At 31.5% G+C, this 72089-nt stretch overlaps 4 protein-coding genes across 7 annotated transcripts in view; 3 read left to right on the forward strand and 1 right to left on the reverse strand.

Moving 5' to 3' along the window:
- Positions 1–1845: 1845 nt before the first annotated feature.
- On the reverse strand, positions 1846–3223 carry LOC114725788 (probable galacturonosyltransferase-like 3). The gene is given in 3 exon segments (XM_028912351.1): positions 1846–2387; positions 2390–2744; positions 2746–3223. Coding segments are annotated over 3 exon segments (840 nt in total). The 5' UTR covers positions 3028–3223; the 3' UTR covers positions 1846–2184.
- A 21504-nt stretch (positions 3224–24727) lies between these two features.
- LOC114725785 (receptor-like protein 4) lies at positions 24728–32538 on the forward strand. Its single transcript, XM_028912346.1, has 9 exons — positions 24728–24812; positions 24929–26002; positions 26310–26460; positions 27028–27099; positions 28094–28162; positions 28900–28968; positions 30886–30963; positions 31620–31825; positions 31962–32538. Exons 1-9 carry the CDS (start codon positions 24728–24730, stop codon positions 32066–32068), a joined length of 1911 nt encoding a protein of 636 aa, XP_028768179.1. The 3' UTR covers positions 32069–32538.
- Positions 32539–57253: 24715 nt separating this feature from the next.
- Positions 57254–58818, forward strand: LOC114725789 (AP2/ERF and B3 domain-containing transcription factor RAV1). Its single transcript, XM_028912352.1, has 2 exons — positions 57254–58541; positions 58570–58818. Exon 1 carries the CDS (start codon positions 57354–57356, stop codon positions 58530–58532), a length of 1179 nt encoding a protein of 392 aa, XP_028768185.1. The 5' UTR covers positions 57254–57353; the 3' UTR covers positions 58533–58541; positions 58570–58818.
- An 8680-nt stretch (positions 58819–67498) lies between these two features.
- Positions 67499–72089, forward strand: part of LOC114725787 (methionine aminopeptidase 1B, chloroplastic) — a 6177-nt gene continuing 1586 nt past the window's right edge. For 3 of the 4 annotated variants that reach the window (XR_003738444.1, XR_003738445.1, XM_028912348.1), the window contains exons 1-9: positions 67499–67653; positions 68151–68232; positions 68306–68543; positions 69539–69700; positions 69785–69826; positions 70254–70325; positions 70423–70502; positions 71112–71209; positions 71695–71742. Coding sequence is in view for 2 of the 4 variants with exons in the window: in XM_028912348.1 (XP_028768181.1) it covers positions 67518–67653; positions 68151–68232; positions 68306–68543; positions 69539–69700; positions 69785–69826; positions 70254–70325; positions 70423–70502; positions 71112–71209; positions 71695–71742 (958 nt within the window). In the remaining 2 variants the exon portion in view is untranslated. Of the gene's footprint in view, positions 67654–68150; positions 68233–68305; positions 68544–69538; positions 69701–69784; positions 69827–70253; positions 70326–70422; positions 70503–71111; positions 71210–71694; positions 71808–72089 lie in introns of all 4 variants that reach the window. The other variant, XM_028912349.1, reaches the window with a different exon arrangement.

A 72089-nucleotide genomic window follows, 5' to 3' on the forward strand; every position in this document is an offset into this window, starting at 1 on the left:
TTTTTACAAATAACTACTTAACTTCTTTTCTTAATCTCCTCCAATTAGTCAACTAACTCTGATAAATAGGACTGGGGTAGTATTATTTAAAAAATGATTAGCATATAAATTTATGTATACCACTTATAGTAAGACAAGGAAATAAGGTATATATAATCATGCTTAATAGAATGACTAACACTATATGGTCTATTTTTGTGAAATTATAAAGTCAACAATTTTTTTTCTAATGAAAAAACACTAAATCACTAGTGATGTCATAGATGAAGCCAGATCTGTGTTTTGTAGGGATTCGCAGTTGTGCTTAGCTACACCTTAGAGATGATAACAAAAATAGTTGACCAACTTGCCAAGCACTGTTATATCACGTGCTAGATGGAAATTACCGAGCCTTTAATCACTATTCATCTTTTCTCAGTTGGGATGGTTGGTGACGAAAGAAGGTTGTCTTTTGTTGTTCTTGTTACTTTCTTAGTTTAGGTTAATAGCTCAGTTTTCTCTAAAAAAACACTGAATGAATCACAGTCCTAAACAAACAAATATCTTCCCGAATTATTAATCAAATATGTGTAGACAAACCAATTACCGGAAGGCAGTAAACCAAGGAAATAAGAAATTAAAAAAAACTATTAAACTACTCTCCAGTCCTTAATATAAGACTTATTTAACTAATTTGATTAGATTAAGAAAGTTAGGTAAGTTAGTTAATTATAAAAAATATGACATGTTTTTTTTAAAAAACCTAATTATCTTTTTGATATTCTCCCTCTCTCACTTATTTGATTATTTGGTTGAAAAAGTATCCATATGGGTAATTTAGGAAAAACTGATAACTATGAGAAATAAGTCTTATATTGAGATCAAAATTAACTTAACAATTAGGTGCTATATTAAGAACCGGATGAGTACTTCATTAGTGAGAAAAAAATCATTTCTTTTTATAAATTACTAGCTCTTGTCTTTAATATAAGAGCTTGTTCAATTTTTATTTTGATCTTAATATAAGATCTTAATCCACCTACCTTTCATATTTATCCATTTTTTTCCAAAGGAATCTTTATAAAAGTGATAATTTTAGCCAATACATTTAATCAGTAAGAATATTTTAAGAAAGAGAACACATATTTATCACAAATAACTAACTTAACTAACTTTTTTTTAATCTATTTAATTAATTAATTGGTTTTTCTATTAGGAACTGAAGGTAGTAATACGGAAAAAAAAAAGGAGTTTATAAAACATACAATACTAGAACACACAAAAAAAAACGGCTACGACAAGAGAGTTTATCAAGACCTGGCTTATAGTCCTTGGCGAACAATATTCTCTATGGCAAGTATTCCAATTACGGACTAACTAAATTCTTTTTGGTATGTTGACTTTGACATTCAAACTTATCTGCTGAGATCCTTCTTCTCCGAGCCACCTTCCTACAATTTAATACTCCTACGGTCCTAATATAAGACCCAATGACTTATTTGAAGAGATAAGGAAATAAGTTAAGTTAGTTTTATTTAATAATAAGTTTGTTATTCCTAAAATATCCTGCTAATTAAGTATATGGCTAAAACTATTATATTAGAAGTTATCTTGGAAAAAAATGCATAAATATAAGAGAGAAAAGGATTGGGTCTTATAATTAGGACCAAATAAAAAGTCAAATTGAGTCTTATATAAGGACCGGAGGAGTATTTTTTCAAACTTTCTAGCAATATTGACCTGCTATTTTTATACATTTTGCTTGAATGTTTGTTGTTTCCTTATAAAATTCGCAAACCAAAACGCTTTCCTACAGCAATGCATAAGACCCAAATAATTACAATATAATTACAAAATCACCAAGAATAAGTTAAATAATTATATTGTATAATTATTTTTTGGTTATTCCCAGACAAGAATATAGCACGTATTCTGTCCATTATTATGCTGTACATACCATGCATGCATCAAACAGCCTCCTTACGTCGCCGTTTCGGGTTAAGTAACCCTTTTTTGGTTTCTTCGCACCTCTGTGCCCCCTTTCGTCTTTTTACGCTCTGTATGCTTCACAGCTTCACTCCACTACACAGTCCACAGTGTCCACTGACCGCTGATCATACTCACAAAGAACAACAAACGGTTGGAGTGATTCGTCGGCGGGCAGCGGTGGCGCGTGTGGTGAACGTCGTCGTCATCCGCTAGCTGTCAGAGAACAACCGAGAGTGACGGAAACAGATCGTATGGGGCCCACAAGCTATCCAAAGGGCATGGCCTCTTCGAGTCAAGCCTCAGCCATGGCTTCCCCTTCCCGCTCCAGTGAAGCAGGCTCACCGGACCGGGATGAAGATCCCGGCACAAACCTTCCAGATTGTCGCCGCCTAGCCCGTGCTGGTTCCACCGGTGCTCACCCTCTTGACTTCGCCGGCGAACACCAGTACGAACGGCGGCAGTGAGCCTAGCTCGTAGATCCGGTACCGCTTCTGAATCCTCATCCAGTTCTCAAGCTTCTCCGTGTACTTTCCTTCCCTCCATTTCCACAGATCGATCACCATGACGCCGGGTGTGAAGTAGCATGGCTTCCGCCCTCGAAACGACGCCGCATAGGTCGGATTGGACCAGAACTTCGGAGTGAAGTAATTGGTCAGATTGGCGTGACAATACTCGGGCGCGCCAAGCACACGCGTCCCCAAATCGATGTTCCAGAGATTGGCAACGTCATCCACGACGATCAGATCCGAATCGAAGTAGATTATCCGGCGAACTCGGCCGGTAGGAGGTCGGCGCGAGATACATCCTCGCGTAATTGAGAGGCTGATCGAGAGCTCGGCGAATGGAGTAGGAGATCTTCCCCTTCACGAGGTTCGAGTCGAAGTGATACAGGTGGAAATTGAGATACGGGAACGTAGAAGTGATTATCCGCCGAAGCGCTGAGCGCCGGTGCGTGGTGGCGATGAAGTGGAACACCACATTCTCCGGACAAGACGAGTGCTGCAGAACCGAGAAGACGCCGGCGACGGAACCACGGAGATAAGTGGCATCGAGAGTCATCGCGATGTGAATGACAGACGACGGGCTGTGAGCTCGTTCGTCGAGGGCTGACCACGCCGTTTTAGGACACTCCCTTCCATTGCGAAATGCCGGTGCCTCCCTGAACACCGGGAGCTCGCCTGTGCCATCACAAGCCGGGAAACCCACGACGGCAACGAGAAATACAATAAAAATAAAGACAGTGTGGCAACGGAGTGTCGGTCGGTAGCATGGGGGGGTGCGCGCTCTAAACAGATAAGAAAGGGAGAGAGAAGGAGAAGGCATATTGTTACCTTGAAAAAAGGTTAAGGGTTTTTTGGAATTTGGCATGAATGATTCAAATCGGTGTGGCATGGTGGGGCCCGCGAAAGCGAAATGGGAGGGTTTTGCCAGGCTGGAAAGACGCGTGAATGAGCGGGGTGGGGTGGGAAGAAGAATAGAGGTGTTTCATGTAGGAATCGTGGGAGCGGCGGATTCATCGTAGACATCGGAGGTAAATAATTATCGTCGTTATGTGCCAAAGAAAAATTCCCGTACGCTAAGCGGATAAACAGAACAACCGTACCTTGTCGTTTGACGATGATTGGCGTGTCTAGGGTGATCACGGTGGATGGATGAACGGCTGTGATCTGATGTGCTTTTATTTATTTATTAGTAATATTATGGAGAAAATTCCTTTCGTTTTTGGACTGATATGGAGAAATTATTCAATGACCTGATCTTGGGAGGTCTGCTCAATAATTAAATTAAAAAAAAATTTTTTTGTTGCTCTCGAAATTTAGATTTCTAATGTGTTATACTTCCAATTCTTAATATAAAAAATAATTTTAATTTTAATTTAGTTATAAGTATAAGACTTTAATGTATTTTGTCTATCATATTTATTTATTTTCTAAAAAAAGGTTTTATAATAATTACAGTTTTAGCTAATACACTTAATTAGCAAGAGTATTTAAAAAAAATAACATCTATTATCACAAATAACTAATTTAATAATTTTTTTAATCTATTAAATTAGTTTTAATAATTATATTAAAAGGGAGCCGGAGGTAGTATATTTTGATAAAAATGTTTTAGGACATGTTTTTCTACACGTTATACAAGATTTTCCAGCGGCAACTTGTGTCTTGCTTTACTGGATCATTTCCAAATATCTTTTTTTGCCGAAGGATCATTTCCAAATATCAGATTAAGGGTGGGAGAATAAACAATTTGAATATGACATACTACTCACTCAAAATATATATATATATTATATATGACATACTACTTCTGATTTTAATATAAGACTCAGCTAACTAATTTTAAAAATTTTAAAAAAATAAAAAGTTATATAATTAAAACATATATTATATTATCCTCTGAAATATTTATGTGTATCATAAAAATATAAATTAGTTTATGAGCCAAACAAATTAATTTAGAAAAAAATGATAAATATAATATTTTAAAGTAATTTAATTAACTTTTTTTAATCTCTAAATTAATCATTAGGGTATATTAAAGGCTGGACAGGTAGTATATATGTGTTAGTTTGTTATAGATTTATCCTCATTGCTTATATACGTTTATTTTTAAATAAAAACATTGATGATTGTTGGCGAAAAAAATTGATGATTGTCTTGAAGGGTTGGTAAGGTATCTTCGTTTCAAAATAATTATTAATGTACTATCTCTTCTCTTTAAATTTTTATTTTAATCCTAAATATAAAACCCTAATTCACTTTATTTTTTATATTTATTTTTTTTTTTAAGATAGACCTCGTAATAATAGTAGTTCTAGTCAATACACTTGATTTGAAAGATATTTAGAAAAGGCAATACCTATTTACTCTTCCGATCCTTAATATAAGACATATTTAACTAATTTAATTATATTAAAGAAATTAGGTAAGTTAGTTATTTATAAAAACCATGATTTGAGTCTAAAATTATCCAAACACTCTATTTTTTAGAAAAACCATGGTTTAGGTTTAAAAGTATACTAAGGGGGTGTTTGGATGAAACCAAATCGTGATTTGGAAAAATAACTTCTGGAGAATAGATTTGGTAAAGAATATATTTGTGAAAAAGTGATTCTGAGAAGTGAGAGATTTTGATAGTTATTACCAAAAACACTTTTTACATGTAGAAATTACCAAAAGAGTATAAGTTAAATGATAATTATATAAGGGATAGATTTTATGATATATTTTGATTTGAAGAAATAAAAAAGTTAATGAAATAATTTTTACTAACATAATTAATAATATATAAGATAATATAATTAATACATAATTAATATGTGTATATATATTTATAAAACATGATATTAAATATGTTTATAGAAAAATGAATTTTTTTTGCTAACAGAAAAATATTAATTTCTTTAAAGATTTAAACATAAAATCCCATAACATTTTTCACAACTAGCTTTTGTATATAACATACTACCTCCGATGTTAATTAAAATTAATTAATTAATTGTCACCACATGTATATATATTCATAAAACATAAGAGTAAAAATATTTTTGGAGAAGATGAATTATTTTGTTGTGTAATTATTTGAGCAAATGAGGAAAGGAGAAGCAATTATTTGAGTGGGGCTATTTGGTTATCTGTGATGGGCCCACCGTAAGCTTCCAATAATTGGAGCTAAGAAGCAACTCTAATCTGCTTCTAATAAAACCATGGTTTGGGGGTTTAAAACCATGGTTTGCTCCCAAACCATGGTTTCTTATTTCAGGGACTGTTTGTTGACATTTTTCCCAAACCATGGTTTGGGGTACTTGCCAAACATGCCGGTAGTCAAATAATGAGGGAGTATGGAAGAATGTTTCCAACTTGCAGAACTAGATAATTAATATAAGCATTTCATGTTTATAATTTTAAGATAAAATAATATTTTTGTTGAAAAAAATATTTATTTTTCTAAAAACGTGTTATTTTTATGCTTTATAAGTATATATACAAATACTAACAATTAATTAATTATACTTTTTATATATTACTTATTTTCTTGGCAAAAATAATTACTAGCAACTTTATTATTTCAAATGAAAATATAAACTAAAATATAACTTTTATATATTATCCTATTGATTTATACCTTTTTAGTAATTTGTATATATAAAAAGTGTTCCTGATAATAACTATCCAAACACTCTCACTTTATCATAATTGTTTTTTCACAAAATCTATTCTTTAAAAAATCTATTTTCTCAAAATCTATTTCTCAGAAACTATTCTCGAAATTATGATTTGGTTTTATCTAATCACCCTCTTAATTTCATCTTTTGTTTAACTGATACATTTCTTGGAGCTGAGAATTTCTCCGCCTCTTCTTTTTTTTGGTTGAAAAGGACAAAGAACCTTCAAAATAATTTTAGAAATTTGAGGCCCTTACTAGTGATTAACTAACTCATCAAATAGGTCCGAAGTACTTTCCATAACTCTCCTTATATTTTATTAGTTCTTTCTCGATGATTTTTCTTGGCCAGATCAAAGTAATCTTCCAAGGACTGGATCAATGAATTTATCTCCTATCTTGAATTTTTTTGTTAGGCATGTTCATAGGTGATGCATATGGACAAATCATTGAACTCAACATTGTGGAGTCAATTCCTAGGTCTACTAGAGTGTATTGTGACCATATACAGCACTCTTTTGATCCAAATTATAAGAACTTTTTAAGGAAAAATTTTTTTGATTCATTTTATATGACATTTTGATAATTTTAGTGAGTACTAAATATTTTTTTATATATATGTCCATATTTAATTAGATTAGTGAGAGAGAATAAAAATTAATTTGACATTGAAATTCATTGTACTTAATAAAGGTAAAATTAAGAATCATTTAAATTTCATGACAAATTTAATTCTTTGAACCATTTTTATTAATACGTGTGAATTAGATAGAAACATGTTATATTAATCAAAGGGAGTATATAGAATTCTCTCTCTGTTCCTTTTTATAAGATACAATTCTCTGAAAGTGAATGTTTCATTTTATAAAAATCGCTTTGGAGATGTCTGGATATTGAATGCATTTTCATATTTATCTTCAATTAATTAGATGTCTCTTTCATCTCTTTTTTCAATAATTTTTTCTCGTATCTTTTTTTAATTCATTCTCTCTCACACTTACATTTTTTAAAATCAAGGATTTTTAGAGAATTGATTATATGTTTTTGCATATTTATTACTGCTAATTAATTTTAACTAATTTATTAATCCAAATTATTCGATTAATCGTCTCTTATGAAAAAAAAAGAAAAGAAAGTAACGGAGGGAGTATTTTATTAACCATGGATGACAAATTACAAGTCCAAAAATCAAAGTAAACACATTAATTAGGCATTTAATTTTAATTTTAATAGCATGATCGATCCTTTTGGCTTTTCCTAGACTATTCCCTTCTATCTTATTTATAAACTTTAAATTTGAGGAGGAGTGCAATTTATTTTATAAGTTTCAATTTAGGATTATCTTAATATTTAATGTAATTTTTTTCAATTTTATCTTTAATTATATCTTCTTTCATTTGCCATATACTTTCTCATTACATTTCCCAAAATATTATCTTTCATCATTTTTTTATTGATTATAACGATATATTTAAAAATAAAAATGTAGTTTTAACAACTACTTGTTACTGAAATGGGTTTCACAACTCGTTGCAGTCTCCTAGGCAACTATAAGAAACCTTGTGTTCCCTTTCTTTGAATAAAGCCACCAACTTTAGTTTACACTTGGAAAAATCATTTTGGAGGTATCTATATTTTTTTTTTAAATTTTCAATTTCTTATTTATGTGTTTTTTCTCTTAATTAAATATTTAATATTAGTTAATTAACATTATTAATCCTTGCATGGAGACTATAAATGCTAACAAAACAAAGTTACAAGAACTAATGTTACTAAAAAAAAATTAAATGATTTAAGTAAGAAAAAATGTATAAATATCAAATTAAAAATTAAGAAAAAAGTATAGGTACTCCCAATATCGTTTTTCTTACATTTATTACAAAGTAAACCATGGCTAACCGGTCGCAGTTTTTATTTGGATTCTTAGACTTTTTTTTTTCTTTTTCTTATTGAATCATTTAATTTTCAACTGTCAGATTTATTAGTCCTTGCCATTAAATAAAAATAAATACTGTTAAGATTTTTTGTTAAAAAGCACTAAAACATTTTCACGGTCTGTCTCTTTCCACCATATCCAACCTCTCAGACTAAGCTTTCGTCTATCATTGGCTCAGTCCTCAACATCTCCTTTCCCACCTTTCGAGCTTTTGATATAATAAGGTATAGAATTCCATTGCATTTCCCCCTCCTTAATTCGCAAGATGTTGGGGACTGAGTGAGGAAGGGAGAAAAGCTTGGTCTGAGTGCTTGTTAATGGTGGAAGAGGCAGACCCTGAACATGTTTAAGTGCTTTCTAATGAAAAATCTTAGTAGTGTTTGCTTTTATTTAAGAACAAGGCTAAAGAACTTAACAGTTGAAAAGTAAAAGATTCAATAAAAAGAGGAAAAAAATCTAGTAAAAGCATTAAAAAAAAAGAATAAAAGCATAAGCACCTCCAAGTTATTTTTTCCCAAAATAAATGCGTGCCATCTCAAGGTCACTTTTCAAAATCCTAGTCCTCTTTATTTATGACTTTTGAAAAATAGACGTTAGGGTATTTAATGAGGGCGTTAAAGTTTTTGAGTTCCCACCAACTACTGCTCTTTTCCAGGGTCATTTAACCCAATTGATATTTGATGACCAAACATCTCCTTTTTTTTGTTTGGGCCAAAACCAAACATCTCCTTTTTTTTGTTTGGGCCAAAACCAAACATCTCCTTGAATGTTATCAGAGTTTGTGGGTTCGACTATTAATTTCTCAATATGATGCCTGCGAGCATGAGTTCCTTTTTCAATCATAATGAGGGGGCAAAAAAAAAAAAAAAAGGAGTCCTAGGGGCTGGTTTTTCAAAAATACCCTCATCAAATTTAAAAAATATCCTGCACGATCGTGAGCTATTTTTCTGAACATGCCAAACCCCAGTTTAACAGCCCCTAATCGGATCTCTCTCTATGCTTCGATTTCCGATTTCTGGTTTGTAATTTCAGATTTTCCTCGATCTACAGTCATGAGGCCCCAGTTTATAAATTTAAAATAATTTTTTAATGCCTAGGAATTCATTTTTCTATTATTTCCTTTCTTAGTTTTTTTTTTCCAGATATAAATTAATGTTATAAATATTTTTCATTGCGTTTTAAACAGGGGCGGTTAAAATTTAACAATTTGAGTCATCTATAAATATTTATTTTAATAATTTAGAAGTGTATTAATATATTTATAAAATATTTAAACTAACCTCATCAAATTTTGATTCAAAAATGAGAAGTAGAGAGAGGATTTGGGAAAAAATGGATAAAAATAAGAGACAAAGTATTTGATTATACTTAATGTAATACAAGTAAAGGTAATTTGGAAAAAATAAATAAAGATAAGAGACGAAGTAGATTGGGGTCTTATATTTAGGACCAAATTAAAAGTCAAATAAAGTCTTATAATTAAGACCCGAGATAGTATTACAAATAACTAATTTAACTAATTTTCTTGCTCTACTTAAATTAGTCAATTAGTTTTTATATTAAGAATGTGAGATAGTATTTGGTGTGCCAGAACTTTGAATGTGACATTGGAAAGAGAGAATTACAATCTGGTCTGAAGAAAGGGTAAGCAACGACAAGGTTAAGAATAGGGAATGACAGTAGCTTTTTACGTGTTATTAAAACTTCTTGATAATTAAATTTTTTTGGTCAAATATTTAGGTAATTCTCCTAATTGGAAACAATAAAAAAAAATCATGAAATTATAGGCAGAGCGGCAGAGGCCGGTTCCACAATCTCTGTCCCAGGCCCCAAGAAACTGGCAACTAGCAGGCTCCAAGGAATTGTTCGCTTTATCGTCAGACCAAATTTTAAGGGCACTGTTGTTTTTGTTTTAAAATATTCAGTTGACCAGACCGCGGTTCACATATCAAAACATAATTATATATAAACTTGTGACTAAACTAAAATTCAGGGATAGCTGTTTATGATTCTTTTAATATCACCGCTTTAAAAAAATTTATATGCAACATATTTTCAGTTATATATAATTATATTTTTTCATATAGTTAAGATATATAAATAGAATTTTACAATAATTTTTTAACATTTATTGGCTTTATCTTACTTCCCCCATCTATGAACCCTGATTTTTTTTTTTTTACAGATGGTTTGAACTCCATGCCCTTATTATTATTATTTTTAATATGGGTATGACTCATATTCCGATCCTTTATAAATTTGAGTTGTTTTGGATTAGCTCAAAATAAGTGATTTTGTGTGTTAAGAGATACCACTTTGGTTCTTATTATAAATCACTTATAACTCATTTTAACATATTAAGAAATATATTAAATTGATAATTTTTTTAAACTTACCTTTATTAGAGTGTTTTTCTGTGTCTTTGTCTATATTATTCTCATATTTCTCTCTTTCTAGCTAGACAAATAAGAGTGAAGTTGAAAAAGAATCACTAAATACCTTACAATTCAGATTTTTTGGACTTATTTTAGAACAAATCTTTTTTCCTTGACTTGTAATAAGGACAAAAGTAATAAAACCCTATTCACATATTTATTATATATAATGTAAAATCACTTTTAGTTACTTATTTATGTATTTGTTGATATGTCATGTTCTTAAATAATTCACGTGCTAGCTGAGATGTCATTTAATTTCCAGGCTTAAAAATAGAGTCAGTAAAATCAAAATCAATATGATTTTATACCTTACCTTCACATACTACATCTTGTAACCTACTTTCACCTTCATGTCCTACTTTGGTAGATCATAAAGACACTCATTAACTACCTATCATTAATGTTATTAGTTACTCCTCTGGTCTTATTTATACGACAGAGAGAGAATGTATTTTTTTATCCTATTTATAGGGTACTGAGAGAAATTTTTTATATGGATATACAATTTTACCCCTCATTTAATTATTATTGTATTGACTTTGTTTATATGAGGTATAATGTATATTAAATAAGGATAAAGTTGGAAAATCATTAAATTTTAAATGAGAGTTAATGAAGTTTAAGGTCTTTCTTGGTCTGTGTGAAACATGTTAGAAGTGCCTTATAAATAGGTATTTTTATTCACTCAGCTCCTCATATCTTAGTGATTATAGATTTGAATGAATTTTAATAATGATTTTTGCATTAATGATTATTTATTTTAGTTATTAAGAAATCATAAAGATCAAAATTCTTAATGTTATTGTAACTTGTTATTATTACAATCAAACAATTATTATATTTCTTTTTATTTTGTTATTAGTGATTATTAACGTTATTATATTTTATTATTTTTAATTAAATTATATTATTTTAATATGACCGGTTTGATCTCGAGTTAACCCTAATTTGACCCATTAACTCTTAAACTATTACCTCAACTAGTTTAGTGTCCGATCCGATTTTTTGTTCCTTGGTTGCAATGCAAGATAAATACTCCCTTGTTGCTTAATATAAGATCAAATTTTTTGAATTAGTTTGTTCTCCTCTGGCCCTAAATATGATATTCATTTTGTAGTGTAAATTTCACTATAAATAGGTCTTACATTTAGAATCAAAAGAGTATACTAGTTGTCCTAGTCGTTATCTATGTTAAGTTTGACCACTAGTTGACTAAATATGCTGAGTTGGCGGGTTCTTGTGTCATCCACATCTTTTTTTTTGGGTCAAGATGCAAATTTGTCCTGAAAGTTTTTACTTTGGAGCACTTAAAAGCTTTCAAATTGTAGCAATGTTGCCCCAGCTGTTATTTATATTAAGTTTGACAATTAACTGATCAAATATGTTAAATTAATACGTCCAAGTGTGATTGATAAACCCATATTTTACCATGCTAATCTAGGAAATTATTGGAGTTTTTAGTATCTTTTGTGGGTCAAAATGCATTAATGTTTAATGTTTTGTGATGACAAGAAAAATGCCTAAATTCTAGAAATGACTAAGAAGGACCTAGCTAAACTATGCGTTTTGGGACCTCCTGAATCAGATTAGGGCAATTGACTTTTTGATTTCTGGAGCTGGAGCATATCATGATCATCATCATCACTCTCATATTCATTCCATCTGATATCCAGATTCACAACCTCCATCCTGTCCCTCACCATCATCGTTGTCTTCGCTGCCACCTCATTACCGTCTCAAATCAACATCACTGTCCTCATCTCGTTCACTTTGTCACTTTTCCACTTCATGACTCATCTTTCGTTCATCATCTTCAATCTGATTGTTTCATCCATGGCTGCCGTGATTTCCAGATCAAGTGCGGGGCGTATCTTGAGATGAGTGGCTAGGTTTCTCAGTTCTCCTGGACGTTAAGCCAAGCCTGAGTTTCCACATTGCTAGGGAGTTCCTTCTCATTTGCTTACTCTCCTCTGATTTTGTAATTTGAATGATGTTATGTAATTGTTCAGATTATGGTTCAGGGTTTAACATTAAGTACGTTGCTGTAAAGTGACGGAGATTGGTGGAGAATGATAGGATAATAATTCTATATGCATGAGTTCAGTTGACAATGTGCTTTCTCTAATTAAGAGTACAATTAATCTTGATTCCCTATTCAGGTTGAAATGATTTTTAAGATTAATTCCAATAAGTCCAAAGTAATGCATTGTTATGGTTACTGAAGAGGAACTAGAATTGTTAAGCTTTAGATTTCTCAAGAAATGAGTAACCTACGATTCGATTATTATAATTTTATCTCAGTTGAGTAGTTATAAGAATTTGATCATAGGTGAACTAGTTAGTGATTCAATTCAATTCACATGCATGATGAATTTGGTTGAAGAAACTTCATAATCATAACTGGACTAAGAAGGCAAGGTATAACTTTTAGGGCAACAATTCATCCCATAAGTAACAAGTTCATTTCTGTTCTAATCACTCCATACATAGAGTCTTTAAAAGAAAACCAAAAAAATCACACATCTTATACAGCTTCATATAGATAAACAAGAGAACTAATTCTACTTTAGTTTGTTGATTTGATTGGTTAAGTGGACCGGTTATGTTAAGGAACCGAAAATATAAAAGGGATAAAGGTTATTTTTCCCCCGGAAGTTTCCACAAAGGAGCACTGGTTGCCAAGAAGTTTTTTTAAGTGCAATGTAGCCCTGGAAGTTACAAAAAGCTAGCAATGTGGACCTATTTAGATACAGACGTCACAGTCATTCGCCACATAGGAACTTTTGCCATGCAAGGTCAAAAATGTGGTCCATAGCGGAATAGTGGTCCATATAATCAATGTCAAAGGAAATGTTTTAAGCCTTTTGAGTTGCACTGTATGTATTAAGGCGAGTTTAATTCCCCCAAGCCAGTGAAGGAAATTGACAGAGGGTGTTAATGTGGTGGGGCACAGCATAGAAGACAAGAAATGGGAGATTCAACTGCATCATTTGTAGTGGAGGGAGGCGTAGGTTGTGTTTTTGAGAGGATGAAGTTGAGACACTGAGAAAGATAGACAAGGAAGGAATTGTTGTTGCGGCATGGTGGCTCCTCTTCGAACGTTGTGGACAGAGATGAACCCAGGCAAGAGGTTTTATAGGTGTCAAAATTATCAACAGGTTTGCTTTTGTTATTGTTGATGCTATGTTATAAGTTATGTTAAAGTGATATATAATGCACTGGTTACAATGAATAGGAAAGGGTCTGTGGATATTTTCACTAGCATGATGAGGAGATGGGAGAGAGGTCGAAGGAGGTGATAAATGAGCTCACTGGGCATGTGGAAAGGCTTTACAAGGAAAATGGGAGACAAGGAATGGAGATAATGAAATGAAAGCAATAGTTAGTGAGATGAAGAAAAATGAAAGGAGGCTGAAGGTTGTAATGGGTGCATTGGTGGCAACTTGGGTCTTCCTCATTATTAGCCATATATATAATTAAATAATGGTGATGGCGGGTTGATGTTTTTTGTAATCGGAAAGTATTGTATGAAATGTTATTTGAATTATTTGGAAATAGAAAAATAACATATGATCCCTTTGGTGAATCAGTTGTTGTTATGTTGCTGAACATTTGTGATAGTAACAGGGGAAGTGGAAAATAACAGACCTATAACATTATATTGGCATTTGTGGTTAATAACAATTGGTACCTAATTAGATGCACAATTGATAACAATAAATTGGCAAACATTGGTACAACATGGTGGTCGCTAAAGTGGCCAAATAATAAATAAAAAAAGATGCTTCATAATTGATAGTAATAGAACATTACCTAAGTTGTCTTATTTACAAAACATAAAATGATAATTAGATCTAGAAATGACCCACACATTACATTAAATATCCAAACAAAACCAGCTACGTATCAAAAAGATTGTCCTTCTTGGATAAGAGTCTGTATGAATACAGTTAGTAAACATTAAGGCATCTAATGTTGTCTTTTTTTAGTTTTGGCCTTCTTTCTACTACTTAAGGCAATGAGGTTAGTGTCCTTCATGGATAAGAGTGTGGAAGTTGTGATGGCTAGTTGTCCTTGCCACATGAGACCTCGAAGAGTGAAAGACATATGAGAAGGAGTTGATATAGTTGCTCCATCCCCTTTATATTGAATTTTTCGAGACCCCTCGTGTGTTGAAGTTTGACTCCTGGTGGTCCTGCGCATTTCCCTTTTATTGGGTACAGGGAAGCGAGTCTCAACATCTGCATGTTGCTCCATATACCTAGTAGTTGTGCCCTCGTTAATGACAGCCTTTGAAGGCATCCTAAGCTAACAATAATGCATTTAAAAACATTAAAAAAATGAAGTTATAACATGTGTGTCTAATTATATTAAAGTGTCAAAGTACATAAGTGTTACTCACGTTGTGTCCTTCCACTGTCCAAGTCAACTCTAAGTCCCATCCCACTCTCTATCCTATTCTTATAAAATGCCCTTCCCCCACATGGTCTTGAAGTAGTTTGAGACTCTCCGGTAGGAGCTTCACTTTGGCCACTCCTCGGCCTTTTTGGTCTTGGTGTTTTGAGACTAGATTGTGGTTTCTATTACAATGAAGATAAATGCAAAAAGTGTTAGATAGTTATAAAACAATAATCAGTTAAAGAGTATTGTACTTAAATATGGACAAGTTGCTTTATTATGGCCTTCTTATTGACAAATGATGCATTTGGTAGTGGATCCTCTCTTACTCAATTTGTCAGGTGTAGGCAAAGGAAAATCTGGATTTTACGGAGCACTTTGTTGTGTAGGTTGTCCTAGATTGTCAATTTTTCTTCTCCTTGCTGACTCTTTTGTCTTTATCCTCTTTTTCCTTGGTCTTCTTGGCATGTTGGATAGTGGAGGTGGTTCAACGACTAGATCCTATGAATACCCTAGCATGCCTTGCCCCTCACTGGTTGAATTTTGTCCTATAACTAGCCAAATATGCATCCTGGTAATAGTATTGTGAAATCAGAATTACTGGGTCCAATTTTGCATAATACAGTGCACAAAGAGCATGCTAACTGTCACACCTTAAGTTTATACCAATTAACTTGCCTTGCGGAAGCATTTGGTATCACTTTTGAAGACTACAAGTTATGAAAAATCAATTTGAAAATTTTTTTTTCAAATTACTATTCATTGTAACCTTAAAATGTGGCAAACTTTAAAAATTCATAACTAATTGTAGAAAAATCAAAATAGAGTGATTCTAAGTTCTATGGAAAGCTCTTTGGATAAACTTCTGAGAAAAAATAGCTTCTGGACTGATTTCCTTGAAATTTGAGCCCAGTTTTCTTTGAAAAATTTACTATTCATTTGGCATTTTTGGATTTTTACTTATCTTTGCCTAACTTTCTGCTCGGTTATCAGAATTAGGCAAACTACCTCTCATTTTAAAGAGAAAAATTAGATCTCTTTGCTTACCAAATTTCATAACCTAACTCACTTGTTTATTCAAATGGTCATTGGTCAAACTTTGATCCATTTTAGTTCACTTTTTACCCCTCTTTAAAAGGGTAATTTAACTTAATTGACCATCTATCATCATAACATACTCTCTTAGTTATACTAGCTATTTCTAACATCTTGGGACTATTCTAATCATACTTGTATACTTCTAACCTTAATCATACTATTGGAAACTTAAAGTATGCTTATCATTACATTCTTCCAAAATAGAAAGGTTCAAAGCCATATAAAGTCACTGTGGCTTACTACCTCTTCAAGTAAGGCCAACTCCCTTCCTTTGCCCTTGGATGTTGAGGGCCCTAGGGTTTGTTTAAATATTAGGGTAATATTCTTGAGAATCTTAGTGGCAATTACATACATTATGAAGGTCACACAATACATTGTAAATCAAGCTATGCATGCATACTTTAACTTTATGTTCACACTATGGCAAGGACATATCATCATAACCATTCATGGCACTCAACATAGCATAAGCCAAGGCATAAATTGCATGAAGACAACATCATATAACATAACATACTCATTCACCTCATAACATAACAAGTTAGCAAAACACAGCCATAATCATACAAAGTGAAGTGACACTCTCATAATGGATTGCAAAGCTACCTTGAATACTTTCCTTCCTCTTGACTAGATCTTTGCCCCCTTTGTTGTGTATAGCCTATTAGGCAACTAATGACACAACATTAAGTATTATTACAACTCCATAACTTAACATAACCCCTTAAACCCTTTTTTCTTGATTTTTAAGATTTATTTTTCTAGCCTTGATTCTTGAACTTTCTTGGACCTTTCCTACATAATTTTTCATGTAGAATTTATTTATCATATTATTTTTATGAAGATCCAATCCCTTCTCATTGAACTTGACTTGGCTGAACACTATATATAGTCATAGGGAAAAGGATTTTCAACAAAACTAACATGTAATCACTTAATCCTTAACTTTTAACCATGCCTAATCTTAATCATACATAACCTAAACCCTTCCTATCCATTTTGATGAAATTTGGACAGCACTTCCTCTTAGAAAAATGACTTTCTATCATCATCAAAATAGCATAAAACCAACATATAACTATTATAACTTGAAATAGAAGAGTTGTAGAAGCTTACCTTGCTTCCAAATGACTTTCTCCCACTAAAACTCCTCTCTTTCTCTCTCTAAATGAAAATTTGCAAGAGTTTCCCTACTTGAATGGCCTTGCACGAAATGAACACGTGGGGGGTATTTATAGGCTTCATATTTCCATTAATTTCACACATGCCCTTCTTGCCTAAGACTTGATCTTGACCTTCCAATTTTTACCTCTTTCCAAATGTACAAATCTTAAGCTATGTGGCTTAATATGTTGACACTAGGATGGTGAGTCATTAGGGCTTACGTCATTTCTTCTTATCCATTAAGGTTAATTTGGCATTAATCAAGGTTAACTTTCTTGATTCCTTGATTAACTTGGCTAATTACCCTTCTAGAAGCTTTTGACTTTTCAATGATAGATGGTTGAATCCTAACCATCTAATGAACCATGTTTGCCATGTGTCAAGATCTTATGAAAGATGACTTAACCATAATCATCTTTCCTAACCCTGATTAGATTTTAATCTAACTTGATTATTATTTTCTTTTTCTTTTTATTTTCTTTTTCCCTTTCTTAGCCAATTTGGACATGATATGTGTCCTTGACATTCTGTCAGAAATTTTACCATCCCGGTTGTCCTGACAGTCCACTAAGTCTTAATATAATATTGATTTATTTTATTTGATAGCCGAAAAATTCTAGTATCTTAGAATTCTTATATCAGATCACTATTAATTATGTCTCAGTAAAAGGAAATTTTTTTGATTAATTTTATAATTTTTATCCCCCTATAACTCTTTAAATTGCCGTTTCCGTAAGAACCGACAATCTACCGATATTAATTTAGCTTTAAATTCAATTAAAGCTAACCTCCCCATCATTTAGGGTTGGAAATAATTTTATAAATCTCCACAATTGTAAATGAATTTTCTTTAATTTTTCATAATTTTTTTAGATCTCTAGGTATTTTTAATAATTGATATTGGCCAATTTTTCCTAATTTAGCCAAAATATTAATAATTAAAAATAATTTTCGACCTCTTCCTAGACGTCAAATATCATTTTATGGCATTAATTCTATTTCTCATGATTTACTGGAAATTTTTAAGATTTTCGGACACTAATTATGATAATGCCCTTTATCAGTGTAAAAAAAACCGAACCGGACCTGCCGGTTCAACCGGTAAACCGGTCAGTTGTCCGGTCTGGTTCATAAGCTAAACCGGGGACCGGTTCAAACCGGATTGAACCGGTTAAACCGGTGTGAACTGGTGAAAACCGGTAAAAATCGGTATGAACCGGTTTAAATAAATATATTGATATTTATCCTATTTTTTCTTATTTAACTCCTAATATCTCAATTATTATATATTTAAATGAATTTTAATGATGATTTTGGTATCAATAACTATTAATTTTAGTTATTGAAAAATTATAAAGATCAAAATTCTCAATATTGTTGTACTTTATTATTATTACAATCAAATTCTTATTGTATTTCTTTATATTTTGTTATCAGTAATTATTAGTATTGTTATATTTTGTCATTTTTAATTAAATTATATTATTTTAATATGACCGGTTTGATCCCGAGTTGACCTTGATCTGACCCATTAACTCTTGAACCACTACCTTAACCGGTTTAGTGTCCGGTCCGGTTTTTTGTTCCTTGCCTATAGACCAATCATTTCAAAAATGACAATTTGGTCCTTTTTTAGTTTTCACTTTAATTGTTTTACTGTTTATCTATCTTTTATCTCACCTGGCCTTGGTCAATCCTAATTCTTTCATTAATCATGTTAAAGATATCAGGGTGTAACCTATTTTCCTATCTTTGGGTTAGAAATTTTGGGATGTTACACTAACAAGGGATAACAATCAAGTCCCATGCTCTACACATGCATTGTTTCCTATTCATGAACACAGTATGCCTATTGTCACCCTTATGTACCTTGTACCCATCATCACTATTAAAGGCAACCCTACAATGCACAGACAATTTCCTATTCTCTTCAAACAAAGCAATAGACTTAGGGCTAAAATTTCCCTTCCACTTTTCTGCTAGCCTCTCAGCCTTAGCCTACTTAGACATCATCTTTATCCGAATCCCATCTATCATCCTAATTAGAGGCAAGTATCTAAACTCGTCTATCTAGGCATTAAGACTCTCACTGCAATTGTTATCAACAATCTAGGATAGGCACTGAGTACTAAAAAATGCTCTTACCCACGTGGGAGGAGGGTAACTCACAACTGCCTGCGCTGCTTCTTTGCTCAAAGCTCCAAGTGCTCTCAAATCATCATCAAATCGCTCCTCAAACATGCTCCAAGTGCATGCAAAGAAAGTCTTCTTCAACTGACCACCATGCCATCTCTTGCTCCAATTAGCATAAACGTGTCTTGCACACAATCTATGCTCAGCTTCTGGTAGTACATCCGACACAACTAAATGTAACCCTTACACCATTGGAAGACAATTTATGTTTTATATCATAATTGAAACAGTTGTATGCAAATGAAAAATATGATAAGAAAAAACCTTTTTGCATATCAGATATAATGGTCACATGCTCCCCATTGTTTAGATCCAATGACTTTTGTAACCATTGGAAAAACCATTTCCAATTAACAGTGTTCTCCTTCTGGGTGATCCCAAATGCTATGGGATATAAGCTATCATCAGTGTCTAAGCTAGCCGCTGTTAGTATTATACTGTTGGCATTTGCCTTCAAAAAAGTCCCATCAACTCCTATAATTGGCCTACACCTTGCCTTCCATCCAATCTTAGTAGCACTAATAAACAAGACACCACGTCAGAATGTAATTACCACAATAGATTTGACAAAATTAAAAAATCACCACCATAAAATAAAAAAGTTACCTTTGAAGCATTAAAGCATATATAGAGTTTACTAAACATCCTCTTTCCATTGGCTAATGCATCTTTACTCAATTCAAGAGAGACAGTTGACCCAAGATTAGATGTTTTCAGCTCATGACAATAAGCTTGCAGGTTGTTGAACTTATCAATATAGTTTCCCTCCATCTACCTCATAATTATTTTCTTCGCTCGTTTGCATTTATAAATGCTTACATGAAGCTTCAACTCATCCTCCATGTCCTTCTTCATGTCAGCAATCTTGTACTGTGGCCTCTCTTGGATCTTCCTCTTTAAATAGTTTGCAATCCACTTCACTGAAGCCCTAGGGTTCTTGAAAACCCTACCGCATCTGTGTTCTAGGCAAAAGGTCTTCACTACTAGCCTCGGATTTGTCCCTTCTTTTGATGCATATAGCACAAATGGACACCCCTCATCGCACAAAGCCTTTACCCTAAGCAGCTCACTTTTAGCTAGCCTTAACTTCACTCCAAGCTTAATGGCATAGTTATTTATTACTAACAACTCAGCTTTGTTTGCATATATATATATATATATATATCCCCGCATGAAAAATGGCCTATCTTCAGACCCAGTTGCTTCTTCATGGGCTCTCACTTCTATGAAAGGCCCATTAGGATCACTTGCGCCTACTTCATTAAACAAGTCCTCATCCTCAAAATCTTCATCTTCATCATCTACGAGCAACTCATCATCTCTCAGGGAAAAATCTTCATCTTCACTATCATTCTCTTCACTCTTATCACCTTCACTACCACCATATTCACTCTCATCATCTTCATCTTCAACTTCGTTATCACCTTTACTCATATCTTCCAACCCATCATTTTCTCCATTATCATGACCTATTTGACTAACATCACACATACTGGGAGTCTGGGGTTACTACAAGGTTGCTCATCACACTTTCCCTTTAACAAATCCCCAGTTCCTTCGTCTACTTCCTTCTGCTTCTCATTTCTTAACCCCACCCTTTACTCACCACTTCAACCCATTCATTTTGTCCATTATCATGACAGACTTCAATCCTATCATATACATCTGTGTTATTAGATGCATTATGACCCTGCTTTCCCTCAACCACATCCCCATATTGCTCTTCTATTTCCTTCCGTCTCTCAATCAATTCAACTTTCAAAGTCTCTAAGAAGCATATTTTTTTTATTCCAATCCATCTCATCCCTATCATCGGCATCATCCCCATCGTCACCATGCTTACTTTCACCACCATCGTCTTCCTCAACACACTTCCCTTTCCCTTTATCTAGTTGGATTTCACCTTCCCTATTGCCACCCTTTGTACACTTTTCTCTTGTCAACCCAGATGTTGAGATAGAAGCCGCAATGGACTTATGCCCCTCACATAGATGCTCTTTTGTCTCTTTCCACTCTTTCTTCCTCTTATTAAACTCACATAGCAAACTACCCAGATAACACCAATATTCCACACCAGATTTGGGACCACCATTCTCACCATCCGATGCCATCACTAGCTTAAACTCAAGATTAATTACCAGAAAACAACTAATTAACAAACTATCTAATGAACAGAAAACAAAGGACTAATATGAAATTTCACCATCCAGATAAAAAAAGCTTCCAATCACACCTTTTTCATACCAACACTGAAATAGATTCCATTCTTACTTGTCTCCCAAAGAATCTCTATGCTCGTCTCGTCCTTTCCTTGCCCTAATGCCACTGAGACTTATAGCCCTCTTATTTCACTCACACTTCACACTTCGTCCACGGTGATTCCTTCTCCCTCCACAGCTAAAACTACTAGACTCGTTTCATCTTCCTCCTCAAATTTTTGCCGTTTTCCTTCTCCATTTTTCTCTTCAATTTACACATGTCCATCCTGCCTCCATATTTCCCATCCAACTAAATGCCACATTGTTCGCAAGGATGCTCCTTCATGCTACACGGTGTCACTTAACATAAAACGGTAAGTCTCCATCTAAATAGGTCCACATTGCTACCTTTTTGTAACTTTCGGGCCTACATTGCACTTAAAAAAACTTCCTGGCAGCCAGTGCTCCTTTATGGAAACTTCCGAGACAAAAATGACCTTTATCCCAATATAAAAAGGTTCCTTACAAATTCAATCCAGGTTAGGCTATTATATTACAGTTTAGCTTGATTTAGTTTTCTTTGAGAGCCCCTAAGACATGGTTTTCAACGATCCACTTCATTTTTTTTAAAAAAAGTTATCCACTTCATTCCTGGTTCAAAACCCTAATGTCATTTCTCCATACAAAAACAACTCTTTCCACCTATTTGTTATTTTGCTAGTCGCTCTTAGTTTAGTACTTTCTATGAGAACAAAAGTAGAGCAAAAATATAAGAAAAGATATATGTAAAGGAGAAGCTCACGAGAATTTTTGAAAAATGTAAATGACGAGGTCGATTTTAGGAATGGTTGCAGGCTAGGAAAGCATTGAACCAATGATTCTTCCAAAGCTAGTGCTAAATTCTCACATTGGGGGGGAAAAAAAGAAGTGGATCGCATGTGAACTTATTCTTTCAGCATATTTTGTCAATTAATAGTCAAATTTAACATGAATAACCCCTTGAGACAATATTACTACAATTTGAAAACTTTTGGATATCCAGCATTCTTGAGTAAAAACTTATAAGGCAAATTTGCACCTTAACCCAGAAAAGAAAATGACTTGGATGACACATGGACTGCCAACTCAGCATGTTTAGTCAACTAATGATCAAACTTAACCTAAATAACAGCAAGGTGACATTGCTATGATTTAAAAACTTCTAGAGTGATATTGAGCCAAAAAAAACTTCTAGATAGCCAGTGTTCATAAACTAAAACTTTTGGGACAAATATTCATCTTAACCCTTTATATTTAATTAAGTTTCAAAAGTCACTATCAATTGACGTGGTAAAGTTGGTGAATAATTTGTCAACTATTCTCAACAAATTCAGCTAGAGTAGTTATTTTCAGTTCGATTTCAACTTGAGTAGTTAGAGTAGTTATTGTCGTTTTGTTTTCATTTTCGTTCTTATGCTTTTTTTTCCACTGTTTTTTGGGCATGAAACTGCTTGATGCTAACAGATGCAGAACAAAAAAAGGTAGGAAATAATTTCAGCATTTAATTTGTAAATTTCACAAAATCTAACTTTGTGATTGTCGAACATTCAATAATATTATCACTGGAGCAAGGTAGATCAACTTGTTTTGAAGAAAAAGGTCACAATACCTAATACTATAGTAATTATTCCAATTTTGTATTAAAAACAAATTAAGTCTAAACAAACTAGATTTGCTCAGCTTCGCCTCTTTAAAACATGTTTGCCAGTTTAGCTCTTCATTAAACTCATTCTCTAATCACCACATTATGCTTGTTTTGGAGTTAATTATCCCATTTATGAACTGAGTTTCTCTTATTCTTGTTTCCTCATACAAAAAGAAAAATAATATTCCTCTACTCTTATTTATAGGACAGATAGAGAAGAAAGTTTTTGATCCTATTTATATGATGGAGAGAGAAATTTTTATATGATCATATAATTTTACCCTTCATTTATTATCATATTGATTTTGTTTTCATGAGGCATAATATATGGATAAAATTAAAAAGTTGTTAAATTTTAAATAAGAGTTAATAAAATTTAAAGCTTTTCTTATTCTGTGTAAAATATGTTAGAAGTGACTTTATAAATAAGACCAAAGAAATATATGTTTCAATTAAAATAAACTAACTTAAAACAATAATTTTTCTTTTAAAATTATGTTGAATAGGTCTTAAGAAAGGATAATATTTAAGTAAAGTTGTTCATATTTATTATATCAAGTTTTTTGTTCATATGTTATTGTGTGTCCTATTTTTTAAAATAAAAGATGGAAAAATTGCAATAAGATTTCATATAAAAGAATTAAATAAAAAAAACCCTTTAAAATCATCAAATTATAATCTGAAGTCCCAAGAAGAGATTTTATTTGTTTAATTAGCAAAACTGCATTTACCTTTTTTTTTTAAAGTATGCATTGACAACTAAAAGTACAGTTATTAACAACTTAAAGTGTAACAATTAACAACTATCATGACAGATATTGACAACTCATACTACTATGATAGTTGTTAATCTTTACACTTTAAGTTGTTAATGACTCTACTTTTAGTTATCAATACATACTTTAAAAAAAGGATAATTTGATAATTAAACAACTAAAATCTCCTGTAATGAGGTCCCCTTAGGACTTTAAAATAATATGATGATTTCAAGAGATCTTTTTTATTTAATTCTCTTAGATGAAACCTTATTGTAATTTTCTCATAAAACATACCATTTTATAATAAGAATTTATTTAGAATGATTTATAAACAACTTTTCAATCGTTATTTATAAAATATGAAGTAAGTATGTAAGAAGAATTTTGTCTTAATTTATAAAAATGTGTTTATAAGTACTTATAAACATATGTTCACGGGTGCTTAGAAATGCTTATTAATCAAATTACGAGCCTATTTAAAATAGTTTATAAGTAATTTTTTAATCAATACAAGATAAATATGTGAAAAAAGTTTTATTTTAATTTATATAAACATAAAAGATGCCTACAGGTGATTTAAGTGATAGCAAAGAACCCGTCAACCCCTACACCGATTACTCGTTACTGATTCTTTTCTTCCCCATTTGACCCAGGTTTTCCCTCCTTTTTATATCATCACTCCCACTCCGACATACTCCTCAGTACTCCTCCGCAGTCAGGCGAAAATGTCCCTCCCCTTCTTCGTCTGCTCCTTCATCTCCACCTTCATCTTCTCCGCCTCCGCCTCCTTCTCTACACCTTACCCTTACGGTAACCTCTGATCTCTTCGCATTTTCCTACTATTTATTATTCAATCACTTTGCCCATTTAATGCCTTGTCTTCCCACTAATTCTTGCTTTCTTTTTCCTTATCCTCCTTCTCACAGGTTTATCTTACCATATTGACTGTGGTAGCCCCATCAACACCAGTGATCCCTTCAATACTACCTGGCTTTCCGACCGCTTCTTCACCGCCGGCGCCTCCTCCGTCGTATCCGAGCCACTCCGATTCCACTACCCCTACGAGAAGACCCTTCGCTTCTTTCCTGTCTCTCACGGCAAGAAGAACTGCTACATTATCCCTTCTCTTCCCTCCGGTCGTTACTTCCTCCGCACGTTTGTCGTTTACGACAACTACGATGGCAAGTCTCACACTCCTTCTTTCGATGTCGCCGTCGAGGGCACTGTCATTTTCAGCTGGCGTTCTCCGTGGCCGGAATCTGTAGCTCTAGGGGGTGCGTATTCTGATCTGTTTGCTTACGTCACAGACGGTGAGGCTGATGTCTGCTTTTACGGCTTGGCTACTGATCCCCCGGTTATCTCTTCTCTCGAGCTTGTACATGTCGATCCCCTGTCTTACGATTCGACGAGTATAGGAGATAAGCACGTTCTCGTCAATTATGGAAGGTTATCTTGCGGGACTGATCAATGGGGTCCCGGATTCAGCAACGACACCGATCTCTTTGGTCGGTCATGGCAGTCCGATTCCGAATTCCGATCAAATTTCGGTCTATCGAGTCACCGCAACCGCGACGATGTTAGAGCTATATCCACGAGGAACACCATAAGCGGAACTGAACAGAAGCCCAATTACTTCCCGATGAAGTTGTACCAATCGGCGGTGACTGTTGGTGGAGAAGATGGCGTCTTGGAGTACAATTTGAATGTGGACGCGAAGTTAGATTACTTAGTGTGGTTGCATTTTGCGGAAATTGATTCCAGTGTGAAGAAGGCAGGAGATAGGGTGTTCGATGTGTTGATCAATGGCAAGAATGCAACTAGGATTGACATATACAAGCAGGTGGGAAGCTTTGCTGCGTTTACTTGGCACTATATTGTGAGGAATTTGAGCAGTAGTGTGTTGACTGTGAAGCTTGTGGCTGCAGTAGGTGCCCCTCTAATTAGTGGGCTTGAAAATTATGCTTTGGTTGCCAGTGACCCTTCTACCGTGCCGCAACAAGGTATATTGCTGAACTCTTGATCCATTTACCATCTACAGGTTCGGTTACATTTACTCAAAGGAAATATGCATTTTCTTCTTTGGCATCTGAAATTATCTTGCAACTTGTTAAGACGTTAATGGAAAGATAATTAGGGAGGAATCGGAAAGTTAGCAATACTATGCTAATGTTAATGGTGAATGTGATTGCATTTTTGACATAATTTTTGGTCATATGGAATATGCCGTGGAAGGAAGTATTTTAATATTGTGCTGGTTGAAGATAAACCCTAAGAATCGTGGGTTGTTAACTGGGGACCCTTTTGCAGTGATTGCCATGAAAGCATTGAAAGATTCACTTCGTGTTCCTGATAGAATGGGTTGGAATGGTGATCCTTGTGCTCCTACTAATTGGGATGCTTGGGAAGGAGTCACCTGCCGCATGAATAAGAATCATGCTGCCCTCGTGATAAGTGAAATGTGAGCATGTCTTACTCTTCTTTGAAGTTATAATTTACATTTTTAAACTGAATTTTGGAAGAGGATTGATGCTTCATGCACAATGACTTTACTGTGAAGTTTTACTAAATGATGCGGCATGCTTAATGTGAAAGATTTTCCACTCACCGAATATACATGTGAAAGATTAATTTTACTAAATGCAGTCATTATAACTGGTTGTATGACATTGAGCACGTAAGATTGTTGAAAAAATACTTTTTTATTTTCCTAAAAAAAATGGTGAATCATATTGCAATTTGCAGGTAGTATAAAGACTGAAGATTAGTTAACACTGGCCAACATTATTACGCATTAAAATCATTTTTTTGATTTATTTATTTATTTATTTTGGGGGAGGGGGCTCAAGAAGCTAGACAGAGGAATATGGGTGAAACTGCTGTTGCACATATGACATATAAAAGTGACTTATCCCCATAAGATAAAAAAAAATGGAAGGAAAAACAGAAGTTTTAGGTTGCTTCTCCTTTAATTTATAATTCTTTCTCCATGGCTTTGATTTTATTTTTATTTTAATGTTAACTACAGAGATCTTGGCAGTCAAGGCTTGAAAGGGTACATTAGTGACCAGATTAGTCTTTTGTCAGACTTGGTAAGCCTGTAAGTATCAACTGCTAAAAAGCTTACAAAGGCTAATGCCTGATATTCACTAATCATTATACGGCTGATATATGTTGAGGCTACCATTACACAACTCTTCAGTAAGAAACATGTTAAGTCCATATTTGTTTTTTGGGTTAGAAGCTTTCTAGCACCTTTGATGTTTGTGTTATTTAAACAGCTGTCAGAACCTGCAGTTCTCCTTATACTCTCCTGTTTTTTTTTACAATTACCTGTTCCTTGAATTAGAACAACATCAGCGTTCATTTTCAGATTGACGGGTTTTGATTCTTTCAAGATTCAATTAACCTTGTCCTTTCATTCTGTGACTACATTATTGAATCATCAAACCCAACCTTTAGTGCTACTTAATCCCTAAATAGCACTGTAACATGCACGAGAAGCTAAAAGTGTTATAATTAGCACATCTTATCTATAAAGCATTTCTCTCTAAATCATGCTGGTCAAACTTTTGGATCCACGTTAAATTTTCTAGTAGATCATTGTTCATTATAGGCATGTTTTCAAGCACCATGTGGCCTTCTTTCCCAATTTTTTGTCATATTTACTTGGGAAAATTAGGGATAAATCCCTCGTTGAAAATTTAATTGGCAAATGGGACTTAGAATAATTGATTGCACAAGGGAAGATTAGTTGCACACAAAGGATGATAAGCTGCACAAAGGGAAGATAGTTTGCACAAAACATTATTTGGATATAAGGAATTAGTTTGCACATAGGGAGGATCACTTGCACATAAGAGAATTTCATTTACACAAAGGGAAATTGAGTTGCACATCGCACAAAGGAAGATCATTGCACACAAAGGAAGATACATTGCACACAAGGGAAGATAAGTTGCACAAAAAGAAGCTAAGTTGCACAAAATCCTCATGTCCTATTTGCCAATTAAATTTTCAATGGGTGATTTATCCCCAATTTTCCCTATTTATTTTGACTTCAACTATCTAGTAACCTCTCTTGAAAATTACAGGAACTTAAGTTCTAATTCTCTCCGTGGTTCCATACCTTCTGGCTTGGGGCAAAAATCCCTGATACGCGTGTAAGTATTACTGATAGTAAACTTGCTACCCAGTTTTTCTACCAGGCTGTTATTTTTCAGATTTTATGCAAATTCACAAAACCTAGTGGGGCTCTTTCTTCAATGAAAATCAATTTTCGATATCTGGATGCACTGAAGTTATATTTTTAACATTTTGCTTAGAATTGGAACTTGTGTAAGAAGAGCCATTACTCTGAAAATTGTGATGCTCCCTCTGGTCCTATTTATAATATCCCAAAATTTGAATTGGATTGGTCTTTTTTATAAGATCCTCATTGAGGGTGTCTAAACATTAAATGTGTTTTTACTAATTTTGCCTCTAATTAATTTTTATCTTTCCTCATCTTTGTCTCATACTACATTCTCTTTCATTCATCATCTGATTACTAGTATTTTTCTATGTTATTTGCTCCCTTATTAAATAAGGACATACTCCGGAAAAAAGGTTGAATTTTTACATATTTATTGCTTTTAACTAATTTTAACTGTTTTCTTGAACTGTGTAGTTTAGTTAAAAGGATTGTATAAAGAGGACTGAAAGGAATATTTTCAGATAGCACATATCTTTCTTGCACAATTGTTTGTTAGCTGCAGCTTAGACCACATAAATTGCAGAGTTACCTGCTCATTTTAATAAAATTATATTATGCCAGTCTGATCTGTACAAAGGAGAAATAGAAAACGACCTCGTTATCATTTAATGCTTGACATTTTTTTCTTTATAATGTATGCTCCAGGGATTTGTCCAACAATGAATTAACAGGTTCCATACCAGACGGTTTAGCCTCTTCAAGTTTGCAGCTTGTGTAAGTATCCCTTGCGTTATCTATTATGTCTCTTTCTGTTAGATAAAGCCATAAACATGTCATGATTGGCATCTAGCTCTGAAATTTGTTTTAAGTACACTTTTACTAAACATTTTAATTAGTTTATTAAAATCTCATTATTGTCATGTGTAAAACATTTGCATTGTGCACAACATAGGGGCCGAAGGGTGAAACTTACTTTAGTCCTTGTGCTGTCCTTGTTTATAATATCAAAAATATCAAAACTTCACAATGAAACTAACTGCAAGAGACAAGACGACTAACAAGATAAATACAGCCTAGTCACCTCGATTGCAAAGTAAATACTTTGATGATGTCAGAGCTTTGGTTTCAAAATTGTTGTGAAAAGGCAATTTTAAGTTGGTAAATCCTTGGTCGTCATCTATGAAAATCAGAATGTCATCATGAACAATTGATATATTTCTCCACACAGGACTATAATTATAAAATACAGTGATTCATTCCACACCTTTGAAGCTCCAAGGCTGTAACTTGTTCACTAGACCTGCTAAACCATGCCCAAGACAGTTGCTTTAAACCATATAATGACTTAGTTTTACTGCCTACTTGCCCTCTTTGGAGCAACTATAAACCTCTTCTTGAATATCTCCATGGATTGAAGCATTCTTAATATCTTACTTTTGTAAAGGCCACTTGAAGGTTGAAACCATAGAGATGAAGATATGCACTGAGGTTATCTTGTCAACAAATAAAAAGGTTTCAGAATATTCCAGATCATAGACCTGACTGTAACCATTTTTGTTGTGAAGTCCAAATCACCGATTCAAAGCCTCTACCAATTGTCTTCTTTGTCTTTAAATCCTGAATAATCAGAGTCGGGAACAAAAATGATGGAACAAGTGAGATTTTTGTTAGTTTGCTAGTTGACGTTTGATTATAGAATTGGTGAATATGCCATGCCATGGAGCTTGAAATATTCCTCCTTAGAAATTCCTTCCTCTTTTTTTTTTGGTAATCTGGATCTAAAGATGCTGAGGGCAAGGCAGAATACTTGCATTTGTTGCTTGAAGTGGTCTGTACTTTTCAATTGCCAATAAATGTGTCCTTTTTTATTGCATGATTTTATATTATCATGGCTAGCATGCTTTGCTCTTCCACCTCTTTAAGAGTTAGAAGTTGAGAATTGAGTAGCGTGGGCAGAATTCTCAATAATAGGAGGGCAAACACTTCTTTGGTGGTAGCTTACTAAACATGGGAATATAGTTTTGTAAACCTTGCCAAAATAAGCAGGATTTTTCTGTCATTATTTTCTGAGGATCTTCACTTTTTAACTCCATTATCAAGGTTAGGAAAGCCTGTCGGCCTTTTCTGAGTATTTCGGTGTCACACTGACATCAGACTTCCCCTTTCCCATGTTGGCATGTTCTTGTAGATGCTCTAGAATGGAGGGGCACATGAGGAAGAATCTTAAAACAGAGATTAGGAAATTGAATAAACCCTGTAGTACATGGAGGTTTGGACACTTCTGGTAGTTCAAATGACACTTATTAAGCTTTGGGTTGGTTTGCATTTAAAAAAAAAAAAAAGGGAAAGTTTGGGTGGGGAATGTGCATAAGACTCAAATTACTGATGAATTAACTGCAACCTCTCCTCCTTATGTTTAATAGTTTGGTTTCCAGATCAATAGCTGGATTAATGTCAAAGAGAGCAAAGGTTAAGATCAAGATTTTCTGATTTATGGGATGAAACCTAGGTAAAAACAGTCCCAATGAAGCTGTTTCATTAGCAGTTTTCTTGGATTTAAAGTGTTCATAATTAAAAAATGGAACGTTTTTATATATCTCCTCCCTCTGATATGGATAGGTTGAGTATGTATATTAACCTGCAGTACGGTATTGCTTTGGTGTTTTTTTCTAATCCATTTTGTCTTACCAGGCTATTGAATGATAACTTTTTGGAAGGACAAGTGCCAGAAGGACTTTACTCGGTTGGTGTGCATGGGGGAGCTTTTGAGTATGTCACTTTAACCTGAGTCTCAAGATAAAACTATGTTCAGAATGGAATGTTGGTTAATTTATCTTTCTTGGATAATATCCCTATCTGGCTGACCATTCTGTATGTCTTTCTGTCTAAATTAAATGCAAGTAGAGCTACGAAAGTCCTATATATAAGCTCACTGTGTCGTACTGATCAGCTTTGGATGCTGAAGGAGAGACTTAATGCCTTTTCTTACGTAAAAGTCGTTCAGCCTCCTCTCAGTGTTCATTGTGTACCCACCTCCTTTTCATATATAAAGCTTATTTAATTTGTATATTTCTGAAAAGCTGAACTAGAATTTGGATGATTTATGAAAACTGTCCCCCTTTGAGTAACGCTCAATATGCTCAATTGAATGACCACATCGACCACACATTTTGACCCCTGCCATTGTTTTTGTTTTACTGGGCATATGCAGTTGCTTCATGAAGTGGCATAAGTCAGGTGCCGAATGCATTTTTGCAGTAGGTGCAAAATAGTGTTTCACCTCAGGTCAAAAAAAAAAAAAAAAAGTGTTTCACCATAGAATTATTTTTTTGGGAGGTACAACTTAGGATAGTTTCTTCTGTGAAAATTGTAGTCAATTTGTAATGTTAATAATTCAGATGATAAGTAATTTATTTTTTATTCAGTCTCTCTGGCAACGAAGCTTTGTGTGGCGTGCCATCTCTGCCAGCTTGTCCTTTATTGTGGAAACACGGAAGACTATCTACTTGGGGGAAAATTGCAATAGGCTTGTCATGCCTTTTTGTTTTCTGTGCGTTACTGGTGCTGGTATGTATTTATGTCAGGAGGAGAAGGAACGAATATGATTTTGGTCTTCCGCATGAATTAATGGGTAAGTATGACCTCATTTGCATTCTGGTTTTGGCAAAGCCATTTTCATTCTTTCAAATATATTTGGTATTATCATTACCTGTGTAATAGTTTTTCCTTGTGTTACTAGTTTATTGAACTAATATACTCTCTTGCAGCATTAGCCGGCAAGAGAAGCCGATATCAGAGACATAAATCCTTGATGCATCTTGAGATGGAGAGCCAACATGCCAGAGGTTTACATTCACCATATACTTTACAATAACCGAGTTTCACTGCAAATTTAAGACTGATTTTTCACAACATTCACCGACACAGCTTTTAGCAAAAGGAAATTGAAAGTTGTAAATACACCTATCAGTGCTAAGCCAAGTTGATGTGACATCACTGCCTTACTTTAGAGGGGAAAGAACGGCTTGCTGAGGTTTGGCTTTTCTCCAACAGCTTTCTATCTCTTCAGGATTGTGGAAGCCACTTATTGCTTTGTTGTGTCACACATTGTTTGCCGCACCCACCACAGACACAACCCGTTATATCAGTAACCATATACAAAGTTACAACCTTTGATGAATAGGTGATAGGAACACTTCAATTAAATGCAAGTGATTTGAACCATGAGTTAGTTGTGTACTTTAGGTTGACATGTGTCCATTCTGCTTAACTCAACACTGTACCCTGATATTTACGTTGCCTAATAACGGTGGGCGGCCTGTTCTATGCTATGAACTTTTTGTAGTTCTCCACTTTTATATTATCTGACTCCATTGGATGCGCCTGATTCTCCATTAAAAGTTGCTTTGCATGTCACTATTATATTGAAGATTTAATAGGAATTATTTGGGAATCGTTTTTTATGTTTCTATTTTGAAGCTTTATACTACCTCCAGTCCTAATTATAAGATCTTGTTTGTAAACTACAAGCAAGATCTTATAATTAAAACTGGAGGTAGTATTTATTTTAAGTAAAGCATGTTGGAGAAAGCTTAAGATTTCATGATGGTTTTATTTTGTTCATTCACTTGAAAATATGTAGATATCATGGAATTCTCTGAATTGGGTTGTCAAATGGAATTGAGATCGAATTGATGCTAATTTACGTCTTTTACAGCCATAGTTACATCTTCCTGAAACAGTGACATGAAATCTAATTTTTCTTTTGTTTATTTTTTTTTTAATTTATAATTAGTACAATTTATTATAAGATTTAACATGAAATCTATTTTTTTTTCTTCTGTTTATTTTGTTGGCCTTAAACAATGGGCCAATGAACACTTAATATTTTTTTTATTCATAATATTAGGCTAAATTATATAAAGCTGACTTGTATATAAATAGCTTTCTTGACCTTTATAACTTCACATAAAAAAAAAAAACTAGTTTCAATCTTGTACGGACAATCCCTGAACTTTTATGTGTAAATAACCTTCCTAAATTACAATCTATTTGTTAAAAAAGGCCTTTATTAGATTATATTATTTTAGTGAAGTAAGTGGTAAATTAATAACGAGAAAGTTATTTACTGAACATAATGTTTTAAGAATTGTAGAGATTATATGCAGATAATTCGAATTTTAGGAAGAGTATGTATTAATATTTAGTTAAACTCTGTCTACGGTCAAAGAAGAAGATTCCAGAGAGAGAGGACATGGACCATAGTGATGATGCTGCTTCCTGTTGGAATTTAGAAGGCAACAAAATTAGAGTCCAAAAAATCCTATTACCGTTGGTCGTCATTTCTGACTTGCCGTTGCATTTGCAACAATCTTTTTTCCCTAGTTTTGTTGTAGCAGTTACTCTTGCTGGAATCTTCCACTTTTCAGACTATTGTCAAAATTACACTTTCCTTCTTCTGATTATCTATTAAATATATTATATTTATAAAAAGGAGAAATTTAACATAATCCACAATTTGATTAGATTTGATAAATTTTTAATCCCTAATTCAGTCAATTATATATATATGGTTGTAATAAGAAGTGCAATCTCCATGTTAACTGTTGATCTAAAAAATGGTAATGATAATAATTATTATTACCTATAATTAATAAGTTATATATTTAGTTAAAACTTAATATATTTAGTCAATAACGATGCTCTGGTTCGCTGTCTCGAGGTTGTCTTTCCAAGCGCATTCGTATCATAATTTTATTGTTTTCATAATACTAGAATTGAAGGATATTATGGCTGGCCAAAAAAAAAAGAAGAATATTACTATGTTTTAATTAACTTTCCAAGTTTCAAAATATTAAGCTTACTGTTTGTATGATAGTAATTTTCAATGGATGTATTACATGGATACTAGGAAAAATTATAAATAAATACTTTATATTCAATTTGAATTACAATAAAGTCCCTTGGAAATGAAAATAATTTGCAAGGATCAAAGAATCATCAGAACACACACACACAAATAAAAAAACCTTATGAACAAGAAGTCAAGAACTGTTCTTGAAAATACCGAAATAACTAGGTCGTAATAATGTTAAAACACTCCTAAAAATCATGGTAACATTAATATAACTAGGAAGCAACAAATTATGAATTACGTGTGTTGCGTTGGAATGTCAAGATGAGAGAATTTGAGCTGACATGAGAAGTGTCTTGTGATACCGAGCCTGCTTATATACTTCAAACACTTTGAATTAATTTGTTGTTCATTCAATACTATGAAATATTTTCCAGGTCTGCCTAACAACTTAATATTTTAAGGGTAAAATCGCACCATAAAATCTTTTAGATGCACCTAAAAGAATATTTTAGAATATTGGATGAATAATAAAATACTTGAGGATATTAGACACACACCTGAAAAAATACTTCAAGATACTGGATAGATCACAAAATACTCTGAGATGTGGATGCACCTAAAAAAAATACTTCAATCTATTAGTTGTGCTTAAAATCTTTAGTCTAGCCAACTAAGAATGATGTGTGAAATGTTCTAGTTGCATTTAGAAATTACAGGGAATTCTTGCATAGATCAACCTAACAACTATTAATGTCAGAATTTTTTACGTATAAACAATTGCTAACTTTAATATAAGCTGGCCAAAAAAACACAACTTCAATATAAATGCTCCTCCGGTCTTTAATATATGATCTAATTATTGAGTTGGTTTCGATACTAAATGTAAGACCTATTTATCATATTTATTAATTTTTTTAAATTATCCCTATGAATACTCCCTCAACCATAATTAAGTAGGAGAGAAAAGGATAAGAAAGAAGATCATGATATTTTAGAAAAAACATGTCATATTTCTTATAATTAACTAACTTATTTAACTTTTTTAAGCTAATCAGATTAGTTAAATATGTCTTATATTAAGAACTGAAAGAGTATAGTGATTTGCCTCTAATCATATAGATATTGTGCATAATTAAATCACAGGATTAATCGTCTAAGAAACCAGGAGAAATAATCAAGTGGTGTGCCTAACGTAGTGATAAAATAACTAATCACAACTATACGAGTTTGCGTGGCTAATATTTAAACTCTAATAAATTGAACAAGTATTATGAAATAAGTAAGAATGACTAATCCTACACTATTTTTTTAAGTTTCTCATGTGCTCTCAAGTTCATAAAGTTTCAAACTTTCTCTTCATTGGTTTTGGTTTGAATAATCTTGTGTTGTAATGACCTGTACGCTTGAAACGCAATCTAAAGGAAACACTCCAACTTGCATAATTCAAATTATATATATTACTCCCTCCTATCTTTTTTTATAAGGTACAATTTTTTTCAAAGATATTTAAAATTTTCAAACAATTTTTTTATTTTTATCCCTAATTAATTATGTGTCTCTGTACTAATTATAACAAATTTTTCACTAGTTCTATTTTGCACATCCTCTAAAATAAATAAGGGCATATTTGAAAAAGGGGATATATTTATTTACTTTAACTAATTTTAACCGATTTTTTAATTTACAGACTTATAAAAACAACCATAGGGAGCATATAAATATATATATGTAACAATATATACGTGAATTATTGTTAGATAGAGCTTACATATAGAGAAATATTGAGTGATATAATTAAAGACGTAAATAATACAACCATACTTTACTTCATACTTTCCAAGTCATGTGAAAGGAGAAATATAATTAAACAAAGTGTTGACTTTGACCAGGCCATGCAAATTAATAAAGCACAGCCACAGATCACAGAGTTGACGGTGTAGGTTAAAAGCAAGTGCGGCAAAAATGACTCTCTCATATATGTCCAACGAAAGTATGACTTGTTTGACTTGTCATTCCATTTCTTTTTGTTTCCCCTCTCTCTATCGACACACACATATGAAACCATTATTTTCTCTTTCACCCATCTCATGCTCTAATAGTTTGACTGAAAATTTGTTCAAACTCAGATATGATTAATTAATTTGATGTTTAATTGTCTTCTTAGCATGTTGAGTAAAAAAAATTTTAATTGTTGATTCCATTTCCACAACAACCCAAACACGACTGTGTAAATCTAATACTAATTTAATTAATTATTACCCTTTTGGTTAATGTTTATCAAGGTGATATAATCTTCAAATTCCTAATTCAGGTGCCTGCATATAAAGATTTGCCGGATTAATTAAGCTCATGATAACGCTGGAAGATTTACTATATTTATTTTGATGTTAGGTGGAAATATTATTTTACTTAGGCATTATTCAACGGTTTAACATGATTTTCATTAATTACTTCGTATGAAAAAAATATAATCACAAAACTATATATTTAATCCTTTACTTTATTTTATGTTTCACTTAGGCCATTAATTTTAGTAATTTTTTTTTCCCAGTCATTTAACCTTAACATAGTAGACAAAAAAAATACGAATATTAAATTTTAAAATGTTAACCAAACGTTTTTTTTAACACTGATGACGTATTAAGTTTAAATTTCAAAATAATAATATGATTGTTAAAAAACTGTATCATTTAAGAGTTACTGTGTCACAACTAAAGAATTAAAAAGATATAAAATTAAGAAATCAAAATAGCATCTTACATAAAATAATAGGACCAAAGGTGCAAGCAAAATAATTTTAGGAATGCGTGTGGATTTCAATCTGTTTGGTCAGTTTATAAGAATTCTCTTGTGATTTGAAACTTTTTTCTGATATAATTTAACGAAGTTAGGCTTGGTGCATATGTATCCGAAGCAAGAACCATGACGGTTTTATTTTCTATAGCAAGTTGGTTAAACATTATTGTAAATACTCTATAAACCTAATTACATGCATAACACAATTATTTTTCTTATTTGGGATGTGAAAGACAAGTTATTCATGAAATAATTTCATAATAATTATTTTTTTACAGGCGCAGGTATATTCTTGTTGGAGCTAATCCTAATTTTATAATAATTATTAATTGCATTGTTTAAGTACTAATTATATATATACTAGAAATGCATCAATTACAATCATCCCCTACGTTAGGCCATAGAAATATGATATAAAGTGGATATTCAAGTTATGGAAGAGGAAATTAGAGTTTAAAAACATTTTCCAAACTTTATAATTTACATTTTTTTAATAAAAAAGTTTAATTAATCAACAAACCAAATGAAGAACTGACTTGAAGCATTTAAAAGGTAAACAGATTGTATTCAAGTGAAACTTTGATTAAAAAACCTAAAATTTGACCAGAGCAGGAATTTTTATGCTTCAAAGACCAAATTATTGACTTTACATTAAATAATATGTATAAAACAAGCAAAAAAATTTAAAAAAAAAATAGACAAAAGTGATGCAAAAGCTAGCTGGGAGACCAAAACCTATTGCTTTCTCACTTTAAAAATCACATTGATTAATAGTCAAGAAAGCAGTGATAAAAAACCCAATGTTTCTCATATTTGTATATGTATATATAATATTTTTTAAAATTTATTACTTTGAGATATTAATGTAATGTTTGCTTATGTCATACGTCATGCCATGAATAATAACGAGATCTCTTAGATATGTGAACACATACATTCACACACGGAGAGGACCCAAGTTGCAAATCACCTAATAAATTTAATTTGTGTTATAAAACATATAAAGTTGAAAGTTGACTTATTTCAATTGGCTCCATATCTTTTCAATTATAAAGCCATTATAATCTTCATAGACCTTTTAATTAATGTGTGAAAAATTGTTTATATATATGTTGACATCCACCATTAGGCAGACATAAATAATTCCATATGGCTGGCTAGCTAATTTCTTTGTGCATCTTTGCTAGCATTAGTAATATTTTAGGATTTTATTAAGTGAACATCTTGAAAATATCATGAGACATATATCTTAATTAATTTAGTTAACCAATTATTGCTTCTTATACAAGTATAACAACATAAGAAATTAGGAAACAAAACATGTGAAATAAAGCCATTCTTGGTCAAAGATCCTCACAGACAAATTTAACATTATTGCTTAATAATCAGATTAATGATCAGCAATATAATATATTGTTTTAGGCAGAGGTAACAAAAATCATTAAAATCTATTGACCTTTTGTCCCACTAAATAAAATATTATATAAATATAAACAGGTTTTCATAATTGAAATCAGCCCAAGTCTTCACATGACTATATACGAAGGCGTACTAATTCCACTTCTATATGTATTGCAGCAATCAAATTGTTGCATCGAATATATATCAATAATTGAATTATTGAATTCAGGTCAAAAAAAAATTATTGAATTATTGAATAAGAAGTAAAGGACAACCTTGTTGACTTGGTTGACTTAGAAATTAGTGCCCACAAATTGTCTTTTCCATGCCTCCTTTCAAACTGTAATAATTATTTCTCAACTAATTTTTATTTACTTACATGAGTATTGTTAGACAGTTTTCTATGCATTTTATAAAATATAAAAATAATTTTCATAGAGTTCAAAACCGGAAAAAATTGCAGCTCATAGAAATAAAACAATTATGTATACTAAGTTTTAAATTAGAAAATATTTTGTGTCATGGATTAGATCGAATGTTGTTGACCTAGATTAAACTGGTTTGTTTTTATATCACACGCACACACATATTTGATATAGTTATCTGATTGAATCATATTTAAGTATTATTATACTTGACTATAAGTAGCTCTCTCTTACCCCATAGATATATATATATATATATATATATTTGAAGTAGTAGAAATGGTTACTTGAATTGTTGTATAGTTTGGCAAGTTGACACGAAGGAATTTTTTTTGGAAAAGAAATGTGAATGCTTATCTACAACAATTGCCTTTCCAGAAGCAAACAAAACATAGTTTTGTGTTTTCATTCCCTAAATAAAGTTAGCAATAAAATGGACTGCAAGTGATTATATTTATTCCATGAAGAAAAATAAAGACGGAAAAACAGAATTAATCAAATAAACTTTATCAAAGCAAAGAATTAATCAGATAAATTATTTTATCATTTTATGTAAGGAAGCAAGCAGTACACGCAAACTGTTTGACGAAGCATGCAGTACATGTAGTAGAACATATATAAGTCGCACATAAATTCATCTTATTTAGTGATAAGATTGATTTACAGATTAATTTTGGAGTACATATGATTAAGGCTAGTATTAAATACAAAGTTAAGTGATATTATCTCTTGTGCTTAATATAAAAGCTACTTAAACTAATTTAGGCAGATTTAAAAAATTAGTTAAATTAGTTATTTATAATTAATATGAGTTGATTTTTTTAAAGTATCCTTTTAATCATGACTATTCTGAGATAAAAACTCTCTTAATATGTGTAATCAATAGAGATACTTTGAAGAATGAGTTATAAATTTGTGAAACATAGTGAATTGATGTCTTATATTTATGATTGAATCTAATACCCAACTAACTCTTATATTAAGAACCGAAGGTAGTATTATAAAAGCAATATCATAAAATATTAAGATGATTGATTATAAACCTAACATTATACATATAATAATACTATCCTGATTTTTAATATGAGAGCTAGATAACTAATTTATGATTATTAACAAAATTAGCTAAGTTGGTTATTTATAATAAATTGACATTATCTTCCTTAAAGTATCCATGTTAATCATATGTATTGAAATTACCTATTCATGAAAATTGCTTAATATGTGAAATCATTACACAGATTACTTGGAACAAAATTGATAAATATTGAAAGTAAAATATATTTGAGTTTTATATCTAGGAGTAAATCGAATTACTGACCAGCTGTAATATCAAGAAGAAGAGGTAGTATTATTAATGCGCATCTGTCCGTGCCCTCAGTTTTGAAGTCTATGATGAGGTCAAATTCAGTGATACCCAGTTTTGAAGTAATCTGTGGATTCAAAAGCCAAAACCATGGAAGATTCAAAACCTAGTTTAGACGGTGAAATGAATTAAAGAAACTTCAAGGGTTCTTCTGCAAATTGTTCATTTAATTTCCTCTTTTTCTTGATAAAAACACAATTATATATTACACAAGATAAAAAGATATTACTCCTCCGGTCCTTATTATAAGATCCAATTTGACTTTTTATTTGGTCCTAATTATAAGACCCAATCCATTTTGTTTCTTATATTTATGCATTTTTTTTCAAGATAATCCTTCTAATAATGATAGTTTTAGCCAATATACTTAATTAGTAAGGATATTTTAAGAATGATAACACTTATTTATTATAAATAACCAACTTAACTTACTTCTTTAATCTCCTCAAATAAGTCAATTGGGTCTTATAATTAGGACCGGAGGAGTAGTATATTACAAAACAGAGTGTACATAAGGACAAACATAAGAAGAAAATGAAGATGCCCAAAGGATATGAACACATTTAAAAAAGAAGGTGGACACATCAAGACTGTTTTCCCCTTTTCCTTAGAACCGATCAGGGCGCCGTGATCTATAGTAAAAATATTAATAAAAAAAATTATATTAAGAGGGTGTTTGGTTTCCTCTAAAGTGCTTTCTAAAAACACTTTAACACAAGTTGAGATAAAATTTATCTCACATGCTTATTTTATATTCCATAAAATCACTTTTAAAACTATGATTTGGTTTTTATTTAAATACTCTATAAATCTGGACCGTCCAATTATAATATCAAGGTCTAGATTTAGTGCTTATCATGAGTACCCAAAATGAATCGATATCCTCCCATCAGTAGTGCCACCACCCTTTCTGTAACCTTTTTTGTGCAAGAAATTTGATGCTATTAATATAAAATTTCAAGTTCAGATTCTATGAATTAGAAGAAAATAATATTGACTGAGATTTCTCTCATCTCTCTAGGACCCAACATGGCTTGATGGAGTTTGGAATGTTGAGTTTCATGACCAATTTAAAAAAAATTATGTTTTATGAGACAAAACTTCTCTCACATATTTATTTGGTATGTATAAAAATGACACAAATTAAATAAATATATATTAATTTACGGTATACTATTAAATATACAAATAGAATTACGTTACTTGGAAGGACTGGAAATTTTATAAAATAAATCTTGCAGTAAGGAGGAAAAATCTACAATGAACAAGCATTCTTTTTTATGATTCTGTCATTACTAATTAATAAAAATAATAATTATGCTATTAAATATCACTTGAAAAATGATCAAATCTCTATCATCAACTCGTTGATAATATATTAATATTATATATTGACTACTGAATACTAATTACTCCTCCGGTCCTTATTATAAGACCCCATTTGACTTTTTATTTGGTCCTAATTATAAGACCTCAATCCATTTTGTCTCTTATATTTATGCATTTTTTTCCAAGATAATCCTTCTAATAATGATAGTTTTAGCCAATATACTTAATTAGCAAGATATTTTAGAATGACAACACTTGTTTATTATAAATAACCAACTTAACTTACTTCCTTAATCTCGTCAAATAAGTCAATTTGGTCTTATAATTAGGACCGGAGGAGTATTATATTAACATATTTCTTAAGAGAATAAAAAATGATTTAAACTGGAAAAATGAATTTTTTATATTTTTAATCTCATACATTCTGTGAATCAAATCAATTTCAATTTTCTCAAGTTTTATAATCCTGGAAAATAATTAAATTTTATTTTATTAAATATCATTTTCCTTAAACTTAAGTAGGAAAAAAAAGCCTTTTTTTTTTTTGCAGTGGGAAGACGAGACCAAAAAGGAAGGCGCGGAAACGAACAAGTGGCAGTAAAGCACTCATTCTATTGGTTGCTTTAAGGAAACACCGCATAAAGTGGGCCCCGCTTGATGTTTTATCTTATCGCTGTTCTCTTCCAACTTGGATTGGAATCCAAAATAGAATCTTCGCTTCTATATCACTCCAACGTTATCCTCAACCTTCTCTTTTTCTTTCTTCCCTTTTCATAAGTTTTAATCACGTTCAAAAATTTAATTTCAATCTTCAAATCTTCATATTTTAAATATTTAACATTATAATTATTGTTAAAATTAAATTTATAAATTACATTTTTCTGAAGTAACTTCACAAGCAACTCTCCTAAAATTTATCATCATTGCTTTTAAAATCTAGAAATAAAACTTTGAAAAATTAATTTAATATTAATTTAAATATGGAAAGTAATAATAGTATTTTAGAATTTAGATATTTGGACTTGAAAAATAATTTTATCTGGTTATGTGTTGTCTAAAAATACGCTTATAATTTTGAGAGTATCTACAATGATAGCAAAATGTTAACGATTGTAAATTTGATAACATAAATGTCCTTACTCCTTAGTTTGATTTTCTATAAAAATTAATATTTTCCATAGTTAAAAAAATAATACTCTTCCGGTCCTTAATATAAGACCCATTTAACTAATTTGATTAATTAAGAAAGTTAGGTAAGTTAGTTAATTATAAGAAAAGTGACACATTTTTCTTAAAACACTATAATCATTTTTTTTAATACCCTTCTCCCTCTTCTATTTGATTATGGTTGAGGGAGTATCTATAAGGGTAATTTAGAGAAAATTGATAAATATGAGAAATGGATCTTATATTTAGGACCAAACCAACTTAAGAATTGGGTCCTATATTAAAGACCGGAGGAGTAGTATATATAGGAAGTTAAAAACACATACGCATAAGTAATTATGCCTATCTAAAGCGGGTCAAATAATCTTTTACCGTACTCATACTAAAAATATTTTAAAAACTAACTTTTTTATTTTAATTTTTTTTCCATCTGCACATCGATATTATAAATGATACCTTATTTTATTTTATAATCTTTTTTCCCGTGCAATTGACAATATAATAACAATTTGTTAGTACTATATTCTATAATTTATTATTACTCGGCGCATTCTAAACATCATATACATACACACACTAGCACATACACATGTATATATTGATTCCAAACATATCAATACATATTCATTTTCTCGTACATAACAAACACTGTTTGCATTTTGCAAGGCATAATAAATAGAAAAATAATAAATAAAGACCCCTAATATGTAAAATTGTGATTTGTGACCCTCAATTTGAAAAATAACAAATAAAGACCTGATCCTATATTGTAAATATGAAATTTTGGTTAAATGTCTGAAATATCTCTAAGGCAAGTTGTGATTTGGTTTACTGACGTTGTCATTCGCTAAAATGAACTTGTCATTTCCCATAGTCAACTTATCATTTGGCATACCCTTAGTCAAGTTGTGATTTGATCTATTGAAGTTGTCATTTGTTAAAGTGAACTTATCATTTTCCATAGTCAACTTGTCATTTGGCTGAGGGGCATTTTAGACATTTCACTAAGCTTTTATATTTGTAATATGGGATTATTTGTCATTTTTTCAAATTGAAGATCCCAAATCACAATTTTACATATTAGGTCTTTATTTATTAATTTTCCTAATAAATAAGTACTCCCTCCGTTCTTATAAATTCTTATTTATAAGGGACATTTCGTTGAGATGACATGTTCCTCTTTATAATAAACATTTTGAAGATGTTTAGATATTAAATGTGTTTTTTTTATATTTACCCTTAATTAATTATTTGTTTCTCTCATTCTTTTTTTCTCTCTCTTATTTTCTCTCATCTTTTTTTCATCCATTCTCTTTTTCACCCGTATCTTTCATAAATAAAAATATTTTAAAAAAACAAATTATATTTTTTATATATTTATTGTTTCTAACTAATTTTAACTAATTTTTTATTAATGTAATTCTGTTAGTCGTATGTTATAATAAGAAACAGAGAGTAATTTAACAATTACTGAAATTCAATGGTGGCTTATTTATGTTAATTTGTTTTTTTCCGCCCGTCTTATTTAAGTTTGTTAATTAGATATGATTAACACAATAATCAGACGCTTAAAGGTTCCAAGCTCCATCATATGATCTTGCGGGTCGACCCGGAAAGGTGGGTCCCCACCGTCCACGTCAGCAGAATGTAAACGGCATCCTCTCGCCCTTGGCTTGGCTTGATCAAGATTCTGTAGCACCCAATTCAGATTTTACCCTTGGGCCAAAAATGTTTTATTAATTAATATGAATTATTTATTTTATTTTTGTCACTTTCTTTTTTTTTGGCCAACAATTTTTGTTACTTTCGGTAGGCTACACAAAAGATCGTAAAGAAACAAACAAAAATATGGTATTGGAGGGGGAAAAAAACAATTGACAGATGAGTGTTGTTGACGTGGAAGAAATGATAAGTTTCCAATCAAAAATCTAAATATCTTATCATTTTATTATTTTAAATCCTTTCAAATATTATAAGTAATATAAATTATTTTCTTAACAAAATAAGAACTGATTGAGATGACTGTCTAAAGCAGATGCAAAAAAGTTTAATGTAAAAGGAAGGATCATCCCAAAGTTGTTACTTTATTCTATCTGCAGCGTGTTATCTACAATTAAAATTTTACATTATCTTGGGAAGGATTTATAATCTTTTTGGATAACTAAGAATCTGATCTAATATAAATACATAAATTTCACATTTATTTCAAGTTATATTCAATTAATTTAGCAGCGCATCCAGTCATTCACCCTTTTAAAGAGTTAATCAGGCTATAGTTATATACTTATATTATGTTTATAGCTCTCTTTTTTTGGCACAAATATCTCTTTTGGCACGTGGAATCTAATCAAATGAAAATGAAAAAAAATACCAAAGATATTTGTAATAATCCTCAATCCTCATTAAATCATAATATTAATGCAGAAGAAATGAAATCAAAACCCATCTTTTTTTAATACAAAAGCAATGAACTCGATGGATTGATATGAATATTTTACAATCGATCAATAAAACATTATTTCGTTTGTTTAGTTGCCTTATTCGATATGTGACACTACATCCAGTCATAGATATAATATTTACTTGTAATGCAAACTGCAATACAAACTATATTTTATATTTATAATTGGAGAGAGTACATAAACTTATGTTGTATTCTATGTTCATTATTCAACTAAAATAGTGTAAAATGCCAAAAGTCAAACATATGAAAAATTTGGCTCCCTCTTATCCTAAATATAAAAACTAGCTAAATAACTAATTTACATATAGTTAAAAAATTAGTTTAAATTAATTATTTGTAATAAATATGAGTTTTTTAAAAAAAACTTTCATTCATTTATATCAAAAAATTTTCTCATTAATAAAAATTTTAGTATCTATAATAATAAAATTGTCTAAAAAATTAATTATAAATTTGAGAGATAAAATAAATTAAAATATATTATTTGTAGCTAAAACAATCTCTTAACTAACTTTAATATTTAAGATTATATGACTTAATAAAAAGCTAGCCCTAGGCAGGAGATCAGGCCATTAAAAACAGAGTTTTTTTTTTTTCATCCTTCACTTAAGTTATCAGGAAAAAAAAACTCACATGCCTATCATACGTGCAAGACTGGATGAGAATGAGCAATATAACACCATCTCCTATTCTTAATATAAGAATTAATTTGATATTCAATTTAATTTTAAATGTAAGACTCTAATTTATTTTGTTTGTCATATTTATTTATTTTGCAGATATTAAATGATAGTTCTAACTAATACACATGATTTGTTCTCGATCTAAAAATGAAATGACCCCTCTACCAAATTTTTCCCGATTATGAGACACATTAAAATGGAATATAAGCCCCAAAAATTTAAATATTCAAATAAAAAAAACTAAAAAAATTATAATTCTAGGGAGAGGTCAAACTTCTGGAAAAATCTTATATCTTCTACTTAAAACTAAAAAAATTAGTTAGGATATTTTAAGAAAAATAATTTCTATTTATTACAAATAACTGCTTTAATTAATTTACCTAATTTGCTCAAATTATTTAACTAGTTTTTATATTATATACCAAAGTGTATATTCCACGCGTCCATCCCAAGCATATCCACGTATTGACTTCTGCTTCTTTTTCTTTTTTTTTTTGGGCCAGCATTCTCAAATAGGTGATGTCACTCACAGCGTGTTACATGCACATTCCTAGCAGGTGGCAACAGCAAAGCTATTAGTAGATTAGCTTTGAAATTAGCCATCAATTAGAGTACACAAAAAAATTAATTAATGAAAGAAAAAGAGCGACAAAGCAGAGCCTTATCCCTTTCAAACCAATGGAATCATCAAAAGGATTCACATTCCAACATCCAAAAAGGAAAATAAAAATAAAAAACTATTTCGATGTGACGCATGTCCCACTTAGATAATGAGATAATCAAGTTTACCGAACCCTCATTATTATTACCACATACATTAATGTCAATCTTTTTTCTTGGGGGGAATAATTTAAACGTTTACCAAGCTTCACCTCAGTTCACACATGGCCTTTTTATATTATTTCTGTTTCATCAGTTTAAAGCACATCTTATCGATCAATTCATATGACATCCCCCTTTTATACATATAATGATATACACGTGTTCATCAATACATATGATACATACATCCATATATTTTTTCTAGAATTAAAATTACACATATAATTTTTCAGGATTTATATATATGTACTCCCACGGCAAAATTAAATGGTTGAAATATATTTTTGGTCTTTTAATTTTATATACAATTTTAATTCAGTTTCTTAATTTTAAAAAGTATATTCTTAATCCTTAACCTTAAAACCGTTGACAAAAAATAACAATATTAATACATTAAATGCTAACAAAATATTATTAAATACTAATGTGTTGAGTTTAATTCTCAAAACAACTATAATTATTACAAAAAATTATTATTTAAGACTAACAATTTTAGCATTACACTACAAAATTTTTTTTAAAAAAATTAAGAGACCAAACCAAAATTTTGCGTGAAGATAAATACTAAATGTATAATTTAGTCAAAATAAACTAGTTGGACTTCCTTGAGTTTTGCTAAGACTACATAAATTTCTACTTTAGTCAAGAACTATGCAAAATTATTTGTGTATATATATATATATGTACGAAATACATTGCATAGATCGTTCCGTCCGTTTTGTCAAAGCCACTCACGCCTCTTTATTTTTAAAATCTAAAAAAATGAACACTAAAATAAATAATAAATTACATCGAACTCCTCTAAATTCCATGAACTAAAATATTCAATGTGTCCTCTAACTTAAATGGAGAAGCTTTTTATGTAGTGAATATATATAAATTACTGAAAACTAAACTATTTATGCTATTTCCACGGGGTGTGTGTGTGTGTGTTTTTTTTTTTTTAGTGAAGTTTAGAAGATTTGTGTTGATGCTGAAATAAAGTAGTACTTGTGTCAGAATGTTAAGTCTAAGTGAATTTAAACTAATGCAAAAAATCTTATATCAGATATAATTGAATTTAACAGGGGATACATATAAACAGATCAAAACACTTATAATTAAACTCATAACCTTATTTTAGCGTTGAATTAATGTTCATATATTCCTCCTCAGTTGTTTTAAGCCAAAATGAAAGCCCTTAACTGCACTCATCAGCCTTGTTCTTATGTGGTTACCTAATTGCCCAAATTCAAGCATTGTTAGATCCAATTGAGAATACTCTAACAAAGATGTTTTCTGCATTAACGCTTCTATTAATTCCTAACATTATGTAATTTCAACCAAATTAAAAAAAATTATGAAGTCTAGTCTGTTTACTATTTTATTGGTCCAAAATGACGTGGCACTTTGGTTTGGTTGACACATGGCACATTGGCATAGGATCAATGACGTGGCACAACAATGATCTTGGTTCTTAAGTCATGAATCTAAGTCACCAACAACTATAGTGAGCCGCCTTAGCTAAGCATGCATTTCCCAAAAAGTGCAAAGCACAAGTCATGTCCTTCAGAATTAATTATTAATTAATAATGTATTTCTTGAGATAATCACAAGTGTTGTCTCTCTAGATAAGCAGATCCTGCTCTCTCTCCTGGGAAATACATAATAAACTCTACGAATAGTGACACGTGGAATAATAATATAATCGAAGCCCACAATATAAATATATATATTGCCCTAATCACTATCACCCACAAAAAGTTGGAAACCCTATATAATTAATATATATAAGTGTTTTGTGATATATGTTGGAAAAGGAAATGGGTTTGGCTAATGGCTATAATATCAATTGAGATTTACTTTAGGATGATTTTAATTATGAAAAAGTGAAGAATGCGCTTTATTACTTTATTAGAATCGGTTATGTAAGGGCCGAGTTGAAGGTACGATGGATTGCATTCACACTGTGAAGAGAATGACGAAATTTGGTGGTTTGGAAGTTGAAAGAGATAAGCATTCATTTTGAGGCAGTCCAAAGAGGAATACCACATATTGATATAGCTATTTGAGGGCTATAGCACCAAAACAACCAATATATTAAAAAAGAAAAAGATACCTGGTGTCTAGATAGATTCGAAATAAACTAATGTTATTGTTTTACACCAACCGAAATAAACTAACCGATATGTGTGCTTGCCAAAGATATGAATATATAGTTGAACATGAGAATTTATCCTTTTAAGATCATACTCCTTCTGTCCTTAATATAGGACCCAATTCTTGTGTTGGTTTTGGTCCTAAATATAAGACCCCTTTCTCATATTTATCAATTTTTTTAAAATACCCTTATGTATACTCTCTCAACCATAATCAAGTAGAAGAGGGAGAAGGGGTATTAAGAAAGATGATTATGGTGTTTTAGGAAAAATGTGACACTTTTCCTATAATTAACTAATTTACCTAACTTCCTTAATTTAATCAAATTAGTTAAATGGGTCTTATATTAAGGACCGGAGGAGTAGTATCTAATATTTGTTCGAGCTTTTAGTTATTTATAATAAATCTTCTAATTATCAGTGCTTAATTGATTTGTCTGCTATCTATCTCATGAAGCGATATGTATCAATAACACCATATTTTTTTTATAATATACATGCACACACATATATATATATATATAAGATCATTGTAAATTTTAAAGCTTTGATGAAGTTATTTATACATGAGTTAGAATTACATATTTAGCCGTGTTTTAATAATTTACGGTACTCTCTTTGATTATACTTTTCAATTAAATATCCTATTAATTTATTTTACATATTCACACGTTTCATACAGAGATATGAATATATATATATATATATATATTTCATAATAGTTGCATAAACCTGATTTTGGCTAAATTAGGTTTAGAACAGAGACTATGATCTGAAGTCAGCTGTGGGAATGAAACAAGGGAAAGCTAATAACAAGATAATATAGATTAATTCAGTCATTAATTAAATTGAATTACTCCTCCGGTCCTTAATATAGGACTCAATTCTTAAGTTGGATTTGGTCCTAAATATAAGACTCATTTCTCATATTTATCAATTTTCTCTAAATTACCCCTATAGATACTCCCTCAACCATAATCAAATAGAAGAAGGAGAGGGGGTATTAAAAAAGATGATTATGGTATTTTAAGAAAAATGTGTCACTTTTCTTATAATTAACTAACTTACCTAACTTCTTTAATCTAATCAAATTAGTTAAATGGGTCTTATATTAAGGACCGGAGGAATATTAAACTACAGTTGTGGGACAAAAAGGTAGGTATGGTATCGAAGTGCTTTGTGTGTGTGTGTGTGTGTGTGACGCAAGAGATTCATTTTTATCAGATAGACGTTTGTGTATTATTTTATTATAGCAGCCCTAAAAGTGATGGAATTAGTTTATTAGCCGACCATTGATCCACGTAGAATATATGATAAAATCGCTATAGGTTCGTGTAAATTTGGCATTTTTCAGCCATCATGAAATTTGGCATTATTTGTTGATAGATTTTCTAATTGCCTTTTAAATATATGATCCATGGTACTATATATGTAGATACATGGGCAATTTTGTCTAAAAAAAAGTCTTATAATATAAAAGGAGTGTTTGCAAACACCTATAAGTACTTAAAAAAATATTTTGACGAGACAAGTCTTCTCTCAAATAATCTTATCTCATACTCTGTAAAATTATTTTTAAAAAGTTAATTCAAATACCTTAAAATCAGTTAGAGTATACTCTCTTATGCTTTAGAAATTATGATCGATAGTAACTATTTATTTGTTACATCTATCTAATTCAGAGAAGAACATTAATTATCAATGAAATTATTTTTTGTTTCACCAAATCAGTCATCAATGTTTTTATATAGTGCTATTGACTAGGACTCGAGCATTGTTGGATTCAAACAGATTGCATGTACCTTTTATTCTATTAATACTTTATGTAGTATCTAATATATGATATTATGGAGTTAGATTTGAGTGTTATTGAACTTGAATAGGAGAGCGACCCTTTTTTAAATTTAATTATAAAGTATATTAATTTTTTCACGAGAAAAGCATATTAAAAAATGATATCAAATTCACATGCCATTCTATCTCGGCGGCTGTCCCAAAAATATGGACGGCCAAGGTTTTTTTCCCCCCATCTAGATAGATATCTTTATTTCTTAGAGAGAGAATGCAGCAATTAACATTTTTGTTAAATATTTAATCGTTTAAAAAATTTTATTTTTTAAATAAAATTTGAAAAATCAATTACTCGGCGGCTTCAACTTTTATGTATGCCTAAGAAACTAACGAAAAATTTTCACTTTTAAAACTTCATAGGAATAAAATAATAGTTTGATTTGAGAGTCGAACAAAATATCTTATTCTATGTGTGGCCAATATATTTGCTAGAATAAAATAATTGAGAAGAATATTCAACAAATTACTGAATATGCCTTCAAGTAATTGCAACAATTCTAGATATTCCAACTTTCAAAGCAATTAAAACGCGAGGGCCAAAAACAAGTGGATGAATATATAAATATAATTATACCAAATATGACTGATGAATTTATTTGATTCAGGGTCATATAAATACTGCATAAGAATTTATATTTGTATTAATAATAATAAAAACAAAAATCATATGTCAACTAGACATCGGTCAAGCATAATGCAGGTACAATGCATGTAGGGATATGCGTTCCATCTATAAAAAAAATATATTTTTTCCTATACAATAATGCTTGATTTTTTTTTCTTGGATGTTTAGCATGAATTTTAACTGATTGATTGATTTGATCCGATATTTCACATCAAACCAAAAAAACTGTGTGCGTGTTTTCCAAAGTTTCTCCTTATATTTAGAAGATAAATGCAATGGACAATAGTGCTCACATTCTCTTGATTAAAAAGGAGTAAGTATCATATTTTTTATTTATTAATAACTATCATGTTAAATATATCGAAACATTCATATAATACACACTATCAGATATAAAATGAGAACACACACCCAACAGATTTTAATCGACTAATTTAATAACATATATATATTAAATATATTTAGCATAGGGTTGGCGGGTAAACCAAATGGTAACTTTATTTAGATATAAAGTTTTTACTCACTTTATCCTTAATATATAGGAGCTAGTTGAAAGATAAGTTTGATACTAAACGTGAAATCTTAATTTATTTTATCTGTTATATTTATAAATTTTTTAAACTAAGTTACTGTCATCATAAATTAACTAATTTATCAAATTTTTTTCATTTACTCAAATTAGTTAAGGTTCTTCTATTAAGAATAAGAAATAATATATAATATATATTTATAAAGATATACAAAAGTGCATGTAATTTAGTCTGTATAAAGATGTGCCAATGTAACCAATAGTCTCCAAATCAAACCCCACATATATAGTTACATTGTGAACTCATCGAGAGAGTTTTTTTTTTTAATTCCAGCCCTTGTTGGGAGATCAATCTACTTTATATATAGATAAATGTTACCTCTTATCCTTAAGATAAGATCTAGTTTTTAGTATAATTTGTATTATAAATTAGATCTTAATTATTATATTAAGTACTGGATATAGTATTATAAAATCTAAGTTTTGACCACCTAAGCATTAGGTTTCAAGTTTGACCCAATGCGAATAGAGAGAATGTCTTTGGGAGAAATCTTTCTAATTGAACCTAGAATGCCCCAATCGGACCCAATGGGATTTTTATTATTAAAAAAACATCATGTTCTTGTACGCTATAACAAAACATTACTGCCCAGAGCTTGTTCAAATGTTGTACTTGATTTAGAAACAAAAGATTCTCCTTATCCATACAAAAGAAAAGGTTTTATGTAGATTCGGTGTTATATGAACAAAACGAGGGGTGAGAATCAAAACCAGAGATGAGTTGGCCCTTGGTTTTGAGCCACTTGTCGATGTGGGACATAAAAGTGCCCTACGTGCAACATATACATCTTGATGGGTGGCATTTAATTGGCAAATTAAACATATCAAACGGATGCCTCTAATTGGAAGGTGCTTATTATGATTGGATTAAAATGGATCGATCGTCATCCACTTGCTCACCTAAAAATTAAATGGCTTTCTTTGACGTACCCTCCAAGGCCAAAACCAGGGAAACATCCAAGTCATCCTTAGAACTTTCACTTCAGGACAATTAATTCAGATTCAATTCATGCAATGTATTCTCCCAAACAAAGCCCACTCCCACTTGGCAAATTTGACATGTATCACATATTGACATGTCATTGTTTGTCGTGGCCAAACGCAATTATGATATTCTTTCCACGCCATCTGTTTTCCATCGTCCAAAATACCCTCAATTTTGAGACATTCTTTTTTTGGAAAAAAAATCAATAAATTAGTAATCTTCATATATATAAATATTAGAGAAAAGATATGAATATTTTAGTAGAAATTATCGTTACGAAAGTCAATTTTATTATTTTAATAGCATGCATGTCAACTCTTGTGTGCCAATAGTCTTTGGTTTTGTTTAGTTGGTCACTTGGTTGTAATGATTAGTAATTTGTGCTTCTTTTGTTGATATATTTTTTCGGAAACAAACACAAAGTAAAAATAATTTGACTATGGCTTTGTAAAAGTAATAATCATTCAATTGAAGTAGACACTAGTTAATATGGTATGGGAAATCCAAATCTCGTATATACAATTTACTGAATTTTTTGGGAAAGTTCATAATTGGTTGCTTGTTTCATTATTTAAGTTCTTGAGAAATTTGTTTGCTTTTAAATAAATATGGAGATCTTTTTTAAAAATTCTAGAGACAAAAATTTCCTTTTAATTGAAATTAATTTTATAATTTTTAAGGACAAGTTTGTAAAAGGTTAAAAACACGTATGAGAAAAGTAAAACTTGTACGAGTTCTGCTCAGTGAATTACTTTCCTAATAAACTTAATTATTTTTTTGATGCTCGATGTGAGAATTAATTCTATATTTCTATGGGAAATTAAACCAATTAAGCAAAGAAACATTCATTAGTTTCCAAAAAGTTTAACTTTCCTGTTCTATTTATCCCAAACAGAGAAATGGTATTATGATAAAAGTAGTACTTTCTCATACCATGGACAATAGTAATTGGAAAGCTTAAAAATTAAATAAATTATAAGAAATATGTGCATATTTATCACACAAAAAATAATTTGTGAATAATTGACTAGTCACATATGGATGCAAAAAATGATTAATTTTGTGCCCTTATTTTGTTTGATTATGGAGGGGCAAGGGGAAAACAAGACAGGTGGGGTTGAAGCTGAAGAAAACGACAGAGAGAGAGAGAGAGAGAGAGAGAGAGAGAGAGAGAGAGAGAGCAAGTTTGATGGGGAAAGCCAACAAGGATTCTGTGTTGTCGTGGTTGGATGAGGTTGTGCCTTCTTTGATTCAACGTTCCTAATTAACCTTATACTATTTTCTATACTTAATATAAGAATTCGTTTGATTTTTATTTTGTCTTAAATATAAAATTTTAATTAATTTTGTCTCTCATATTTATCTATTTTTCTAAGATAGTCCCTATAATAATAATAGTTCTAGCTAATATATTGGATTAACAAAGATGTTTTAAAAAAGACAACACTTGTTTGTTACAAATAATTAACTTAACTAATTTTTTTAATCTACTCAAATTAGTCAACTAACTCTTATATTACAAACCGGAAATAGTATTTATATATTTGCCCCACTTCAACCCCTATTCTTGGCTCTTGATCCTCCCTCCCTCTTCCCCCTTCATCTTTATCTCCTTCGTCATTAATGTCTCTAATAATAATCTTAATAATAATAATAATAATAATAACAATAACAACAATAATAATAACAACGATTATTTATAATATTATTCATCCAAGATTGTGCTGTTCCGGTTCAAATTTTAATACCCACATGCACACAAGGAAAATTTTGTTCTCTCAATTGTATTAAATTAATTATCTTAGCTACAAAACGCCACTTTGAAAAATCTGTGGTCGTCTTGTCATAGTACTACTTCAATAATATATGCAAATTCACACACACACACACACATATATATATATCACGGGTATGTGGTACTCAATTTTTATTCAGAAGCATATGCTCCGTTATTCCGTTATATCCTGTTTTATCATTTACAATTTTTTTCTTTTCATGTATCAAATGAGCCTCTTCCATTTAGTGGTAAAAGCTCGTATTATACTCTTTCGGTCTTAAATATAAGACTCTTACACATACTAGTATAAGGGTTTTATATTTAGGACCGGAGGAGTATATTGTTTTGCTAGTTTTCTTCAAATCCCGATCAATTGTGATTTTAATTCCGTGCATGGCATTTCTAGTATAAGCGACAAGAGAATGCTTTTGTGTTAGAAAAAACTTGATGGAGGTTTAGCAACTAAAACATCTAAACAAAAATTGCGACTAACTAACATGATTTCTAATTTGTGTTGCTTATAAAAATCGTGATTATTTAAAATTGTATTTGTTCACTGCTAATCAAAATGATCACTCAATTAATAATGATTAGAATAATCATGCAAAACATCTTTCCATGACCAAACAATAAAAGAAAAAAAATGATTGAAGAGATTTTGATTAGAATATCACATGGAATTATTCTAAGTGATCCAAGAGAGGAAGTTTCTTTTATCAAATAAAATCAGAAAAAGTATGCGCGGTTAATCTTAAAAGGTGATTGTCATATAGAGTTAAAAAAAAAAAAAATCACAAGACATGCGCCATGAGAGCCACAATAATAAAAAGAGATTTTATAAAAGGCTATAATAATCCATTGTCCAACATCAAACTAGTCACAGTCGAACGAATAATATGTTAAACATGAATAAATAAGAAACATTATATTACCAATTTACCTCATGTTGTTTTACCTGAACATGTGAAATAAATGAGAGTACATGAATTCACTTGATAACATACTCTTGGATATCCGTGAGTCCAAAAAAAAAAAAACTCTTGGATATCCGCAATAAAAGAATCCTAATTAACTAAATAAATAATTAATACTCCTCCGGTCCTTAATATAGGATCTATTTAACTACTTTGATTAAATTAAAAAAAGTTAGTTAAGTTATACAATAATCATAAATATGACATATGTTTCCCAAAATACTTTTAGTTAAAACTTCTTTAAAAAACTAACATAAATGTTTTAGATTATTTTATTAAAAATATAAAACAGTAAAATTGATGTATTTGTGGAATTATTGAGTAATAAGTATTCACTCACTCTATAAAATATATAGGTGTATTGTTAATGACTAATAAGTATTATTGTGGTATTTGATTATTTAATAGGGATGATTTAGGAAAAAAATTGATAAATATGAGAAATATATCCTATATTTAAGGCCAAAATTAAGCTTCTAATTAGGTCTTATATTAAGGATTGAAAGAGTATATATTATAAATTTTATTCATTATATGTTACTCCTCCGATCCTAAATATAAGACCCTTATACATACTAGTATAAGGGTTTTACATTTTTATGTATAAGAGTCTTATATTTAGAACCGGAAGAGTACCTCTTATCCTTGATATAAGAGTTAGCTAGATATGAGTTTCGTTCAAAATACTTATATGGTCCTATTTACATACACTTTTTTTAGATGAAAATTTACATAACACTTTTAACAACACAAACTAAAAAAAATCTTGAATTGTATTAACTCTCCATTAAAATAAAATAACTTTTCAACTTTATCCCTATTTATTATATACACTTTTTAAAAAAATAACTATCTACATTTATATTCATGCAAAAAATTTAATGAAGTTATTTATAAATAAAACTAAGAAAAGTCTTTTCTCTCTGTCTTATAAATACGACTATAGGAGTATAAAATTTCAATCCATTTTATCCCATACTTATTTTTTTTAAAAAAATTATCCTTGTTAATTACACACGTTAAAGGAGTTTACATTAAGAGGTAATTTCAATGCAAATAATTCAAAAGAATATTTGTGAGAAATCAACACATATTTTTAATAAATAACTAATTTAATTTAATTTTTTAATTTATTCAAATTATTTAAATACTATATTTTTAAAAAGTCACAAATTCTTAATAGAAAACAGTAAATGATACACATAAAATAACAATAATATAAATAGAAATTTTCACATAAACATGAATGGATCTAGCCGCCTAGCATCTAGGCATGTTTATAAGCACAAAATTTAGTTCAGAATTTATGAAATCACATGAGATATGTTTAAAAACCAGATAAACATGTTTGAGTTAGAGAGAGAGAGAAGAGGGCATGGAGATGCTGAGGAAAAAAGATACAAGAGCAGCAAAAGCACAAGGGGGGATGAACTTTCACTAAACCAAGGTCCACCCTGTCATGTAAGCCCCCATCAACTTGGCAATTACGTGGGTCCCACCTTACATGCACAACCCACAACTCTCACATACCATTCACAACACTCTTCACAAACAAATACACACATGACCCACCTACCTGTTATCCTCCCTTCTCTCTCTCCCTAAGAATCTTCCTCCCCTGTTCCCTTGCCATCAGTTTGACCCACCACACCCATATCCTCCATAACTCTCCTCACACACACTCTCACAAATCACCATTATTCAAAATTATTAAGTATTTAATTAACTTAATTACCTATCTTTTTTATTTATCACTAAATACCATTTCCTTTTTCTTCTCTTCCTATATATACCAATCTATTCCTTCACCTGCTTCATTCATACTCTTGACAAATCAAACTGAAACCTTCTCTCTCTCTCTTTCTTCTTTCACTCTCTCTGGTCGTATCTGGTTTAAGAGAACACGGGCAATGGACGGAGGAAGCTCTATGGACGAAAGCATTACTACTGATTCAGTTTCTGTTTCCCTTTCTCCGGCGAAGATCCCGTCGAAGAAGTTATCGCCGCCGCCACACAACAGCCTTTGCCGCGTCGGCAGCGGTGCTAGCACCATCATCGACTCTGACATCGTCGGAGTCGAAGCTGAATCCCGGAAACTCCCGTCGTCGAGATTCAAAGGGGTCGTTCCCCAGCCCAATGGCCGTTGGGGTGCTCAGATTTACGAGAAACACCAGCGAGTTTGGTTGGGCACTTTCAATGAAGAAGATGAGGCTGCCAGAGCCTACGACATCGCCGCTCAGCGATTCCGTGGGCGAGACGCCGTCACCAATTTCAAACCTCTCGCCGACGGCGGCTCCGGCGCCGATGAACACGACGACTTTGAAGCCGCGTTCCTCAACGCGCACTCGAAAGGAGAGATCGTCGACATGCTCAGGAAGCACACTTACAATGACGAGCTGGAACAGTTCAAGCGCAACTACGGATTGACGGTGGACGCAAACGGGAAACGGATCATCAGGGAAGGACCCAAGGCTTCGGGTCGGGTCAACAACGCGCGTGATCAGCTCTTCGAGAAAGCCGTGACACCGAGCGACGTTGGAAAGCTGAATCGGCTGGTGATCCCTAAGCAGCACGCGGAGAAGCACTTCCCCTTGCCGTTGCCGGTGGGAACCTCCGCGCCGTACACGGCGGCGACGGTGGCCGCGAAGGGCGTGCTATTGAACTTCGAAGACGGAGGCGGAAAGGTGTGGAGGTTCAGGTACTCGTACTGGAACAGTAGCCAGAGCTACGTTCTGACCAAAGGGTGGAGCCGGTTCGTGAAGGAGAAGAACCTCAAAGCCGGAGACATGGTTTCCTTCTCCCGGTCGATCGGACCGGAGAAGCAACTATACATCGACTGGAAGAAAAACAGAATGAGCACCACCACCACCACCACCAGAACAACTTCAGGGGCGGAATTGTTAGAACCGGCCGGTCCAGTGGTGGTGGAGCCGATTCAGATGGTAAGACTATTTGGGGTCAACATTTTGAAGATGCCCGGTTCAGATGCCATTGCTCCTCCAAGTGGGTGTTACAATGGGAAGAGAAAAGAGATGGATCTGTTCTCATTGGAATGTACCAAAAAGCCAAAGATCATTGGAGCTTTGTAACATTAGCTTCTTTTTTCCCCCCTTAGTTTTAAATCATCTTTTTTCTCCCCTTTTGCCTATATATAATTATTCTGTTTTTCTTGAATTTTGGAAATTGTCTGACTTGTGAAGTAAGAAAGAGATGAATAGTGGTGATGATGTTATGGTTGTAGATGCAAATTGCAAAGGGGAATTTTGTATATTATTATTTAGACGGAAGGAAGAGGCCAACGAAAAAGGTGAAACTAGGCGCAACAATATTGTAAAATAATTATTATTATGAATATAATAATTCGAAAAAGAAAAAGGGATATTTCTATATATATGTATGTGTGTAACTGTTTTATTTTGTGTGTTCATTTACGATTGATGTGGTGCATTTCATGAGCGATTTAACTCTTTTTTTTTTTTTGCAGTTTCTTTGTGTTTGTGAAGGTCATGGGCAATTTGCCAATTGCTCGTGGCTTTTCCCAAAATATCTGTATGTTGACAAATCCAACATTTATTATTTTAGAGTTTTATATTCATTGGTCCCTGTTTGACAAATTTTATGTTCTGTGAAAACTTACCAAATTCAAAAGAAATAAAATGAATCAGACAATTCTTTTTCCCTTTTTGATCCATAATAGAGGACACATTGTATCTGACATGGGTACGTTGAATTTGCTTAGCTGTTATAATTTACTATATTTGTCTCTCTGCACATGTTTCTCCTTTTATTTTTATTATTTTGTTCTATATATTGTTTATAGATATTCAATAATCACATTGAAACCCGTTCCTGAAACGAATAATAAGAGTTATATTACATTTGTAAATGATAAAAATTATCACAGTTCACACCCACCTTTATTTATCTATAAATTTTAAGTCTTAGATGGTAGTGCTTCTGATTCTAAATATAAAAACTAATTAGAGGATTAGATTTGATTTTAAATATAAGATTTAGTCACTCTATCTTTTAAATTTATAATCTTTATTCCAAAATAACTCTACTGATTTTGTAAAGAGTTTCCATCAAAAGCTAATTCCAATATACATTATTAAGAACATCAATATAAATTTGTTATAAATAACCAGTTTAATTAATTTTCTTAATATTTTTAAATTAGTTATTTATTTTTTATATTAAATTAAGTGCAGAAACAAGTGTATATATATAATTTGGCGGTGCCCATATGGTATATAATTAAAAATTTGAAATTAACAAAAGGAATCTAGAGACTGAGAAAGAGAACTATGATTTGAATTTGGCTTCGAAATCCTACACAAGCTTAGCTGTTTGTCATTCAATAATTAATCTAATTAATCTGGAGTTTGACTTGATTTAGTGTTAATCGTGATTAATAAGCTTAACGCACCGAGCTATTTAGCCTCTGGGTCTACTTCGCAGTATAATTATTATTATTAGTACATCTATAGCTAAATCGATGACATTCGACACTCAATAATTAAATTAATAAAATATGTTTTGATTTCTTAGTGGATAGAATGCGTTAATTTGGAATCAAATTTTTCCTTTTATCATCATGAGGAGTTTGAAAGAAATTTTGAATAATTTACAAAAAAAAAGAATTTAAATAAACTTATCGCGATTGGAATCATGAATTTGCCCATATTTGTCTCCACGAAAGTTTATTTAAATTTACAAAAGCTGTGTGCATTATCGAAGCTATTACGCAATTTTTTTTAAAATTTTTTGAGTCATGTACAAATAATCCTCTTAATTATTAAAACTTAACAATGAAATTAAGCAAGCTACATGCAAATAGATAATGAACAAATTAATAATAGAAAAATTATTTGTATAAATGTAAGAGTTTACTAGGTTTATTATTAAACTATAAACTAGATATTATACTACCTCTGATCCTAAATATAAGAGTTAGTTGACTAATTTGAATAGATTAAGAAAATAAGTTAAGTTAGTTATTTGTAATACATAAGTACTACCTTCAGTCCTTAATATAAGACATAGTTTGACTTTTGACTTTTATTCAAGTATAAGATTCAAGTCGACTTGTCTCTCATATTTATTTATTTTTTCTAAAATAGTCCTTCTAATAATAATAGTTCTAACTAACAAATTTGATTAGGAAGGATATTTCAGAAAAAATAACACCTATTTATTATAAATAACTAACGTAACTTGTTTCCTTAATCTACTCAAATTAATAAATTAACTCTTATATTTAGGACTGAGGTAGTATTATCTTTTTTAAAATATTTTTGATAATGAAGTGTGTTGACTAAAACTATTATTATTAGAAGGACTACTTGAAAAAAATACATAAATATGAAAGATAAAATAGATCGGGGTCTTATATTTATGTCAAAATAAAAGTTAAATAATGTCATATATTACGAACTGAGGTAATATTAAAGATCAAAACTAGTATACACACATTGACACATGTACGCAAGCCTAGAAAGACGTATGATTGCACCTCTTTATATGTTTATGCCTGATTATTTTTGGGAAAATATTTAACAATTAAGCATTAATTTTGTCTCAACATTATATTCACGGACTAAATATATATATATATATATATATCTCTAAACTCTCATATATGACGTTTTAAAATGTGCTAATTATACGTTGCAGTTGACTCTTTTTTGGCCAAAAAATATATATTGGAGTCGACCTAATTACTTGTATGCAATAATGCAAACTACCAGTCGATATGATGAAAGAAAATAAACTATAGAACAAAGGTTTGACAGTTCAAATTTGTCCAGGTCCATTCCATTTTTTTGATAGGTCACCAATTCATTATCTTTGACTTACGACTTCATTTTGGGAAAAAGAAATTAGGTTTTTGGTATTATTTAGGCTACATGGCAAAAGCATATCTGAATTATATACCGTGTGCGTGTATTCCCAACATATTTTAATTATTTATGGATAAAGTTGAAATATTAACTGCCTCGTTAATTTAATGTCAACATTGTTGTTTTAAATATTATTAATAGGTTGGCAAAAAAATATTATTAATAGGCTGAATTATGTAAAACTCTTTGTATATAATATTTTAAAGTTTCAATTTAACTTCCTAACTTTTTATTTTTTTATTTTTATCATTGACCATTTGCTTTTAAGTGACTGTTATCCTTTCGACGAAAATTATCACATCATATCAATAGAAGGCAACTGGTGGCATCTTACATGGCATTTTGTGTAAGTTAATAATTTTATAAAATCCCCTCAACTTTAAGTCAATTGCATAAAACCTTCATAAACTTTAGAATATTAAATTCAAATTTGAAACGTCAGGGGGATGATATATAACTGGTCAAAAGTTTAGGAGATTTTTGTAAAATTAATAACTTACATAAAATGCTATGTAGGATGCCACATGTATGTCTTCTATTGAAATAACATGGCAATTACCGTAAAAAAGATAACGGCAACTTAACTACAAGATGTCTATGATTAAAAAAAAATAAAAAGTCATGGAGGCTAAATTTAGGCTTTAAAATATCATGGAGGTTATGTCCAATTGACCCAAAGTTTAGGGGGATTTTTGTATAATTTAGCCCTATTAATATTAGATTGGCAACAAAATATTAGTAATATTAACATTACACTATTTTCAGACTTTAATATAAAAGTTACTTAACCAATTTAAGTAGATTAAAAAAATTAGTTAATTATTTGTAATAAATATTAGTTGATCTTCATGAAGTATTATTTTTAATCATGATTTTTGTGTGTGAACGTAATCATGGTTATCCTTCTATAAAAACTCTCTTATTTGAAGAATAAATTATAAATTTAGGAGATAAAAAGATGGACCAAGGTTATGACTCAATTCAATTATCAACTAGTTTTTATATTAAAAACGGGAGCTAATATCATTATATGAATGGAGTCTAATGTTTTATGCACAAGCCTGCCTTCCTTAAAGTTAGCAGATAATAATATACTCTTCCGGTCCTTAATATAAAACCTATTTAACTAATTTGATTGGATTAAGGAAGTTAGGTAAGTTAGTTAATTATAAGAAAAGTGATGCATTTTTCCTAAAACACCATAATCATCTTTCTTAATACCCCTTCTCTCTTCTACTTGATTATGGTTGAGAGAATATCTAGAGGGGTAATTTAGAGAAAATTGATAAATATGAGAAATGGATCTTATATTTAGGACCAAAACCAATTTAAGAATTGGATCCTATATTAAGGATCGAAAGACTAGTAGATTTATCAAATTTAATTTTAACCAATATAAAGTAATTAAAAAGAAGCCATAAATTTCAAGTCATTACTGCTCACAAATAATTGTGTGCCCTCCACCACGATATAAAAGTAGTGTTCCTTCCAATTGATAGGAAAATTTTTATTTTATTAAATCATATAGCAATAATTAAGACTAGTACTAGTGACTACACAAATCTTTTTTTTTTTTTTTTTGCCATAGTTGACGTAAATATAATGTATTTACATGTACAGCTTCTTAATCTTCAACTTGACTTATTTAATTAATTAATCATTGTTCTCACAATTTATATATATATATATATATATATATATGTAGCCTGTGTCATATGGAGTGTGTGAGGAGGAGGATGCGGTAATAAATTGCATGTATATTTTCGTCGAAAGTTCCCACGCGCGCATGTCAAGGATGTAACCACGTACGTTAAGTCATTCTTCATGTCGTTTTGCTGATACTTCATCTTTTAGTTCAACTACTGCCACTTGTCCCCTTTGACCCTTTGCTAATAACATGGCCTCATATTTTTTTTTGACCAGATTTTTATTAAATTATGATAATGATACTCTCATATAGATACATATAGTTTTAATCTGGTCGTATAATCATTTTATTAAATCATATTTTTCCTATATCATATAAAATATAAAAGGTTAAGGTTGATTCAACACCCTCAAACATTTTGCTAAGAACATCTCACTCCCTAAATTATTTAGTAATTTATTTAGCACTTTAAAATATTTTCACATGTGTATTTATTACTTTAACGTGTTGTTTTGGTTCATCTTATACCCTAAAATATTCTTTTCAAATGTAGCAAGCACCCTAATATAGGGTTTAGGGTTAGAGTATTCAGAACGCTTCAGAAAACACTTCAAACTATTGGATGAATAGCAAAATATTTTAGGGTGCTGAATCAACTACTACCTCCGATCCTAAATATAAGAGTTAGTTGATTTATTTGATTAGATTAAAGAAATAAGTTAAGTTAGTTATTTATAATAAATATGATATTGTCTTTTCTAAAATATTCTTCATAATTAAATGTATTGACTAGAATTACTATTATTAAAAGGACTATCTTTAAAAAATATACTCCTCCGGTCCTAATTATAAGACCCAATTGACTTATTTGAGGAGATTAAGGAAGTAAGTTAAGTTGGTTATTTATAATAAATAAGTGTTGTTATTCCTAAAATATCTTTGCTAATTAAGTATATTGGCTAAAACTATCATTATTAGAAGGATTATCTTGGAAAAAAATGCATAAATATAAGAGAGAAAATAGATTGGGTCTTATAATTAGGACCAAATAAAAAGTTAAATTGGGTCTTATAATAAGGACCGGAGGAGTACATAAATATGAGAGATAAAGTGGATTTGGGTTATGTATTTATGATCAAAATAAAAATCAAATGAAATATTATATTAAAGACCGAAATAATACTAAATATATTGGACACGCCTCGCAAAACATTTCAATGACCCAAATATAAAATCTAATTAAAGCGTGAAGTCACCATTCTTAACTGTTTTTTCCCCCCCGGCTAAGTCACTCTTCGTAATCACCAGTCATACTTACAGACAATTGTTTTAAAAAAGTAGTGGATGTTTTAAAGAATAAAAATGAATACTACATCTTTTTTGGGTCAATAACATATTCTTCCTTGTGTGTATATATTTGATGATATGTATAATTAATTAAATTATATAACCTCCGGTCCTTAATATAAGACTCTATTTGATTTTTATTTTAGTTCTAAATATAAGACCCCAATCCACTTTGTCTCTCATATTTATGTACTACCTCCGGTCCTAACTATAAGACCCAGTTGACTTATTTGAGGAGATTAAGGAAGTAAGTTAAGTTAGTTATTTGTAATAAATAAGTGTTGTCATTCCTGAAAAATCCTTGCTAATTAAGTACTCCTCCGGTCCTTATTATAAGACCCCATTTGACTTTTTATTTGGTCCTAATTATAAGACCCCAATCCATTTTGTCTCTTATATTTATGCATTTTTTTCCAAGATAATCCTTCTAATAATGATAGTTTTAGCCAATATACTTAATTAGCAAGGATATTTTAGGAATGACAACACTTGTTTATTATAAATAACCAACTTAATTTACTTCCTTAATCTCGTCAAATAAGTCAATTGGGTCTTATAATTAGGACCGGAGGAGTATATTGGTTATAACTATCATTATTAGAAGGAGTATCTTGGAAAAAAATATATAAATATGAGAGAAAAAATGGATTGGGGTCTTATAATTAGGACCAAACAAAAAGTCAAACGGGGTCTTATAATAAGAACCGGAGGTAGTATTTTTTTTAAGGTGGTCTTTTTAATAATAGTAGTTCTAGCTAATACACTTGATTAAAAAAGATATTTTAAGAAAGACGATATCTATTTATTACATGTAGAATATCTGTTCAGGGTTGAATATTATTAATGCTCCCATCATTTTTTTTTTTGACCGGAATGCTCCCATCATTTTCACAGATAAACTTCTAAATGAGTTACGTTAAACAGCTATCAAGCGGTCTTCGTCTTTGGCCTCATCAAGCGGTCTTCGTTCTTGGCCTCATCTTTTCAATTCCACAGAGATTAATGTGGATCGTCCAGAAGCTTCATGAAAAGATCAAAAGGTCCCACATTAACTCAGACTTGTTGGTCAAGTCATGAGTATAAATTATGTGATCCTTAACATTTGTAAATTACTCGTCTAGATCTTATTTATATGAACATTTACAACTGGATGGACTATTTTTTTTTCCCCGGTTAATTAGATGGCATCCTAAAATATTTTCCTAGGTATGTCTAATAGTCGAAAGTATTCTTATATTCCTTAATATAAAACCTAATTAACTAATTTGAATAGATTAAGAGTGTTAGTTAAATTAATTAATATGATATATTTTTTCTAAAATATTCTAAATATCTTCCTTAATTTCTTCTCCTACTTGGTTATTATTAGGGGAATATCAATAGAGTTAATGTAAAAAAAATTAATAATAATGTGAAATAGGTCTTATATGTAAAACTAACAATAAATCTATGATTAGCTCCTATATTAAGGATAAGAGGAGTATTTCGTAGTTCATCTAATACCTTTAAATATTTTTCAAGTATATTCAATACTATAAAGCATTTTATAATTCATCTAGCACTTTAAAATATTTTTCTAGATATTTTCACTGCTACTCTGTGATTCGTCCGGCACTGCAAAGGATTTTTTAGATGCCAAAAATGAACCATAAAATATTCTTAAGATGTTAAACATAGAAAAAAAAATGCTTTTGAACGCTAAACAAATCTTAACCCTACTTTTTTTTTTTTTTCAAGAAACAAAATCCACAGAAAAAGGACTGGGGGTGGGGGAGGGGGGGAGGAGGCTCCCCAAAATGCACGTTAACGTTTGGCATAGAAAAATCAAAAACCGTATTGACGACGAGTTCAAGTCAAGCAGTGGCCTGGTGGTGTGTGTACATGAGACGTCACAAATTAAAACGAAAGGGTCCCACATGAAGGTGTCGCCATTGTTTGATGTTTCTTCATTGTGGTCAGGTCTTCTATTAAGCATGGGGACAGAGAAGAGAAGCACACCACACTTGACTGCTTCACTCGTACGCCTATATTAGTACGTCACAGTGAAGATGCTTCCCTCCCCACAGACTTTTTTATGTTTCTCTTCAAAGTCATCACACATTTCTGCATGTTACGTTCAACCTTACTTTTTTAGTTCTTAATATAAGATCTATTTAACTAATTTGATTAAATTAAAAAAGTTAGGTAAGTTAGTTAATTATAAGAAATGTGACACGTTTTTTTTAAAATACCATAGTCATCTTTCTTAATACCCCATCTTCTTCTTCTGCTTGATTATGGTTGAGGGAGTATCCATAAGAGTAATTTAGAAAAAATTGATAAATATGAGAAATGGGTCTTATATTTAGAACCAAAACTAACTCAATAATTGGGTCCTATATTAAGGACCAGAGGAGTATTATATAATTATTTCCGTTCCTTGATATAAGAACTAGTTGATTAATTTGAGTAGATTAAATAAATTAATTTAGTTAGTTGTTTGTAATAAATAGGTGTATTAGCTAGAATTTGATGAAACTTTTTAACATGTACAACTACTATAAAGATTATCTTAAAACAATGAATAAATATGAGAAATAAAGTGAATTTAAGTCTTATGTTTAGGATTAAATTTAATACTGCCTCTGACCCTTAATAGAAGACCTCATTTGATTTTTATTTTATTCTTAAATATAAGAAACCAATCCACTTTTTTTTTTTCATATTTGTTCATTTTTTTTCCAAGATAATCCTTCTAATAATAGTAGTTATAGTCAATAAATTTGATTAACAATGATATTTTAGGAAAAGCAACACCTATTTATTACAAATAATTAACTTAACTTATTTTTTTAATCTATTTAAATTAATTAATTAAATCTTATATTTAAAATTAGAGGTATTATTAAAGTAGCTCTTATGTTAAGAAATCGATTAGGAGAAAAAAAGAGGTAGTAATATCGATTACTAGGCCTGAACATTTGGGTTTTCTTTTCTGGTGGCAAGAAAGAAGAAACATTTGGGTTTCTCGGCATATTAACAAACTGTCCAAGATGTTTTTAAAAAAGAACATCAATTATTGGGCTTTGTTGGAACGGCCCATAAGCCCAGTTCGGAATCGTAATTTCATTCCGAAGTTCAAATAAAAATCCCTCTAATTCCATTATCCGCTTTCTGGTTATCGGTCCTTGAGGAAAATGGCGCTCACTTCTTCAATGTCTCATAGTGCAATTCTGAAACTGTCTTCCTCCACGCATGGCGAATCGTCTTCTTCGTCAAGTTCTACTCTTTTCATGGGAGCTCCGATTTCCTTGTCGCGCTCTACGCTTTCTGGTTCGTCAGTTCACCTTGAAGCCTGTTTTTTAAAAGTAGAATTTTATAACGGAGAAGATTTTTTTTCCCTTAGGAGTAGCCTTAGGTTTCGAACTACAAATGTAGTGAAAGAAAGTGGTTATTTTTTCCTGTTTAAAATCAATGAGAGTTCACTGAATTATTGCATTGCAAGGCTTCTGATGCCTACTAGTTCACAACTTAAGCACCGTTGAATTATTCCTTCGGGGCGTTTGGTAGGTAGGTGTTCCAATTGCTGAAGTATTATGATATGAAAGCCTATTTGTTGCAGACCTGCTGATCTGGCTGCAAAATATATGAAATATCCAGGATCTGGCGTGTTGATTATTGCATTGCCAATATCTTGAATCTTTAATTTGTCATATATCTCGTATGCAATTATATTGCGAGTAGGATTTCGAGTACTTGAAGGATTAGGATGCTCACTTGCTATATGCCACTGGTGTAATTAACACGCTTTATGAATTTTCATGTTCCAGGAAACCAATCACTTCATAGAAAACAACTTGTGGTTTTCTCTAGGAAGATGTCAGGATTGGAGGAGGCCATCAGAATCAAAAGGTAGGCATACATGTTTGTAGTTGAGTTATGCTCTGTGGTTTATGTTTCTAACCCGTTACTCAATTATATGTAGAGCACGCGAGCTTCAAGGTGGGGCAGAGGTCAAGAAAAGGCCTCCATTGAGGCGGGGTAGAGTATCACCACGTCTCCCTGTCCCTGACAATATACCGAAGCCTCCTTATGTTGGTTCAAATACATTGCCCGAAATTTCAAGTGAGTATCAAATTCATGATTCTGATAGCATTGCTAAAATGAGGGCTGCTTGTGAGCTTGCGGCTCGTGTCTTAAACTATGCAGGAACTTTGGTTAGGGTAAGATTTTCGCTTTTCAGTTTATTTTGTAAATAACTGATTTGATGTTACCTACTTTTGCGTGTGGGAGTTCATTTTGATCATCAAGTGATTACTTCAAAATTTAATCTCTATGTACAAATTTCTGTGTCTAATGCATGGTTTTGGCTTGTTAAGTAATAATTTTGTTTCACACTTGAGTACTTGAAAATGTTGACATTGGATTCCATCATCATAGTTATTGACCTTGTCATGAATATGAAATATGTTACTAGAGCTAACGATTTCTTGAAATCATATGGTCATAAATGTATGAGCATGAGAATGACATAATCTATTGAAGTTATTCCTGATCCAAAGAAGTATTTAAGCTGATGAGATTTGCATATGCTTCCAACCTTCAGCTACTTAAATTCTGAAAATATTGAAGATAGAAGCAAATATAGAATTCTAAGTATGTGTGCGATAGATAAGCGTGGTGGCACAAAGCCATATATTAAATTGGGTTTACTAGATGTGAGTTATCTACTTCACTCTAGCCTCTGTAAGTTAAATACTTTGGTGAAATTTGATGTTTTGAATTTGTTTGACACCATAGAAGATGAGTAGTATATATGTGGCTATGTGCTATTTGGGGGAAAAGGAAAACTTACTGCCAGTGATCTTTACCATTTAATCATCTTTCTAACAAACTTGTTTTTCTAGTCTTACAGAGGTATTCTTTATGATATACAGAGGAATTGGTGAGTCCTCCTAAGTGGATGCTTCTCTTATTCATGTTGAATGGATCCTAGTCCTTGTGTCCTATTCTATTGGATTATTTCATTTTTCATTAAAAAAAAAAAAGAGAATGGTTGAGAAGTTGCAACCAATAATGATTGCTTATGTCTGTTATGTAGTGAATGTTATTTGTTTAACTACAAATGTGTCCTTGTAATGTTTTGCCATGATTTCTTGTCATCTCTTCATTGTGCACCACTTTCTCTGTTTGACTTGGACTTGGCTTATATTTTCAGCCTTCTATAACGACAAATGAAATTGATAAAGCAGTGCAACAGATGATAATTGATGCTGGTGCTTATCCCTCACCCCTTGGATATGGTGGATTTCCAAAAAGTGTGTGCACATCTGTTAATGAGTGCATGTGCCATGGAATACCTGATTCCCGGCAGTTACAGGTTTTGCAAGCCTTAATTTCCCTTTTGGCCTCATCCTTAGCATGCATATGATTCATAACTAATTTCAGTTTTCATTATTTGCAGAACGGTGACATTATTAACATTGATGTGACGGTCTATCTGAATGTAAGCTTCTCAGTTTTTATGAGAATTTAGTCAGCATTACTTGAACCCTCAACCTGATTTAAAACAGCTCATTTGTTGACAGTCCTAGCACTTAATGTGGCTTCTTTTTAGTGTTTAGCTCAGTAGTTAAGGAACATTTAAGGAGTCTGTCTCATGCATGTGAAATGGAATTGTAGGGTTTTATTATATGATGCGACGTACTACTATAATAGTTGTTTGAAACTTCGGGCCTGTCTATTGGGTACCATGCTGATTGCAAGATTGCAAATATTCTCTCCTTTTCTTCTTACTCTGAGGTAGATTAAATTCATAAAATACTAAAATAACGCACTTAATTGTATAAGCTGAATGTCTTTCATGGTCTTATGATATAAGCATGCTATTTTTAGTGACCAAATTATCTGATGCGATATTTATTGCGTGTTAGGGATATCATGGAGACACATCAAAGACATTTTTCTGCGGGGATGTAAGTGATGCTATGAGAAAGCTTGTTAAGGTAAGTGTTTGTCAGCTGACGTATGTTGCATTAAGTGGTATCTTATGCAAAGATTTAGGTTATGCATTGACCACACTATTTTGTCCTATGTCGATAGGTAACTGAAGAGTGCATGGAAAGGGGAATAGCTGTTTGCAAGGATGGTGCTCCTTTTAGAAAAATTGGGAAGAGAATCAGGTACATTTGTAGGGTCATTATAAAGACAAACCTACAATGTTCTATATTCGTGAAATTGCCAGCATTTATCTTGCATTGCTTGTGAAATATGTTTCCCATTTATTATTGAAGAACAATGTTGTTTGCCAAGAGAGAGAACCTGTTAACATGACATGTATGGCAATGTGTTCCTTCTCCAATGAGAATTAAGAATAGATAAAGACACTAATTAAACTTCCTGGAGCCATCTTTAATAACACCAAATTCTATTCTGAAGCATTTACCAAGTCCATTACGGACTAGATATGGGGTTGGAGGATAACTAATAGAGGATAACTAAATAAGGCTTTAATAAAATCTATTCCTAATGGAACAGAAATAGCCAGCGGACTAATCTCGAAAATAAAAATACAATGGCACATGAGAACAGAAGATTCTAAAGAAGGCTCTTTGAAGCTACCATTGCCTGCCATCCAGCGCACCTACAGTAGCGCATGTGACACTAGCACCTGCGTAGCTTCTCTCTGTTGTATATCTAGCAGTGAGATGTGTTTCTTTGATCAACTATACAGTTGATTTTTTTTTGGGTCATATTTTGAGCTTTTCCCTTACTTTTGAAACATTTCTCAGTGAGCATGCTGAAAAGTATGGCTATGGTGTAGTGGAGCGTTTTGTTGGTCACGGTGTGGGAACGGTTTTTCATTCCGAGCCAATAATTTTTCATCATCGTAAGTGAACTATCATCTGTATCATATTTTTCTCCTGTTGCTTTTACTCTCTTGCAATGGTAGCCTGCCTAACAAACAAATCCTGTTAACTTGCACGTTTGTATCTTGTTTTTCCTACGATTTATGCTAATAACTCTGGTATTCTTAAATTTTTAATAAAGTGTGCTATGAGGGCCTTGGTTATTGGTAAAGCTAATTTGCAACATTTAAGTCGGAAAATCATTTCATTTTCAACATTGATGGGGTCTGATCTTTCCATAGAAAAATTTCTGCTGATCAGTAAAGTTGAAAGGCTGGTAAATTAGCATTTGGCTTGTATTTTAGTAATTGACTTATTTTTTATTTTCTAAGAAATGATATAATCTACAAAAGGACCAAAAACAGCATTTAATATGGCATCCCGTCTGTGTTCTAAAAACTATCTGTCTTAGTTACTAATCTATTATTTTTTAAGGAACTTATATTTTTATTTCATTGCTTGACAGGTAATGACAAGCCTGGGTGTATGGTTGAAGGTCAAACATTTACCATAGGTAAGTCTATGATTATTTTTACCTAGAAACTGAAGTAATCATCTCTAACCGAAGTTATTCCTTTGGTATTGCTCTAATTTATTTCTTAACTATCCTTTCCTTTTAGACCAGTGGTTTTGTTGGGGTTGAGTGATGGCTCTTGTATAGTGTTTTAGATGATGAGTGGGGACTCTGGGCAGGGAATATTTTTTTGTTGAGATTTTCCCCAATATCTGCTCTCTCATTCTTTTCCAGTTCATAGGTAGACCACCAGCGGGAGGGTTCATTCCAGAAACAGAAATGAGGGCTGTTATGGGACAATGGGTTGTTTGGGGCAGTATGCCTTGGACGAATAACAACAGACTGGG

The sequence above is a fragment of the Neltuma alba genome, unplaced genomic scaffold, assembly GCF_004799145.2.
Source record: "Neltuma alba isolate B1F8T4 unplaced genomic scaffold, ASM479914v2 tig00012278_pilon, whole genome shotgun sequence".
Classification (NCBI taxonomy): domain Eukaryota; kingdom Viridiplantae; phylum Streptophyta; class Magnoliopsida; order Fabales; family Fabaceae; genus Neltuma; species Neltuma alba.

Bases quoted from the DNA above. Each gene is read 5' to 3' on its own strand.
- LOC114725789 (XM_028912352.1), top strand. From the start codon at position 57,354: ATGGACGGAGGAAGCTCTATGGACGAAAGCATTACTACTGATTCAGTT.
- LOC114725785 (XM_028912346.1), top strand. From the start codon at position 24,728: ATGTCCCTCCCCTTCTTCGTCTGCTCCTTCATCTCCACCTTCATCTTC. The intron at 26,461-27,027 runs GTGAGCATGTCT...TGTTAACTACAG, and splicing joins GCCCTCGTGATAAGTGAAAT to AGATCTTGGCAGTCAAGGCT. The intron at 31,826-31,961 runs GTAAGTATGACC...ACTCTCTTGCAG, and splicing joins TCTTCCGCATGAATTAATGG to CATTAGCCGGCAAGAGAAGC.